The 72,089-nt window shown below is 36.9% G+C and overlaps 5 protein-coding genes across 6 annotated transcripts in view; 4 read left to right on the forward strand and 1 right to left on the reverse strand.

The window, feature by feature from the left end:
* The first annotated feature begins 12,660 nt into the window (after positions 1-12,660).
* Positions 12,661-15,785, forward strand: LOC115920335. The gene is made up of 3 exons (XM_030975944.1): positions 12,661-12,808; positions 13,687-13,798; positions 14,952-15,785. Exons 1-3 carry the CDS (start codon positions 12,666-12,668, stop codon positions 15,153-15,155), a joined length of 459 nt encoding a protein of 152 aa, XP_030831804.1. The 5' UTR covers positions 12,661-12,665; the 3' UTR covers positions 15,156-15,785.
* A 2,997-nt stretch (positions 15,786-18,782) lies between these two features.
* Positions 18,783-24,765, forward strand: LOC100888608. The gene is made up of 6 exons (XM_030975815.1): positions 18,783-18,912; positions 19,974-20,123; positions 20,768-20,938; positions 22,335-22,527; positions 23,379-23,481; positions 24,147-24,765. Exons 1-6 carry the CDS (start codon positions 18,870-18,872, stop codon positions 24,333-24,335), a joined length of 849 nt encoding a protein of 282 aa, XP_030831675.1. The 5' UTR covers positions 18,783-18,869; the 3' UTR covers positions 24,336-24,765.
* A 1,712-nt stretch (positions 24,766-26,477) lies between these two features.
* Positions 26,478-46,763, forward strand: LOC763369 (basic salivary proline-rich protein 1). 2 transcript variants are annotated; one of them, XM_030975913.1, is made up of 8 exons: positions 26,478-26,655; positions 28,394-28,470; positions 28,974-29,055; positions 29,579-29,969; positions 32,451-32,780; positions 35,227-35,667; positions 39,586-39,645; positions 40,658-46,763. In XM_030975913.1, exons 1-8 carry the CDS (start codon positions 26,587-26,589, stop codon positions 41,002-41,004), a joined length of 1,797 nt encoding a protein of 598 aa, XP_030831773.1. In that variant the 5' UTR covers positions 26,478-26,586; the 3' UTR covers positions 41,005-46,763. The 2 variants fall into 2 exon arrangements, with proteins under 2 accessions (XP_030831773.1, XP_001199313.3); XM_001199313.4 differs by lacking the exon at positions 39,586-39,645.
* Positions 46,764-47,651: 888 nt separating this feature from the next.
* LOC593021 (nuclear transport factor 2) lies at positions 47,652-53,315 on the reverse strand. The gene is made up of 4 exons (XM_030975915.1): positions 53,082-53,315; positions 51,856-51,927; positions 50,640-50,738; positions 47,652-48,773 (listed from the first exon to the last, which is right to left on the reverse strand). The coding sequence occupies exons 1-4, from the start codon at positions 53,157-53,159 to the stop codon at positions 48,660-48,662; spliced, it is 363 nt and encodes a 120-aa protein (XP_030831775.1). The 5' UTR covers positions 53,160-53,315; the 3' UTR covers positions 47,652-48,659.
* A 14,413-nt stretch (positions 53,316-67,728) lies between these two features.
* LOC115920360 (nuclear transport factor 2-like) overlaps positions 67,729-72,089 on the forward strand; it is an 11,194-nt gene continuing 6,833 nt past the window's right edge. Inside the window, exon 1 of the mRNA XM_030976011.1 lies at positions 67,729-68,081. Within this exon, the coding sequence (XP_030831871.1) occupies positions 68,001-68,081 (81 nt within the window). The 5' untranslated portion in view covers positions 67,729-68,000. The remainder of the gene's footprint in view (positions 68,082-72,089) is intronic.

Consider the following 72,089-nt stretch of genomic DNA (forward strand, 5'->3'; position numbering starts at 1 on the left):
AATCTCATTACAATTTGATTCGTAAAGACCGTAACAGGTGGAGTTGCAATTTATGTCCACGAAAGTATTACTTATAAGCAGGTGTTGCATGACTCTAGTAAAGATTTAGAAGTTGTCATTTTATTTATTAAATTAAAGAAATGTAAACCCCTTTTGTTTTGTAATTGGTATAGACCTCTGGCGTACCTATGGGGGGGGGGGCAGGGGGGGCAGAGTGCCCCCCCCTGACGGGCTCCAGGGGAAAAAAGAAAAAGGGGAAAGAAAAGAAAAGAAAGGAAAACAAAAGAAAAAAGAAAAAGAGAAGAAAAAAGGAAAGAAAGAAAAAAAAGGAAAAAAAGGAAGAAAAAAAAGGAAGAAGAGAAAAGGAAGAAAAAGGGAAAAGAAAAGGAAAGGAATAAAAATGGGGAAATTAAAAAAAAAAAGACAATGGCCGTACGCCAGGGGGGGGGGCAGTTGACCCCAGATATTTTGAAAATGTACAGTTTTTTTCCTGAAAATGTAGTGTAGGCCTATACCAAATCCTTCAATTCTACTTTTGAAAATGCAAAAGTACCCTCATGACCAGTTCGGTCGCTCGAACTCCCTTCACTCCTTTTGCTTTTGAGATTCTTCGAAAACTTTTAACGCATCTTTCCCCCTCCCCCACCAGAAAAATATCCCGCATACGGCCCTGAAAAATTAAAACAAATGAAAATAGGAAAATATAAGTGATATAACAAATTTGAAACTCTTCGCTGGCGCGAACTGCTTGCTAGCCTATTTTTGTATTAAATGTTTTCACTTGCTCGTCCCCCTGAAAAAAGAAAAGGATTAGTATTGCCTAGAATACAATTGTGCCTGCCCCAATAACACACAATATATTATGTACCAAATGTTACTAAAAGAGACTAATTCATTTTCTCGCTCGCTACACTCGCTCGCGAATAAAATGAATAGACATTGCTTTGGAAACAATTGTGCCCACCCTTGACCTGCAACAATATCATTAAAAATGGAAGAGTTTTTTCGCCCTCTCGCCAAAAAGGAATTGAATCGCGTTAAACGCGATTGCGTCCATCCTGACCTGCACCAATAAAAACAAGTTTATTTATTAATTTCTATTAAAAGAGAATTTTTTTTTTTTTTGCTTGCTCGCTATGCTCGCTCGCCAAAATGGAATTGACACCGCTAACGTGCCCGCCCCAACCTGCAACAATCAGTTAATAATTATGTACCAAGCGTTATTCAAAGAAGTTTTGGTGTGCTCATGCTCGCCAAAACGGAATTAACATCACCTTAGACATGATTGTGTAAGCCCTGCCCTGCAACAACAAAAATCTTAAATTTATGAACCAATTATCATTACAAAAATTTTGTTCGCTCGCTACGCTCGCTCGCCAAAATAGAAATAACACCGCTTTTAATAATCACGTCCCTGACATGGAACAATGAACCCAAGTTTATATACCATATTTTCCCTATAAAAGAGAAGTGATTTTGTTTGCTCGCTCGCCAAAATAGAAATAACACCGCTTTTAATAATCACGTCCCTGACATGGAACAATGAACCCAAGTTTTATGTACCATATTTTCCCTATAAAAGAAAAGAGATTTTTTTTTCGCTCGCTACGCTCGCTAGCTCGTGGAATTATGTGCCCACCACTAACCTGCTACAATATCATTAAAAAGAGAAATGTAGGGGGTTGCCTGCCCGCCAAAATGGGATTGACATTGCCTTAAACACGATTGTGCCCGCCCCCTACCTGCAACAATAAAACAAATTTTATATAGCAATTCATTGAGAGAAAGATGTATTTTCGCTCGCTAGCTAAAATGGGTATAAAATCACCCTAAACACAATATTGTTCCCGCGCCCTGCATGGGACAATTGAACCAAGTTTAAGTGGCAATTATTAAAAAAGAAGTGATTTTTTTCTTGCTCGCTACACTCGTTTGCAAAAAAATGAAATTAACGTCGCTAACAAGTGAATGTTTCCACCCCCAACTTGCAACAATACCAGTTTATATACCAAACGTTACTTAGAGATTTTTTTTTGCTCGCTCGCTCGCCAGAAGTGAAAATTAGCATCGCCTTTTTTGTTTGTTTCGGTCGCTTGCCCCCCCCCCCCCCCGACGGAGTACCCCAGGTACGCCACTGGTATAGACCTCCAAATTCAAAATAATAGTGAACATTTATGTGAAGTCTTATCAACTTATGAAGATAATTATGCTTACTTTTTTAGAAGAAAATCGTTCATCTGTTGTTTTGATGGGTGATATAAATGAGCCTATAGTGTAAAAAGTATTGTCAATTGAATGATATACATCATATACATGACCTGCATTACATTAATACTATGGAATGTACACGTGTAACGTCAGATTCAAGCTCTCTTCTTGATTACATGTTGTGCAATCAGCCAGAAAATATAAATTCTATATTGGTTTCAGCGATCACTCGTTGCGTTTTTTTTTTTATCTTGGAAGGTTCAGAATTCAAACAACACGTGCACTCATGCAAAGTTAATCACTTTTCGGAAATCAAGAGGTGTTAATCTTGATTCATTTAAAACCGATATCAGATTACAGAATTGGACAGAGATATAAACTAGTCATACTATTGACGAAGCTGTCGATAAATGGGGAAAATGTGTAATGCGTATTGTAGATAAACATATGCCAATTAAGACTAAACGGGTGAAGCAAAAACACTCTCCATGGCTTAATGATTTTATTTTTGATTTGATGAAACAACGTGATGAAATGAAGAAGAAAGCAAAAGTAACTAGAAATGAAGATGATTGGAAAAGTTATAGAAAGATGAGGAATACAGTTACATATGAAATTAAGAAAGCAAAGAAACTATATTATTCTGATAAAATACGTGACTGCCAAAGTCGTAAAAACTCTTGGGAAATTTTAAAGTTATTATTGCCTAATAAATCGACAGATTCTTTTAATAGTATGAATAGTAAAAATGATAAAATTGCAAACGAATTTAATAAACACTTTACCAATGTAGCTGCTAGTATATGTACAAATGAATATGTTCCTATTTTAGAAGAAAGGCCTGTATGCTATGAGAATTCTTTTGAATTATCCCCTGTTGATATAGCTGATGTTCTTAAAGAAATGTTTGCTTTAAAGAATAAGAAGTCTACTGGTGTTGACGGGATTAGTACCTTTGTTTTGAAACTGTGTGGGCCAGAAATAGTTCGAAGCATCCCATACCTAATAAATAGGTCAATTAGTGAAGATGTGCTTCCAACTAGGTGAAAAATAGGCAAGATAATTCCATTATTTAAGAAGGGAGATAAAGCTAATCCTGATCATTATAGACCGATTTCTCTTTTACCTTGTGTGTCGAAGCTTTTAGAAAGAGTTGTGTAACAGCAACTCACCCGTTTCTTATCGAACAATAATTTGTTGGCCTAACAACAATCGGGGTTTAGGTCTAATCATTCGACGACCACTATACTTATACACTTATATTACGGATGATTGGCTCATGTCACTGGACAAAGGCATGTACACAGGCACTGTTTTTGTTGATCTTCAAAAGGCTTTCGACTTAGACCACGGAATTCTTCTGGCAAAATTAACCTCTGGTGTTGGTTTACATGGTTCATCTTTGGTTTTGGTTTAGAAGCTATTCAAATGGTAAGCGATTAATAATACGCTGTCGTCAGAACTTAACTACCCCTTACACACGGGGTACCCCAGAGATCTATTCTCGGCCCCATACTATTTCTTATATTTATTAATGATATGCCCTCTTGTTTTGAAAAATGTTCGGTTCACCTTTATGCAGATGACACCGTTATATATTTTTCAGATAAAGACCCTTGTAATATTAAAAATGTTTTGAATATTGAATTGCATAACTTATATTTTTGGATGAATTGTAATAAGTTGAAAATAAATTGTACTAAGACTGTTAGTATGCTGATAGGCACTAAATATATGTTGAACAGACACAGTAGGTTGAACTTAAAAATTAATGATAATGATATTGTTTAAGTCGACAAATTTAAATATCTAGGTATTTTTTATTGATTGTGAATTAAAATGGAATGTACACACTGATAAATTATGTAAAAAGGTTGGAAAATGATTAGTTTCTTAGGAAGGTTGCGTTACTATGTTAATGAGACTGGGTTAAAACTTGTATATAATGCCGCAATAATACCACATTTTGATTATGGTGACGTGTTATGGCATTCGGGCACTAAGTCTCAAGTAGACATGTTACAAAAATTACAGAACAGGGCAGGTAGAATTATTCTTTAATATAAATTATCTGAACATAAACCAATTAGTGAAATTCATGATATTTTAAATTGGGAAATGTTAGAAAATAGACAAGTTAGGGACAGTTATACTTTGATGTATAAAGTATTTCACGATTTGGCACCTGTATATTTGAAAGAGAAGTTTATTGTTAAGACTACTAACTTTGCCCTCAGAAGTACTAATTTAGTTTTGCCTAAACCGAACACACAGAATTGTAAGCGTACGTTTCTGTATCGCGGAAGTAAATTGTATAATGGATCGTCTATGCGCATTCGACAATTAAAAAGTTTGGCTATATTTAATAAAGAAATAAAAAGTTTAGTTTGAAATGTTATGACAAAGATAATATAAACTGAAGGACTTGGGAAGGGGTAGCGGGAGGGGTTGACAGTATCGAGAGGGTGGCGGGGGGGGGGTGTGGGGTGGTAAGGTTAGGGGGATCGATAGGGGGGTAGTGTATTGGTAAATTACTATGATTTTTATAAAAAATGATATTGTATGTAAATTAATATGATTTTTGCTTTTGGACCCCATGGAAGAACAGGACCATTTTGAAAATGGTTCTGAAATGGGCTATCCGACCGTTTGTCTATATACTTTACACATTTACTTACTTTCTTATCGTTTGAAATGTGTTTTATATGTATGTTTTTTAAATCGAGGACGGTGTTGAAACTGCTTTCGGACATTCCGAAGCCGACAGACTTTGATAGTTTAAGCATTGATGAGATCATGCACTGTAGCGGCGGCAATGGCAACAAAATAATGGATAAAGTCAAACTGACGTACCCCCCCCCCCCTCACCACCACCAACGTTTTGAAGTCCCTACCCTTAAAGGGCCACTCTAACCTAAACGGGCTATAACAAAATGAAAACAAGACATGTAGAATAATTTTTGACGGAGATTCCGAACATGATAATGACTTTTCTTAGAAATCATCAATAATTCTGGAATCTAGCTTTAAAAATGACGACTCAGAACGCTCAGAAAAAGCCCGGTTTCAGTGATGACGCATTTGACGTCACTGCAGGCGCCTCTCCGGTGAAAAGGAGGGTGATTTAGGCATTAAATTTATTTTAAAAGGCAAACTATGATATTCATTGGGGAAAAAAAGACATTTACCAGAAAAATAATATGCACTCGATAATCTCAGTACGTTTCTGGCAATTTCGTCATTCCTAATTATGAAATTATCAAATCGGACATGCCCGCAATGACGTCAAATGCGTCCGACCGTATTACCTTTTTTCGAGGGGCGTAGCCCAGCAAGCGTGAGAAATGTAAAAATGGATAGTTATTATCATTTTTTGGGGGGTCAATTTAGAGATTTTCTGGAAAATCAGCGGCTGGAATATTGATAAGTAGAGGTGTATTCATGTTTTGAAAAGCTATGTTAGTTGGGTAAGACTGGCCCTTTAAAAAAATTATGAGATTGCGCACAAATTTCTGTATACATTTATCTTTAAATCGAATCGATAGTTATGGGATGGGGTGAATAGAGACCGAGTGAGAAAATCAAGACATTTGGATCTTTTTTTTTTGCATTTGAAAGCACCAGAAAGCTTGTATATATAGTACTCTATGCGTCTATTGTATTTTTATTTTTAATTGTGATGTACTCCATGGGTTGGGGAGTAAAAAGCAATTGTTGTTGTACCCTGATGAGAAACTTCAGAAATATTTGCCCCCACTGCCTTTGTGTTTGTGCTCTTGAGAAAGAAAAGGGAAATAGGAGGAGAGAGATAGAGAATATCGAATAGGGAGAAACGATGACGAAAGAGAGAGAGAGAGAGAGAGTAATAATAGAGGAAGAGAGACAGAGAGAGAGACAGAGAGACAGAGAGAAACATCAAAGTCATTAACAAGTTAAAGTCCGAAAGACACTGAATTTATAGTTCTTTTCAAAAGGATTCAGTTTGCAAATGAGACACTAATGGAGAAAAAAATTCCACTGAAAAATTAGTCACTATTTTCTCGATAAAGTTCGGAATTGTCAAGAGTAAATTTATGAAAATAGTGTATGTGTTATCTTTTTCTATTTTTTACACACAAGTGTATGCAAAACTATCTTCTCTCGAAATTGTAATATTTCAAGAACACCTCGAGAACAGTGGTTCAAAGTTTAAGGCGGGAACATGAAATAGCTTTTGTCCTTGGTATGATTGTACGAGTTGATTCGCTAGTCTATTTCTTGATCGAGGAATTTATACGGAAGGTATAAGTTAAGTGACCCCCCGAAATCACTTTACATTGAATTTGTGAAAAAATGACGGTTAGAAGTTTTCAAACTAAAGGAAAGGGACTTATTCATTACGTCTTTTTTTAAAGATCGAGCTAACTAGGGGGAGAAAAGATAAATCATTGAACAAAAGACCTTTTCATGATGAGGGATTTTTAACCTCTCCTCGCTGTTGCGTACTGTGGAGCGAATACAAAAGAAAGTTCATTCTAAAAAAAAAGAACAAGAAATGTGACGAGACTTCATACGTATGATTTAGCAGAGAATAAAAGATTGCCTGACCCTGGATATTTTTAGTTCATAATAACTTTTTTTAAAACGGGAATTCTATAGCTCTTTAAAAAAATGGAATGAAAACAAAATGCTTTTTAGAAAGACGCCAGAATCTATATTGACATTATGAAACAGGCTTTTTTTTTAAGGAAAGAACAAAAGATGGGGAAGATAAAAAAAAATCAATACGACATTTTTTTTTTAAAGATCGAGCTAACTAGGGTGGGAAAAGATAAATCATTGAACAAAAGATCTTTTCATTAAGAGGGTTTTTTAACCTCACCTCGCTGTTGAGTACTGTGGAGCGAATACAAAAATAAGTTCATTCTAAAAGAAAGAACAAGAAATGTGACGAGACTTCATGCGTATGATTTAGCAGAGAATACAAGATTACCTAGCCGAAGGGATTTTTAGTTCATAATAACCTTATTTCAAATCGGGAATTCTATAGAATTCTAAAATGAAAAGGAACAGCTTTTTAGAAAGACACCGGGAAATGTTTTGAGATTATGAAATAGGCAATTATTTTTTAAGGAAAGAACAAAAGAAAAAAAAATCATTACGACATTTTTTTTAAAAGATCGAGATCACTATGGTGGGAAAAAAGATAAAAGATTGAACAAAAGATCTTTTCATGATGAGGATTTTTTAACCTCACCTCGCTGTTGAGTACTGTGGAGCGAATACAAAAGAAAGTTCATTCTAAAAGAAAGAACAAGAAATGTGACGAGACTTCATGCGTATGATTTAGCAGAGAATTAAAGATTGACTGACCAAGGATATTTTTAGTTCATAATAACCCTTTTTTAAATGGGAATTCTCTTTTAAACAGTGGAAGCGAACGAAAGAGCTTTTTAAACAGACACCAGGAACTGTTTCGAGATTATGAACCAGGCATTTCTTTTTTTAAGGAAAGAACAAAAGAAAAAAAAAATCATTACGAATTTTTTTTTAAAAGATCGAGATCACTATGGTGGGAAAAAAGATAAAACATTGAACAAAAGACCTTTTCATGATGAGGGATTTTTAACCTCTCCTCGCTGTTGCGTACTGTGGAGCGAATACAAAAGAAAGTTCATTCTAAAAGAAAGAACAAGAAATGTGACGAGACTTCATACGTATGATTTAGCAGAGAATAAAAGATTGCCTGACCCTGGATATTTTTAGTTCATAATAACTTTTTTTAAAACGGGAATTCTATAGCTCTTTAAAAAAATGGAATGAAAACAAAATGCTTTTTAGAAAGACGCCAGAATCTATATTGACATTATGAAACAGGCTTTTTTTTAAAGGAAAGAACAAAAGATGGGGAAGATAAAAAAAATCAATACGACATTTTTTTTTAAAGATCGAGCTAACTAGGGTGGGAAAAGATAAATCATTGAACAAAAGATCTTTTGATTAAGAGGGTTTTTAACCTCACCTCGCTGTTGAGTACTGTGGAGCGAATACAAAAATAAGTTCATTCTAAAAGAAAGAACAAGAAATGTGACGAGACTTCATGCGTATGATTTAGCAGAGAATACAAGATTGCCTAGCCGAAGGGATTTTTAGTTCATAATAACCTTATTTTAAATCGGGAATTCTATAGAATTCTAAAATGAAAAGAAACAGCTTTTTAGAAAGACACCAGGAAATGTTTTGAGATTATGAAATAGGCAATTATTTTTTAAGGAAAGAACAAAAGAAAAAAAAAATCATTACGACATTTTTTTTTTAAAGATCGAGATCACTATGGTGGGAAAAAAAGATAAAAGATTGAACAAAAGATCTTTTCATGATGAGGATTTTTTAACCTCACCTCGCTGTTGAGTACTGTGGAGCGAATACAAAATAAAGTTCATTCTAAAAGAAAGAACAAGAAATGTGACGAGACTTCATGCGTATGATTTAGCAGAGAATTAAAGATTGACTGACCAAGGATATTTTTAGTTCATAATAACCCTTTTTTAAATGGGAATTCTCTTTTAAACAGTGGAAGCAAACGAAAGAGCTTTTTAAACAGACACCAGGAACTGTTTCGAGATTATGAACCAGGCATTTATTTTTTTAAGGAAAGAACAAAAGAAAAAAAAAAATCATTACGAATTTTTTTTTAAAAGATCGAGATCACTATGGTGGGAAAAAAGATAAAACATTGAACAAAAGACCTTTTCATGATGAGGGATTTTTAACCTCTCCTCGCTGTTGCGTACTGTGGAGCGAATACAAAAGAAAGTTCATTCTAAAAGAAAGAACAAGAAGTGTGACGAGACTTCATGCGTATGATTTAGCAGAGAATAAAAGATTGCCTGACCCTGGATATTTTTAGTTCATAATAACTTTTTTTAAACGGGAATTCTATAGCTCTTTAAAAACATGGAATGTAAACAAAATGCTTTTTAGAAAGACGCCAGAATCTATATTGACATTATGAAACAGGCTTTTTTTTAAAGGAAAGAACAAAAGATGGGGAAGATAAAAAAAAATCAATACGACATTTTTTTTTTAAAGATCGAGCTAACTAGGGTGGGAAAAGATAAATCATTGAACAAAAGATCTTTTGATTAAGAGGGTTTTTTAACCTCACCTCGCTGTTGAGTACTGTGGAGCGAATACAAAAGAAAGTTCGCTCTAAAAGAAAGAACAAGAAATGTGACGAGACTTCATGCGTATGATTTAACAGAGAATAAAAGATTGCCTGTCAATGATATTTTTAGTTCATAGTAATCCTTTTTTTAAACGGGAATTCTATAGAGTGGTGATATGTGACGTCATCAATTTTTTTTTTTTTAGAATTGCTCATATTTTTTTTCTTCATTTTCCAAAAGAGCATCAGAAATAATGTCCGAATCTCAAAAACCAATTGAATATAGGCCTATTAAGTATTGGCTGAGATATGACCATCTGAATAAAAAGATGTCCAATGGGAACTCAGTGTTATAGTGCTCTGGTTCATAATATTAGGAACCAGAGCACTATTCCTATAACACTGAGTTCCCATAGGTGATGAGATAGCTCACGATGAAGTATAGAAACATATACTTTTTGCGATTCTACACGAATATACTTTTCTTAATTAAAAACATTGTGTTATGGAACTGATTGTGTTTGTATTTTTTTGTTTGTTCTTCTTCTGCATTATTTGTATCATGTAAACTATATAAGTTTACTCATGGACCCTGGATTTTTAACACAAAAGGTAGAGAGAGGGAGAGAGAGAGAGAGAATCTTCGCTGGAAACCACATTCATCTATGTCCAATCCATGATATACGGACTGGAACACTCTTTACATCATGTCACAGTATCGTAGGTGAATTATATTTCATACGGCTGGCTTGTAACAAGGGTAAAAGAAAAAAGAAATACAAATTTGAAAGGAACATTCTGCAAGGAAACGTACCTTGGTTGAAATCAATAGTAATAATGTTCACGCTAGTAGTGACATGGGGTGCGTGGGTGCTTTGAAGCTCAAAAACATGTTTGTTTAATAGATTCTTTAGAGTAAAATTAAAATTGAAAATTATTTGAAGTGTAAGCATGTCCAAATTTGGGTATTACTTCGTTTTGCTTTGATACAAAGATTCCTCGCTACAATAATATACGATATACAAAATGACGTCATTGCTAGCTGATTGGCTAGTTTGGTAGTGACGTCGAGCGAGCTACGTTAACAAAATGCAAGGCAAGAAATTAAAAATAAGAAATAAAAATCGATATACGCGTGAAAGAGCTGTGGATATATTAGAGGGTAGCAAGCAATTGAGGATTCATAACGCTATTAGTTACCATCAGGAACAAGTCAAGTCTCTTGAAAGTATCAGCTTGAAAATGAAGATCTTCATTCTTCTACTGGGCATCATAGCCTTGGCTTGTGAGTATACTAAAGAGGCGTACATAATTTATCAAAGATTACCACAGTGTTAATTGTTCCTTGATTGATAATAATTCAAACCGGTTAAATGAACCTAGTATTGTTGTGTTCAATACAATGGAATGAATATGATATATCGGCAGACAATTATACAAAACATTATTTATTTTGTATTCGTACATTATATCTATTTTTGTATCTACACAATATTATACTGTTATTGTTTAGGCCCCTTGTATCCACAATGTTTTTAGTTTGATCTACATCATATAATAATGTATCCTTGTATCATAATTTAAAATCTACATTAAGTATTTATTTCCATACATCATTCACTTTTTTAAATATCCTTGTCATAATTTATATGAAATACGTACTGTGCTTTTATTTCACTTTTTTCTGTTACCCAGTTGCCTCTATATCTAAATATAATATGTTTGTATTCGTACATGATCTATTTTTGTATCTAAACTATATATTTTGTATCCGGGCGTTGTGATTTCTGTTAAATCTATTATCTTATACCCGTACATTATATACATAATGTTTGTGTACATTAAATGTATTATATATTGTTAATAGTTCGATTAATTGTCTTTTTACCAATACTGAATTAGATCAATATGAAATGAGTAGTACAATATTGTACTCTATAAATCTATCGATGCTTGTTAATATTTTGAAAATTCGTGCATTGCAAAGCCAAAGAACCCACATAAATCAGGCGAAAAAAGGATAATGGACCACATAAAAAAGTGGAAATGCAGATATAATGGTAAAATATGATATTATCGGCTGACGTGATATATTTTGTATTCTTACATTATCTATTTTTGTATCTACACAGTACTTTTTGAATTCGTGTATTGGCCCCTTTTTTGGAAAATTCTTGCATTGCAAAGCCAACGATCCCATTTACATTTATATGCGTATATCATATTTCTTTGAAAATTTACATCATGTATTTTATTTCCGTTTCCATACGTTTTTTTTATGAAAAAAAAGATCCGCGGTGCACATTTTTATGATTTTTAGTTCTGTCACCCAGTTGCCTCTATCTAAATTTATATAAATTGTATTTGTGAATGATCTGGTTTTGTTTCTACATTATCCTCACAATAACTACATCTCTAATCTGTGTCTAACCAAAGCAAACAGTGTCGAATGCTGCTTTAAGAGCGGAGGAACGTCTGGAGGCGGAGGTGGAGGCGGAGGTGGAGGCGGAGGCGGAGGCGGGGGCGTTGTACACGGTCCATTCTGTAAGAATGCCCTCAAGTGCTATCATAGGCGTATAAGAAAGGGGTGGGGCGGAGGTCAAACCTCAGATAATATATAAGATAGACAGAGGATGCATGTAAAGTAACCCCTAAGATCCTCCCTGTCCTTTAAAGATTAATTGTAATGTATTGTTAAAGACGAAAAGATAAATTAATCATAATCATATTAAATCAAATTAGCATGGTGCATTATGTCATTCATCAAGTGCTATTATATTACAAACAATCAATGTGTATTATTTAAATATCAATATGCAGTTGTCTTATACGTTAAATATGTGAATAATAATTTTAGTATCTCGGGTATACATTGTCTTTCTACTTTGTTTAAGAACTTCCGAAATTATATGACACTGTCTATAAAACATCTAAATATCATGATTACAAGTGACCTCAATAGAAAACTAATTACGAATACACAAGAGTAATTTCTTGAAACAATTCAGAATTATATATACCAAAGCGTTTATAAACATGTCTATAGTTATTTTTCTCCTGCATTTTTGTCACCGAACAGCGCCCAATCGATGACTAACAATGTATTGGTAAAAATATTCAAACCGGATAATTATCGGGGGGTGGGGGGGGGGGGGGGTGATGAAATGTAATGAAATAGATAAATCATCAATTAAAAAAAAGTAAGGAAACTAATGGCTTAGTACAAAAAAAAATTGTTTTCAATTCAACTTTTATGTTATTAGTCATCGTCAACCAGTGTCATTTTCTTCATCTTATAGCTGCCCAGGAGATGGCCTGCCAAATACTAGGCAACAACCATATATACCTCCTGGATAACAACGGATATCTCAACTCTAAAGGGGCGGATGATGGAGCTGATGCTGCATCTAACATCAGAGATACCTGTGCGGGTCGTGAAGCTAGACGTTCATCGTAAGTTCATATCCCATCCATTTCTATTTCTCTTTTCACACGGGTGTCGTTTCAATGTCCGCCTATATAGGCAATTGACGCATGTGCCAGTACACCAGTACACTGGCGGGTCAAAGGTCACCCAGTCTCTAGTGCCCGTAGCGCATGAGACATCAATTTACTGACGTGCATTGCGTCAACGACGGACTGCGGTCTAGGACGTGCCATTTCACAGTGTTACTTGAATGCAAACTAGATGGTGTAAAATTGTTTTGAGTCACTGGCGTATGGTATATATCTCTTCCCAGGCTTGATGGGGCATTAACGCATCGAAATGACGTAATGTGCGCAAGGGGTATAACGCAGTCATACGTCATAAAATGACACTTCATGTGCCATGTGCAATTCCAGAAGAAAATTTCTTAAAATTTCCTATTGCTAATATATTCTTTAAGTTATTCGTAACACAAACAAAAACTATTTCGATAATTTACTCATAAAGTGCACATGGTAATTATTTTTTCATTGAAACAATAACTACCGAAATCTTTTTCATTTTCTTCTAATGATAAATCAAGTAATCAATACAATAGACTGGTGCCCAAAAAACACACGGGAAAGCTTATTCTTAAAAGCCACGTATACACAAGCAACTTATGGTGAGAACGCGTATACATACATTTTTCTTTAGGTATTCTATACTGAGAAATGTGAATAGATTTTCCTAACAAATCAAATTTAGATTAAATTAGTGAGAGAGAGAGAGAGAGAGAGAGAGAGAGAACGAGGTGTGGAAAAAAACATTTTGTAATGTTGTAAGAGAAGAGAAAGAAGAAGTCGTAAAAACACAACAGATCTTTATAGAGAACATTAATGATGAGATATTAATATGTTTGCAGGTATTGCTGTAAAGAAGGATGTGCCCCTGGTGAATCTGTCTCTCTGAAAGCAAGTGTACTCTCGTACATCCTGGATGTTGCCAACAGTGGACAATACAACAGTTATCTCCAGGTATCTTCCCATCAGTGATTCAAATTTCGGGCTACAAACGTGTTCTTTTCGTCATTTTTTGGACACATTCTACAAAGCCATGATAATATGTCCACTAATCATGAATGTCATTTAAAAGCTTGGAGAACAAAGTGAAACCGTCACTCTAAAATGTATTGGTAGAAATTAACCCCATGTACGGTAAAAAGGTAGACCAAATTCTGGTCGTTTAAAATATTACCTTTTCTAGAGTGCGTGCGCGCACATTCATTCCCCAGGAATTCACCTATACCTGAAGAAAGGGGTCCGTATTCGTGTGTAATTCTGTTGTACATTATATTACACATTATATCTAGTGTGTCTAAGCGCACGTACGTCACTAATACGTATTATATACCTCACTTAAGAAATCCAGCCATCTGATTGGTCGAAATTGGAGTCCTGATTTTAGCCATTCCCGTAAAGTATAGACAAATGCCCAAACCGATTAATAGTCTAAGAGTGAAATCCCTCAAAATTCCGGTTACCGGGAAAATAATAAAATTTTGCTGCGATACCCATTGGATTACGTGTTAAAATGTTCCTTGAGCGAGCGCGGACACCATACAGTGCTTTTTGTCTGCGATTCCCAACTGATCGAAATTTTCAGTCATTTTTCATGGGGGTGATAAACAGACAGTTTCTCAGATTTTCCGTGATGTTTTAACAAATTTTTATTCGATAAAAGGCTAAGGTAAGAATTCTTAGTAGATTTTTGTTTGAATTCGGCATATAAAAGGGATATCGACTGCTTTTACTCGAGGACTGGCTGTTTCTATACTGTATAAAAACAGCCAGTCCTCTCGTAGCAGTCGATATCTCTATACGAATAGAGAGCAGCCCTGGGGCAGTGGACTAGTAAAAAGGTAACATACATTTGCTATGGCTAAAATGTTTCTGTATAAGTCTCTATGGGTACGCTGAACTCCTACAATACAAAACCTGCAATAAGCCTTTCTTGTTGGTCATTTTGTTGGGGTGGATTCCATTACGTTTGAGCGCGTCTTTCCACTTCAAACGAAGTGGTAATTTCTCCCCCAAAGTGGATTTCCCTTTCGATATAGTAAGAGAGTAGAATAATTGTATATTTTCATTTGGTAAAATGATTGTTCATCTTCTTGTTTCCCTTTCCAAGATCAACGCAATCGCTGGAGCCTGTCACACATCTAACTCTTGGCATTACCAAGGTACCGCTGTGGACTTCCAGATTAAAAGCGGTGACCCTAGCTACTACGCCACCTCTTGGATGAGTATTTGTTCATCCCATGGAGCTCAAGAGAATCTTGGCCCTGGGAATGATGGTCACTCAACTCATACCCACTGTGCATTTGCACCATAAGATTCAGAAATAGGCTAAAACCAAGTTCAAATGAACAAATTCTTTACACGTATGCTATCTCTATTTCAAAATTACGATTTATCTTAATTAATGGGTTCGAATCTCTGCCAGTTTCACAGGGACAAGATGCAATTATCATCTGTAGTTAATCTCTTTATATCCAGGTGTGAAATAGGTACCCGGACTTTTCTTTTAAAAGTACTGCATGTGCACTGATAACGGCTGCCGGAGCTAAAAGTAGGGGTAACAATATTAGTAATATTTAGTAAAAAAATCCTCTATGGAAGAGCACAAAGACGATCCATCATATAGTGATAATGTGCCATACAAAATCGATGCATTATTCCAATCATCTATTAAACGCTTGGACCTGCTACTGGAATGCACTAATCAACTACAATGCTCACTTGTACAATTATATGATAATCTTGACTTCTTCTCTCTATGTACATGTTATACTGAAATCTAACCTTATCACTTTAGCCGGACTATAGGCCCATCTTCAACCAATAGGAGCTTTCAAGTATAATCAATGTTAACCTTGATGAACCCTTCGTTAATGAATGATTAGTTGTCACGAAGTTTTCTTCCAGCTGTAATTTTAAGAATATAGTCAACACTAATAAAAGAATGGACATAAATCTTAGTTAATATGTATTCTTTTATAGCCTAGTCTCACACAAGTTGATTTGTATTAAATACATTTCGGAGAGAAAAAATATAGAAGCTCGCCTTTTTAAAGAAAAAGAGTGTTTATAAATAATACATGTCTTACAGTAATGAAGAAGTAATTTAATATCCGATTACCTAATGATTGGCAATTTTACAAGAATTCGATGTGAAGAGAATGGGCTAGGAGAGGGAGAGGAGTGGAAAGGACAAAGGAAAGATATTGTGGAAGAAGAACGGAGAGAGGGCAAAATATTACATTACGAATATGAGTGGCCCAAATATAATATACATTGCGTTTCAACAAAAAGTATACCCAACTTTGCTAGCTCCTAATCAAAATTTCAAAACCAATATCACTTTGACATCTATGTCATGATGAAAAGAAAGCTATTCTCTGTCCGATGATATCCTATTCATAATATTTCTGTCACGAGTGACTGAACACTAGGGTCTTTAAAAGTGTTGTCGAAATCGCCTGGTATCAAGTTTGGGCTGATGGAGCGAATATGGCCCAGGCCATAAGCACACTTTTTAAACGCAATGTATATAAATAGAGAGAGAGACAGAGAGAGAGAGAGAAAGAGAGAGAGAGAGAGAGAGAGAGAGAGAGAGGGAAAGAGAAGGGGGAGGGAGAAAGTGAGAGCGAGAGGGGGGATATCAATGATGATAATGATAATAATAATAATAATAATAACAATAATATTTATAGTAACAATAACAATTCTAAAAGGTAAAAGCAAGGCAAAAATAATAATAAAGAGAAAGACCAGCTAGCCCTTGGCTTTAATTTATGTAAATTGGGTCCCCTTTCTAAATTTGTTTCTTTCCCATGGGCTTAATCGGTGAATTCGATTAAAGGCGGACTAATGCTAGGAGTCCACTGGGCCAGCGCCAGTTGGTGCCAATTCGCGCCAAAGATTATGTGACTGGCGCGTAGTGGCTTGCTGTGGCGCCGAATTAATGTCCGCTCGGCATGTGTCGCCAAGTGGAATAAACTGGGTGCCATACGGCGTGCGCCAAAAGCCACCCGGCTTGCTCCAAAATGTTGCGCCAGTTTGCGCCAGTTCCCGCCATTTGATTCCAAAATTCACCTTGTTGGCGCCATTCGCGCCAATAGACGGCTACTTTGCGCCACTTGGTGATTAGTTTGTGCCAAAGGTCGCCAAATTGGTTTGAACTTGCCGCCGCTTGGCGCTACTTGCCGACTATATAAATACCGGCCATCGGCTACCTGGTTCAGACCCTCCTCAGCTGCTGTATGAACAACATCTCTACTAAATATTTACAATTTTGATATGTCTGAGGCTTTTGATAATGTTGGAGTGATGATGCTGCTCATTGGCGCAACTTGGCGCGCGCCATTACATTCCAGTGGATTCCAATAGGCGGATTGTTTTTGCGCCAAAGGGCGATATGTTTGCGCCATTTGGTGCCACTTGGCGGACACTTGGCGTTGATTGCTCGATGCAAGTGGCGCGACGAAAATTTCAAACATTTTGACATTTTCTTGCCGCCATATTCAAATTTGGTGCCGTTACGGGCCATCACGATCCAGTTGGGAGGCAGTTTGAGCCACTACACGCCACTAGGCACCTTATTGGCGACACTAGGCGCCACAGTAAATTGCATTGGCGCTGGCCCAGTGAACTCCTAGCATAAGGTGCTATACGACAGGGTAGTCGATGAACCATGCAGACTTACTGTTGTGTTTGTGGGTATCGGAAAATTGAAAATGAAACAATGGAGCAATGGGTTTTCAAATTGTATGGAAATGTAAAAGAGTCAGAGAGAAAAGGAGAAAAAGTCCGAGAGAGAGAAAGAAAGAAAAGAGAGCGAGAGAGAGAGGGAGAGAGAGGGAGAGGATAAGACACAGAGAGAGAGAGATGGAGAGGAAGAGAGAGAGAGAGATGGAGAGGAAGAGAGAGAGAGAGAGAGTTTGTGTGTGTGTTTGTTTGTAGGTGTGTGGGTGTGTATGTGTTTGAGAGAGAGAGAGAGAGAGAGGGGGGGAGGATTTTGTTATCGTTTTTATTCGCCAACAAATTCGAGAAAATCATAGGATTTTGCAACAGCACTATAGATTAGCCAAACGAATTCATTATTTGTCCCGCAACATTAACCCCAATCCTGATTTTGATTGTAATGGAAAGAAAATAAAACGTTGACAAAATTCGAATTAGTGAGAAAAAAAATCCTTCTTCATACAGGTGAAACATGACCCATAAATATTAATACATCTGAAGGGCCTACGTTTTCCAGAAATCACAGGTTCCCTTGATCCTTCAGTCGTATGGCTGATAATATGATCAATGATTAAATTATAAAGAAAAATACGTCAGCACCTATGGGCTATGGCATGACTTCACCGAATATGCATTTTCAAAAGGCCATCTATACGTGTCTATCGTAATTAGCAAGTTACTTTGAAGGAGACATCGCAAAGAACAACTTAAGCAACGCCTAAAGTTCTTTTATTTCAAATAATGATATTAATTAAGACTAAACCAACAGTCCTTTTCAGGACCAACAAACCCTCAAGAAAGATTACCGAGAGTCCTTTTCAGGACTCCTCAATCCACCCTCTCTCTCTCACATGGTGCACCCGCAAGCCTACTGGATATTAATCTATTCTGCGTTTTGTGACAAAGTAATACCACCATGCATCTCGCGGATAGAATTCCTTTAAGACTTTCATCAAGATGTTTATCTATTGTTTCTCCGTTTTTTACAATACAAAGGCAAGGTTAGTGAGAAGGTTGAATTGCTCTATTCTTAACCTGTTTTCATGACCTAATTTTAATCCTTTCTCAAACAACCCTCCATCCATCGATCAATGACGGCTGTTATCAGGAACAACAAATCAAGCGATTTGTATGTCATCTTTATAGTTAAATATTAATTCACGTTTAAGATAATTAACAACATCTGGACCGCATCTGGATGATATGGCCCGAAGATTCGTTCCATATCGATCGTCGACACTTCAAATAAGCATTATAGAAGTTACGACGTTATTTGGAGAACAGAAAACATTGGAGAGTCAAAATGAGAATTCTCGTTTTAATCGCTGCCTTTCTTTACGTGGCTTGTAAGTTTGCCTGAATTATATGATATCAGTATCTTATATTTAAAAATTGATAAAATTAAACAATCATAATAATAACAAACATTTGATGTAAATTTCTACTTATAGATATCGCACTTTATAAAATAAAACCTGTTTAATATAAATAATAATTATACTATAACTCCTCTCCTCGACCGATATACGTTAAGATCAATTTCACTTAAGTGCTTGTATGAGGTCCATGGTTAAAGGATAATGTAAATTGGTTTAATGTACATAGCGTATAGGCATATATAAATATGTTTGAGTTGTATAATTAATTCGTGTTTACAGAATGGATTTAAGGCTAGAGCAAATACAAAATACTTCTTTATGATTCAATGTTTCCTCATGGCGATTTATTTATTGTCATAAATTATGGAATATTGAACAGGGCCAAGCTTAACTATAGCTCTTGCTGTTTTGTTGGCTCCATTTACCATATAGATAATTATTGTCATGCTGGAATACAATGTTACTCTAATTTTTCGTAATGAATAAAATGAATGAATTAATAAAAGAATGTGATTGTGGTTATTTTATCTAACTGCTAAGAAAGCATAAATGCTAGTAGGTAAACAACCAGACGGCCGACGGCTTTAGGTCCTCTCCCAGGGACCTTGTAATGAGGATTAATGCTTGCCAAAGGGCACTAGCGCATCGCACTTGGTTTGAACCCGGGTCACCGGATTACGAGACCACTGCTCTACCGACTGAGCTATAACGCCTCATGAATCATGTATGTATGTATGTATGTATGAATGAATGAATGAATGAATGTATGAATGAATGAATGAATGAATGAATGAATGAATGAATGAATGTATGAATGAATGAATGAATGAATGAATGAATGAATGTATGAATGAATGAAGGTATGAATGTGGCTCTCAGCAGGCGATACAGAATAAACGCAAAATTGGTGCTAGTTTTGATCTGAAATGAAGTGCATGAACATGTATAATCTTTCTATTATTGATAACTACGTTTCATTTTTATTCATGACCAAAGACAAATTCTATTTACGCATTTCAATTTTCCAGCTGCCTATACTGATCCTGAATGTTCGAACTACGACCATGAGACGTACGGGTGTGTAGGAGAATGTATCTCTACAGGCGATTGTCCTGGCTCTAAATACCAGAGTAATCTCTGCCCCACACAGCCAAATGATGTCAAATGCTGCTTTACAGGTAATAATTGATTCATTTCATCAGCTGATTTAAAACCCATGCATTAACGTTATTTGCAAAATCCAAAGTCCCATTCCTTGCATGACGTCACCTTGAGCCTATATACTCAATATGTCACATATCTTCCCAATCCTCTCATGTGCCTAAATGTATCTCCAACTAACCAATTTTGTCTTTAGCTGATAGACATCCGAAATAACAACTGCACTGCGGCGTTGACTTCTTCTAATTATAATTAATCTAAAGAGGAGTATAATGTCGTATTTTCACCTTAGTTTCCCTTGATTTTGTAACGCCTGCTAAAGACATACACACAGCGTTTCAACTTTATGATTAATTTTTTCGCTGTTTATATCTTGCGACAGTGGTAAGATTTTTTGACTAACAAAATTCTTCTGGTATCCACGACAAAATCACGACTGCCACAAGACGTAGATACCACCCACAATTTTTTATTGCTTCACGTCGGCAAGTCGATGCCACTGTACTCAAAGTTTGGTAGACTGTCTTGCGACGACCCCCGATGACCCGCGATTTGCTCAAATTTTCTGTCGTGTCGTGGCAAAAATCCGTCGTGGGTTCGACCAAGCCTAAAGCAGGTTTGACTGTATTTCTTTCTATGTTCTAATATTCCTTTGATACAGCCGATACTGACGCCGAATGTGCTACATACAACCATCCTACTCATGGTACCGTAGGAAGCTGCATTGCCAGTGATCAGTGTCCCTTCGGCAACTACATATCTGGTCTCTGTCCAACGATGGCTCAAGACATCAAGTGTTGCTTCGGCAAACCAACAGACACATGTCAATCAGGTATGTACAATCTCTTTAAACATCTATAAAAAAAAAGTTTCATTAAACATTTCTCTCGGGGCCTCTCGCCGAACAGTCGCGATCAGAGGCAACACAAATAATTGTTACATGCATAGTTTAGCGCTCAGGCGCGTACGCAGGATTTTTTCAAGGGGGGGGTTTTAACATTTATAAATCGGTCCGAAAATTTCGCAACGACTCAGCCAGCCGCTGAATAAGCGGGGGGGGGGGGGGGGGGGGGGGGGGGGGTAAGAGGACACATTTTTTTTTTTTTTGGTCCCAAAAAAATCGCAACGACTCAGCCGACCGCTGAATAAGCGGGGGGGGGGGGGGGGGGGGGGGGGGTAAGAGGACACTTTTTTTTTTTTTTTTGGTCTCGAAATTTGGAAATTTGACATTTTGCTCCGTTGGGGGGGGGGGGTAAGGTCACCTTTTTTAGGTCGGCCATGGGAATAATTTTTTTTTTTTTTTTTTTTTTTAAAATTAAAAAAAAAAAAAAAAAAAAAAAAATCCAAAAGGGGGGGGTTCAGGTTTTTGTTAGGGGGGTTTACACACAAAAAATTTCCAAAGGGGGGGTTTAACCCCCAAACCCCCCCCCCCCCCCTGCGTACGCGCCTGTTAGCGCTTAATACTAAAGTATCAGGGAAATATTGCATCTTTTTCCGGGTCATGAGGAGGATGTTGTTGAAAATCTTGTAGCAGTATTTGTATCATGTATATACTTAATATTCCCTGATCAAAAATGTCGTATGAACTCAGTATTGTGTGGGACTTGATACAAAATATTATACAAAATTGTTTTATCAAGTAGGCATATACTCGCTTTAAAAGTGTAAATTCATGAATAATGATAAAGTATTCAGTTGTCTGTATTTAGGACAAAAAAATATTCAATCACCATACGAAATGTTTTTGTTTTTGTTTTGCGCTATGGGCATATTGTCTGACAGCCTTTTTCATCTGTGAATTAAAAGAGATCGCACGTATCCATCCAAGGGCTGCTCATCAAGGCAACCAACTCAGCCGCATTACCCTGGCTTTAGCCCAGCTTCGCTATAATATATAAGGCGTTAAAAGCTTTCAAGGAATAAACTCCTATAGGTACCCAATTATTACAATGTCACCACCCAATCAAATCAAGGTTTCCATGGAAGTTCTCATAAATGGCAGAGTTATCATCAATGCTAAGTTGTATGCGACGGGGTAGCCCTGGGTAGAGAGCGGCAAAACAAAATTATATCGCAATCGTGTTCGGATTACGTAATTTATAACGGTCCACATTTTAAAAGGTGGCGCATGAGGCTATATTTGTAGTGAAATGGTTTTTCATTAATTTTTTAAGGTCTTTGTAACCGGTTATACCTGCATTCATTATCATTCTTATTGAACACAACAGACGGATCTGATCCTTCTGATTGTGACGACGCTTGTGGAACGACAGTCAAGTCCCTGGCCCAGCAAATCTTCGATAAACACCTCGCAGGATCAATAACTCTCAAGACTTCACATCCAAACGGTGTGAGTGACGGTGCAGACCCTTATAATAACATCCGGGATACTGTGCTTGGTTGCAAGGCAAAAAGGTCAAGGTAAGTAGGGCGTGGTGTCAGGGATCGAGTTTTCTCGGTCCCTCCCGTCAATCTCTGATTATGCCCCACCCTCTATTTTCAAGTTTTGAGATCAAGTTTGTCATATAAGCGAAGACAGGGGAAACCAGTGGCGGATCACTAGCCTACCCCCCCCCCCCCCCCCCCCCACTGAGCGCCCCTTTTCGGCGAGCGCGATTTTCAAATTTTTGGGAGCAAAAAAGACAATTTAAAAAATAGTGCTCACCACCCCCCCCCCTCCCCCCACTGAGCGACTTTTCGGCCGGCGCGATTTACGGGAGCAAAACAAAAACAACAAAAATTGGCCCCCCCCCCCCAAGAAATCCTGGATCCGCGCCTGGGGGAACCACCAGCTTTTTTACCCCTGTGAACTTTTTTGTTGTCCTTCTATGATATCGGACAGCAGCCGTTTGATTTAGACCCCTCCCCTCAATGGATAAATGTATTATCGTCAATTCTTACCGAAATGAAATATTATAATTATCACTCGGCTACTCCCAAAAATGTAAACTCTTTAAGCGACTGATCGCCGGACGAGACTAGGTCTATTCATGATTATGAAGCATTGTAAAGAAAAACGGATGAGCACATGATTTATACCTGGACGTCTTTTAAAAGATCTTGAGCATTCCGTAACAAATTCCTAAATGACATAAGGATAGTCAGGAAAGAGTTGAGGGGGGAGGGGGTCATCTGGAATGAAAAACATGATGAGGGTTACTACTTCACCTCTAATAGAGAGCATATCCATAATTCCCTTTCAGTTAAAACCAACGTCTTTATTTAATGAGACTTTTCCCCCATTCTCTCCCATCATCCTTTCCTCGATACAGTTATGAGTGCGCTCAGGGCAGTGCTCCTGGTGGCTACGTGTGTCTCTCGGAGAGCCTCCTAAGATACATCCTGCAGCTGTCTAATGATGGTTACTGGCTTGCGGTAAGACCATTGTCTATCTCACACAATCCATAATAACCGCCCCATAAGCTTTGTATCGGGTAGATAATAACGCAATCGAAATGATGTCTCATGTTCATCCGTTATTTCATTGCCATATCCTAGCGTCATTATTCTTTTTTTCGCGAGAGAAAATGCCTATGAGTATGATAATGGAGAATGCATACAATTGTTAATTGTTTTTACTTATACCATCAAAGTAGGAAGATGGGCCTAGTTCTTATGTGTTTTATCCGGTTGGTAGTTCACTACAATAGTTTAGCCTCATTGCAAGAATAACAAACGCACACAAAAAAGTATAAAAAAAAGGTTTTAATTTTGTTTTGTTTTGTAGAAGAGTTCATGGTGATGACCGTCTGTGATTGTTTGAATATCAAATATTGCTCGTCTGAAGCTCACCCTTTATATCGGTTGTGCTCCTGAGACAATTGCTCCGTCGGCAAAGATGGCCCAATATATTTACTCTGGACTGCAGTGTCACCAAAACTCTAACACTAATCCAATTTCATCCCTTACCTTTGACGAAATAGCCAGAGCAAAATATTGGGTCACCGGTATGTCATCAACCTGTTTATGCAAGTGGTCCCTGATCATCATGAATTAAAACCCAACGATTACAAATATCATGTTTAATAATTTATTTGCAGGTCAACTCTTTGGCTGGTGCTTGTCACGGCAAGAACTCCTTGCATTATAGCGGGTTAGCGGTTGATCTGGCTAAAACTTCAAGTTACAGCTACTTTATGGATAAGTGCAATGAAATGGGGGCAACAGAGAGCGTTGGCCCGGGCTACCCCTCCGCAGATTATCACACTCATTGCGCTTTCTCTTCGTAGGAAATATGGGCTCTCGAAATATTTGTGGGAAAATCTTGACATGAATTCTAAATTTTGAAACATACTACCCTCCCGATCTACGTGTAGATTATGTTCATTCTGATTTTGAAGCAATTTTAATGGATGGAGTTCGATTTTCGGACAAAGTTTGCTAACAAATTTGCCGACAAAAAAAATAAACAGTCCCCCCCCCCCCCCAACAAATATCTTTAGTTTTTGAGATGATGTAGCCTACTCCATGACATAGCTTGATGTATATCTCAAACATTTTGTTTTCTTCAGACGGTTACTTTTTGAGGGGGTCGGGAATATTATGATTTTGTAAAAATTGTATGTATGATGTCAAATTGTAACAACCAAACATACTGGTCAAGATTAAATGAAATCGTCCCGGAAATCGTGTACTGAAATACATAATAATTGGAACTTGCTTTCAAGTGTCGTTGTGCTTATTGTTACTCTAATACATGCGCGTACGCAGGATTTTTTCAAGGGGGGGGGGGGGGGGGGGGGGGTTAACATTTATAAATCGGGCCGAAAATTTCGCAACGACTCAGCCAGCCGCTGAATAAGCGGGGGGGGGGGATGGGGGGTGGGGGGCGTAAGAGGTCACTTTTTTTCTTTTTTTTGGAGTCCCAAAAAAATCGCAACGACTCAGCCGACCGCTGAATAAGCGGGGAGGGGGGGGGGGGGGGGGGAGTAAGAGGACACTTTTTTTTTGGGGGGGGGGGGTCTCGAAATTTGAAAAATTGACATTTTGCTCTCTTGGGGGGGGGTAAGGTCACCTTTTTTAGGTCAGCCATGGAATTTTTTTTTTTTTTATTTTTTATAAAAAAAAAAAAAAATCAAAAGGGGGGGGGGGGGGTTTAGGAGGGTTATGGGGGGGGGGGCGGGGTGAACACACAGAAAATTACCAAAGGGGGGGGTTAACCCCCAACCCCCCCCCCCCCCCTGTGTACGCGCCTGCATGCGAACGATAATATCTAATATATATCACTCAACACAGGCAAATTAAACGATACTGTCAGTCTGCCACTGAAAATAAATTCGTGTAGAAAGAAGAAAAAGTGATTAAATGCCTGATAAATGCAAACGTTACAACGTAAAACTTAGTTTAACGATAAGGGCCCGTATTCTGAAGTCAGGTTTAACTTTAAATCTAGGTTTAACTAAACCTGACTTCAGAATACGGGCCAAGAGGTTTAAAAGGTTTAGGCTAAAAGTCAACATTTTGGGGGAATAGTGATACTTGTCTGAAAGCAAAATGAGAGAGTGGGGGAGAGGGAAAAGAGAAGGAGGTGATCGAGTGTGATAAATTAAGAGAGAGGTGGGGGAGAAAGAGAGCGGCAAAAGAGAGAGTGTGTGCGAGAGAGAGAGAGAGAGAGAGGGAGGAGAGAGAGAGAGAGAGAGAGGGAAAGAGAGGAGAGTTACGGGAGAGAGGAAGAGATAAACAGAGAGAAAGGTGATGATCGACTTTGAAAGGCATGCTAAAATTAAAATGAAAGACCACTATATACGCTGCACGAATATGCGGTGATGATAGGTCTATTGTCTAACATGTTTGGTAGGTCCAAGGTCTCAATTCACAATGGGCCGTTGTCCCTAGCCACCCCCCCCCCCCCCCCTCGTAGGCCTATCGCTGCCTTTGCCATTTCTTGGTTATCATCTTTTTTTCTTTCTCCCTATACCATTGGATGGAAATTTGATCAAGATAGCACATGTAAAATAGAAAAGATTAAAGTTCCTTTAGGTTATCTTGTTTTTCTGGAAGATGATGTTTTTTTAAAATAACGAGGCACAATATTTCCAACCCTTGCACAAAGAACAAAATTTTGTCTTTACTTGATACTAATAGGGAACAGAAAGGTATTATGTCATAAATAGATCTCGACATTGTCTCCCGGCATTGTCTATGGAAAAAGTAAGATTAATATGAATGTAATAACTCACATGGAAATAAAAGCCCAGCTTAGGGGTAATGATTTCAAATCATGAAAGGGACTCTGTAAGTGGTACGTGTGGAACACAGTTCGGTGCCTGTGGACTAAAAATATGGGTCGTGGCGTGGACCACAGAACTCTAAAATACATATTTTAGAGTTCTGTGGCGTGGAACCATCGTCGAACCTTTCTGTCGAAGAGGGCAGTATTAAAAAAGCATTGCGCACAAAGAAAAACTCCGAAGAAAGAAAATTGAGCTCAATTTAGACGGTATTTTCTGTCTTTGGATGTCGTTTTGGTGAATTCTAGCCATGTCTCTAGCATTCATGCCTCCCCGGCAGAGGGGAAAGTCGGTTCCCGATCAAGCAACAATCCAAAAGGTACGTAAATTTTGTAGTATGTGCAAAATTGTGTGATATGTAGTCCCATCTGATGCTTTTTGTGTTAGTGTATGTTCTCATAGGGAAAGTTCCGAATATAATTGTGTTGCGTGTGCGTGTTGCAGGAAATCCCATTTGCAGCTCCTTGGAAGCTGCGTATGTTATAACGTTGAGCACATGACAGCCAGCGAAAGCCAATCAGAAGGGCCCTTGCATGCCAGTGTAGGCGAGTTGGCTCAGTCGGTAAAGTCGAGGTGAGACCGGTTGAACGAAAAGCGCATGCGCGGGATGAGAGCTAAAGTTCTACGACGACTACGTGCGCAATGTGGACCAAGTTTTGTGTGGCTAATTTTTTTGGGCCGAGTTGATTACCAGAAGTACTGAAACTATCGCTGATCTGTGATGAGAGGTCACGCCGTTGGTTCTGCCGGAAACATAAAATACACAAGGTGAATGGGAAAATGCCTGATTAGCATTGCCAAATTGGTGCTGACTTACAAAAATACTGATTAGGTTTGTGTAGAGTAAAGGAGCCCGTAATCGGCCAGCTCCCGTTTTCAGCCGATTGGTTGGATGCAAGGTAGAATCACTCTAAAATACATCGCATAATAGCATAACACATATCCCACTCATACCATACCATGCCAGTGTCACTGAAGAACCACATTTGCAATGAAAAATATATCCTAAAATATCACATTTTAGCGATGTAATCGGCGGTCCCGCTACCCGAATCTGAAAAATCGAGTATCTTACGCGTGTATGTAAGAAATATGGGTACCATAAAATCAGCTTTATTTCAAGTATTTTCAGATTTAGAGCCCGATTTTGTGTTAGTCGCAAGCTCAAAAGTATCTCATCGCATGTATTAAATCAATGCAGCCGGACCCTGCCACGCACACACGATATGTCTGTCTAATTCAGATTCAAACTTCCGATCACCGCTGTGCCTGTCTTCGGCCAGGCGAGCACCAGGGAGCTCCGGCGTGGGATACCTGCTCCGCCCGCTTGTGCTGTACATCAGCGCGGAAACGCACGGCGCGCGCGAGCGCTTCCTATTGACTTTGTACATGCGGCCGTAAACTGAAACGCTCGGCCGATAACTGGCTCCAAAACAGTGAAAATTGAAATGAATATTGTCATGGCAATTTGTGATTTTTTTCTGGGATTCTTTTTTTGTTTAAATAATAATAATATTTGCTTCATGATTTGAACAAAAAATGATAATAAATAGGAAGTAAAGGGTCCTAAAAAAAGGATTTTGTCTTAAGTGGCCGAAAACGGGCTCCTTTACTCTACAGGTACTCAGCTGAGTTGAGCTGAGTTTCCTGTGTATGCCTTTATACACTAATACTTGTTCAAGAATCAAGTTGGCAAGGCGAAAACATTTTTGATTACAAAGCATGCATTTGCATTTGTGGCAGAACCAACATCGCGAAACTCTCGTCAGAGGTGAGCGTTTTAGAGAAACAATAATGTAGAAGTATCTACATTGAAAAGCCACCCCTCACTATTTAATTTTTTTTTTAATCTCTCAAAGAAATATGGAACGTTAATCTACATATTTTCGACCTAATTGCAATACCAAGTTGCATTTGGTTATACTCCGTGGTTTGAAATGATCAAATGCACAAGGGGACCATGCCATGTGATTCTGTCACCTGAATCTCAACCTAGGTACTTCTGCTTGTGCCTGTGTCCAAACTAAATATTAACTCATTCATGAATTTGATTTCAGATGTTGGACGAAAATAATCAGCTTATCCAAACAATCTGTGAATACCAGAATAAAGGAAGGGCATCCGAAGCTACTCAGTAAGTTCAATTATTTCTATCTCTTATGTAATCTTGAATATATATGTTTGTAATCCACAATTGTAATAATACCTGATGTCTTATTTGAATGACATAGAACTTAGACACACTGAATGAATATTATCCAGTTAAATATTTGATCAAGATTGGTATCATCTGTAGTAAAAGATACACTGTGCTCTGTGGTACAAACTTATGTGTATCGTAAGGAACAATAAATAAGATTTATTGTCTATTTCATTCCTGTTACTTTTCTGTAGTACTAGCATCAGATTACAATATCATTTGACACTGATGTTACGAAAACCAATAATGAAGGTACACCTCAATATGCTAATTCAGCTTTTATATTGAGGGTTTTAATTCATAATATATCCTTATTTATCAGATAATTCAATAAATCTGTTGCCCTTTTTTCAAGTCCTAGTAATTACAAGTTTGATGATTTATTCTGTTTGTTGAAAACTAATGAGTTTTAACATCGGTACTTTCTTTATGTTTAGGTATCAGCAGGTTCTTCATCGCAACCTTGTGTACCTTGCTACAATCGCTGACTCAAACCAAGGAATGCAGCAACTTCTTCCTGTAAGAATAATATAAAAGCAATTATTATTTCCCAAGGATCCTAAACTAAATTATCTTGTATATAAGTAAGAAATTGAAGTGCTTGAATTGTATACAAACTGCTATTTTAGTGACCATATGCACTAGGCCTACATTGTAAGGGAGTTTATAAGTGATGATGACAGCTAAAATTTTGATGAAGAAAAATGTTCAATTGGTTATACATTAGACTTTTTTCTTCAATATGTGTTGATTGGTAAATAAACTATTTGTTGAATTTCTCTGACATTGGTTAAGGAAATGTGCATGACATCTGGTATTACTAGGTATGTATGCATGTGTACAAGTCTTGTCTTTTATAAACTCATAATCAACCTTTCTATGGTATTTTCAGTGTGAATACTATCATGTAATTATGAGGTATCCTCTTCCTTTCCTTTGTTTTTCATTTTTTTTTTTTTTTTTTTTTTTTCTTCTTCTCTTCCTTTCTTTTTCTCTTCTCTTCCACCTAACCATTTTTTTCCTTCATTTGTACCTGGTGTAGGCTCCAAATCAAGGCAATGTACCACCAAACCAGCAGTACCCAAATTCCATGCCAGGAGGAAGGGAAGGTAGTAACACAAACATGCCCCCTGGTCCAGGAGGACTGATGGGAATGAATGGTGGACCTGCTACTGGACCAGGGGGTAATAATAGTAGTGGTGGTGGTAGCACAGGTAGCAGTGGTGGTACTGGTGGAGGAGGGCCCCCTAGTAGCGGTGGACCTACACCCCCAGCAGGACGTACCCCTGTGAGTAGCCAGTCACCTGCTCCCAGCAGTGCACCTCAGCAAGGTGCTACCCTGATGCAGACACCACCCCCTCAGCAGATGGCTAATGGACCCATGCAACCTCCACCGGTCACATCAGCTAGTATGAACTCACCACAAATGCAAGGTAATCCTTTAAGTGACTCGGTAACATTGCCTTAGATTCTGAAACAAAATCCTGGATTTAACTCATGCTGCAATCATAGTTATAAGCTTTAGGTCAGTCAGGAACCCCAAGCCTTTACAAGCCAATCGCCTGCCTGATTATCAAGATCTTTATCATTGGAAATGGAATTTTCATTTGTCGTTTTCTTAACGGTTTTTATAACACTACAGTCTATTGGAGAAAATGAGAATGGTAAAACCGGTCATTCAAAGATTTTTACCTTTTTGAGGCACTTCATGATCATTTTGAAGCGTAATTTTGTTAGGGCTTCAATATTGCACCATATCACAGACACTGATAACACGAAGGGCCATGCATCTTAGATTTAACATTGTTAAACAATGCCTTTAACTCAATACTGTCGAGCTTGTTTATGACACCAATTCACCATAGATACTGTCGTGCTTGAACTTTACAAATTTAGAAAAATGTCTATAATTCCAAAGCTTAACGCTGCAATGAATTTTATTACACATCTTCTTTGATGTTGCCAAATTGTAATAAAAGTATTGAATTTCTTTGTATAAAGAGGTATATAGGAATGTAAAAACTAAGAAATCACCTTTTCTTTGACCATGCAACCAGATCAACCCTACTTATTTTAGCATGTGTGTAATATAGCCCTGTTCTTTATCCTCTAGTTACTGTAGGTGTACAGTTTACTCATGTAATTGCTTAAAAACTGCAGGTTGTCATATACAGAGCCAAACATATTTAATTTCACCCCATCTGAGCCATTACCTTAGGATTAGATATAAAATAAAAAGTTATCTATTGGAGGTCAGATTTCTAGGTTACCGTTTTTAGGTCTAAAGTTACATTAGGCTTTATATTGCATTGACTGTATACTAGTATGCATACCCTGTTGAATTGCATCGAAGGAAATTTCCTTTCCATATGATGATTGTATCCCTAGTGCCTAGCTCTCGCAATGATCATGTAGCCACATCGCATCCAGTGAGCGGGAGTAGTAATCCCGCTTCCTCCAGTGAAAACTTCCTCTCTGCCAACAGCAGTGGAAGTACCAGCGGTGAGACTAGCAGTACTGCTGGTGGTGCTGGTAGTGGTGGTAGCAATGTATCTACCACATCCTACAACAGTTCATCATCCGGTGGCTACCACACAGTCAGCAACACAATGACCAGACACCAATCCCAAGGCAGGAGTTGATGTTGTTACTTGGTTTTCTGTATTGTTGCTGCTCAGTAGCCCATTGTGTTTTTCCTTCAATATGGATTCAAAGCTACTAGTAGTTCAAAGTTGTTCCCATTGTTGTGTATTGACTGATGCATACTTTCAATTAATCCCTTGGCGTCCTCCTCTGACCTAAATCTTTTCTTTTAGCTTTTTATTTTGTGTATTGTTTTATTATACTAGATTAATTTAATCCCTGACTACATTTTCTGTGAAGACCATTAATTTTACGTTGCATTCTCTCATTATCACAAGAAGATAATTCATGATTTATCGGTTTACATTGTAGATGTATTTGTAAATATGTAGGCACTACTTTAGAAGGAAAAAAATGGAATATAGAGTATTGGGTAATGTCTTTATGACTTGTATTTATAAGCTTTCTATTTCTTTATATTTGCTTTTGTTTTTATAAGTTATTATTTTTTGTACTATATCTAATTTAAAATTATGTTTAAGATTTTTTCTTATTGCCATTTTATGTGTATTTCTTTCTAAGCTTTAATTTTTAAAAATTATTATTCATTTTGTGTTTCTTAATGTAATTCTTAATGTGGTTTAATATGAAAGTGCAGCTAAGTCATTATTTGCCTTGGACGATCAGAGGCAGCTCTTTGCCCGCTCTTCTTTGTATCTTTTCTGTCTCTATTTTTATTTCATTCAACAACCCACTTGTCTATGTTGCTCTTTCTAAATGTTCCCCACAACTAGATTTTTACCATTTCTATGTAATGTAAGCAGTTGCATTGTGAAATTTAAATGATATCTGAATAATAGTCTATAACATAGAATGCCTATAGATGGTATAGTAACTTATATTTTAATGGGTGGAGGGGGCTTTTATATTTAATTTTGGGGGGAGTTCTTTAAATCATTATTTTGAAAATATGTAAATGTCATTCATTTTTATGATTATGTGATTGTTAATAGTTTGATTTTGGATTTGGCAGATAAATCCGGCTCCCATTGCATGATTGGAAGATGTTTTATTTAATTTAATTATGATTATTATTGTTACACTCAAATAAGCAGAACAAGTCATGCCTCCGCTGAACTACAGAAAATGTCTTCCTGAAACATTTAAAGATTTAGAATATTTGAATAAATTTATTAGTTAATTATGTGTCAGCATACACTAGATTAAATGTGATGGACACCTTACCCAACCCATAAATCACATGCTACAAACTTCTTTTTTTCCTAGCAGAATGATGTAGTCTGAAATTAGTGACATTTATATTTTCACAGGAGGGATGATGCCCCCAGGTCCAACACCACCTCCACATCCCCAGGCTGACAAACCCCCACAGCAGCAACAACAGGCACAACTACAGACACAACAGCAGCAGCAGCAGCAACAACAACAACAACAGCAACAGCAGCAACAAGTACCACAGTCCAACATGGGTCCACCTCAGACAATGGCACCACCATCCTCAAACCAGCAGCAGCAACAGCAGCCACAGTCCAATATGGTACCAGCACAACCACCACAACAACAGCCCATGGGACCACCAAATCAACAACAGCAGCAGCCACATCCTAACCAGCAACCCAACATGGGCTACTCACAACAAGGTGATAACCCACATATCATTTTAGCTCATCCGGCCCGGAGGGCCCGATGAGCTCATGCCATGCCGTGACACCTCAATCAGGAAAAATGAGCTAGGAATAACAAAGTTCTGTTTATTTAAAGTAATGCTTGCATTTCAATAATTTGATCAAACGGGTTCGTTTTTACTGGCTTCTTGCCGTTGCAACGAACAGAATTGACAAGAGACTTCACTCCGCTTCGTTGACGATCAGCCATGCACAAAGAAGACGAAAGACCTGATGCCTGGCTGATCTTCAACGAAATGGAGTTAAGTCTTTTGTCAACTTTGTTTGCTGCTACGGCAGGTAGCCAGTGAAAACGAACTCGTTTGATCAAATTATTGAAATGCAAGCATTACTTTAAACAAACAGAACTTTGTTATTCCTGGCTCATTTTTCCTGATTGACGTGTCATATGAAAGGGCAGAAATTGAACTTTCTGGAAATGTGACTTTCTCCTTGAAATTCAGATACCGCCCGCCAAATTACTTTTTGGTTTCCTCTCTTCAAATTGCTTTTAATCACTCATGCATAAAATATGAATCATACGAGTTGCATCAAATGAAAGAGGAGTATCTAAGCTTTCCAAATATGTGTCATTTATTAATTATGATTGTGATTAAGTTATGATAAAACATTGATAGTTCTCGGTTTCGTTTTTTCTCGGACGCACTGTATACAAAAGATCAAATACTTTTCATTTTTATTGTATTGGTTTTTATATCTGTATGTGTACAGCTGTACAAAAACAGTTAATTTACTTTTCTTACTTCAGTTCACTACCAATTTTAGTGATACTATACTGTATAAAACAAAACTTTATTTTGTATCTGATTTTGCTTTTTTATGAAAATGCCCTATACTATATAACAACAAAATATATGATAGGAGATTCAAAGCTCTCTAAAATGCTTTTTTTCTTGACTGATGTTTTTATTTTACTTTCATGTTCAAGTGTTAAAATAATAATAAGGCTCAAAGTTAGAGCCACTTGGCACCCATCATATACTTCACAGCAATTTATCATATCCCAACTTTACTATGTGGCATTTATGCCTAAAACCACCTATTTACTAATATTATACAAAACATGTAAAAATATTACCGAAAACACCTCCAAAATAATAAGCAAATGTCCTTACATTATTCTTGTATGAAGTGTGAAGTCTTATTAGGAAACAAGAACTCCTGTGAATAATATGATTTGTGATCCGCGTCCATGTCGCGGGTGCCGGGCAACATTTTGCATATATAAATACTCAGTGCAAAGTGGCTGAAGGATTACAGTGTTTTGTGTTCTCTTCCATTTTATGCATGCTTTTTTATTGTTTCGGTTATAAACAGTATTTAATTTGCCACAACATCTAACACACCTGAGTGCAAAATGGCTGAAAGATCACAATATTTAATTTTGTTTTAATTCATCAGTATTATGCATGCATTGTTTTCATTCTCTGTTATCTCCTAATTCTTCAATTTGTTTAAATATTTAACAATTTTCTCACACTAACTCGTTTTTGTCCCTTACAAAATTGTTATTTTGCCATATTTTTCTGTTGACAATTTACTGACTATTTATACCTCTGTCCTTTTCTTATCATAATAAAAGGTGAGTATGTTTACATTTATCTCTTACTAAGTTCGAGTCCTGCTTGGCATAAAACTATATATTTTTCAACCAATTTTCACTGTATCCAATTCCTTTAGTTTGTATTTAATCTTGTACAGCTAAATGAAATTATGTCCCTTCCAGGGCATCAAATTTTTATTTTTTGACCAGTTCAAAAGTGTACCACATAAAATTTACGATATTTGTTGTTGCGAGATGCGCATAAGCGCTACATCATTGACGTTCTGGTTAATTGTGGCATTTTTGTTACAGTGTTTCATACAATTTTGTTCCTCTTTTAAATTACATGTGCAATTACTTGAATTGAGTTGATGTACAGTGATTAGTTTATTGTCAAAGTGTTAAACAAAGGTCTTCTTTATTTCAAACCAAAACCTTGATATTGGAGAGAGGAATGAAATCACTGTCCAAGATCTTAGTAAATCCCAGTTGACCTTAAGAATATAGGTAGTTCCTGATAGATCTTTAAATGTACCTGTTAGAATATTCGGATTGTAACAGAGATCACTAGATATTTCTCAATTTGTTGTTAATATGTGAAAAATAATGTAAATAGCTCTATTATTCCTGTTGTGGCACATAGTTCATTTTGTTAATTCTCAACTGGTAAGGTATTCCATATATTCTTTGATAGTTATTTAGAAATATGCAGTAATCTACAAGGGAAAATATGTGACCCGTAAACAAATTAATTTGTTATTCATTCAGCTCTTTCTATGAAGTACAATCAGAAAATTTCATAAACTTTCATGAACATGTAAACTTTGTTAATTCAAATTAAATCTGTTGTTTCAAAAGGAAACATGGGAGTTCCACCACAACCTAGTATGGGACCTCCACAGTCAGTGGTACCGCCCAACCAGTCTCAACACCCCCAGCAACAAGGCAACATGGGTCCGCCACAACCTTCCAACATGGGACCCCCACCACCACAACAGGGCAACATGGGTCCACCTCCATCCATGGGACCACCAAGCCAGCAGCAACAGACACCACCCCATCAGCAACAAGCGCCACAACATTCTCCCATGCCACCACCACCCCAGCAACAACCTGGTGGACCTCAGGGACCGTCTCCACCACAGTACCCAGGGAACATGCCACCTCAACGCTACCCAACTCATCAGCAGCAGGGTATGATGGCTGGACCACAGGGCCCAGGAGGAGGAGGCCAAGGGGGGCAGATGATGATGGCAGGGGGGCAGCAACCAATGGGAGGCTACAGGCAACCATCACAAGGTAAGTCTGTTTCTCTCTCTATATCCCTTAAGGGATCCGGTAACTTTTTCCCAGATTCTGAAACAAAATCCTGGATTTAGCCCATGCTGCAATGATAATTATAAACCTTTAGGTCAGTCAGGAACTCCATGACTTTTACAAGCCGATCGCCTGTCTGATTATCAAGATATTTATGATTGGACATCTATACCAAATTTTGAGTTTGCCAAACAGTTTTCATAACACTACAGTTTACTGGGGAAAACGAGTATGGTAAAACTGGTCACTCAAAGATTTTTACTTTTTTGAGGCACTTTTTTTTAGGGCTTCAATATTACACTTTATTACAGACACTGGTAGCACGTAGGGCCGTGCATCTCAGATTTAACATTGTTTAACACTTATTGTACAGAATTTCAGATCTATAATGTTGTTTATAGAAGTCTTTGTATACTGCAAAAGGAGATTCTAGGCCTCTGATTGGTCAAAACTGCAGGCTTGAAACTAGCGACTGACTGCTGGGCAGGTATAGTTGTACTTGTGCATATAATGCAAGGGTGCAGTGGTTGCACATAAACTAAACAACAGAGATGTCCACTGAGCCACTTACAATGCTCTTAGACCAGTAAATTTCCTAGACCATACAAAAGGCATATTTTGTTAAGATAATATATCTCTTTTTGAAAATTGACATGGGGGATTCAGAGATGCCAACCAGTACGATTAAATTGTATTTAGTATGATAATAAGAGTGAAATATGATAATACGATATCACCTTTTCAAATATGATTTTTTTTAATTTATTTTTAAATTAAAAAAAAAAAACTTTTTACAACAAAAAAACAAAACCCCATACAAACAGCGGAATCGCATAGAAACATGTACAAGTAAACCAACAAAATTTTAGCTTTACAATTTTCTCATTGAATTTTAATGAAAGAGCAAACATTTTACTTCACCGCTCTTACCAGTAAAATATTTTTCTGAAATGTTACTGGCCCGGAGCCAACGGGCCATTGGTAGTGTTGAGTTTTCGTGAAAATCTGATTTTTTTTTAGGATACTCAGTCTGTTTTTTTTGTGTCAAGAGGTTGACATTTCTGGGGATGCAGTATATAAGAAATTTACAGCTTATTCTTTGGATCATGCTTAAAAATATAGCTCCGAGGGGATCTGAAGACTGCACTATCTATGCCCATCAACTTGGTCTTTGGGCTCAGTATAGTTTCAAAATTACCTTGGGCAATAGTTTTAACTGTGACCCTCAAATCAGTCAATATTTGTATGTTATTTTATAATAGCAGTATCATCAGGGAGCAGTTAGTACACACTAAATAGTTTATGAGTTTTTCTTTGGGTTACATGCATGCAGTTAATAAAAGTACACAGAGGTATATCTCTGGAACGGCATTGGAATTTTGTTGCATGCCACTTCTTTGGAGATTCTTTAAAATTTGCTAATTTTTCTTCTGATTAAGATTTTTTTTTTAAAGATATTGCAGAAAAATACAAAATTATTGCTTATATTTCCAGTTTTTCAAAGTATGCATGACTGTTCTTCCCTTGCAAATTCATATCAAAGAATCAAGGCTTAATCTGAAGAGAATAAATTTAAGCAATTTTCCTCATAATGTGCAACACTTGAAGATCATTTCCTTTTAATATAATTTGACTCAGAAAAATACAATATGTCCTTCTATTAGGAGCAGACAAATGGGAAGATATAGAGTTCATGATATTGATGTTATAATGTAACTTTGACTTGTATGGAAGCGTTTGTTTTATTTGTGTATTGACTTTTTTCTCTCTCTCTTCTGTACATCAGTCCGAGATACGATCTTGTTTTTAAAACTGCATGAATTGTTATTTATATCATTTGTATTGTTTGCCCTAATTGTCTTCCACATTTCTTCTTTGTGAACATTCTTTTCCAAATGCTTCATTTTTGTAATCTTTTATTTATGACAACGTGTTCAAGTCTTCATTTTGTTTTTCAGAAATATCTGTGTATAGTAGATTTGTGATGCATGTAAAAATCTATTTGTTTTCAATCAATGTTAGATACAGTATACTTGGTACTGTTTGATGAGTAGTGTTCTATTTTTCTCTTTATTCTGTTAAGTTTTGTAACCATCTGCATTTATTTTAACTATTTCATATAAACCATGAATTGTCTTTTGATGTTATAGACAAATTGGCAGTGGTTCCATATTTGGGCTTTTAATATGTGCATGGTTATTGACACTTTGTTGCCCCCCCCCCACCCTCCTAAACAAAAACAAAAAATATATATAGGGTAATCGTTATAACACTTGAAGCTTGGTCAAATGATTTGAAGCACTTAAGAATAATATGTACATTGTGAATGTCATGTCTTCACTTCTTTTTTTCAAATTTTGTATTTGCTTTGATATTACAAATAAATAAAATTACCAGGAATCTTTCTAAAATGCTGTATTTGACAGAAAGAGCATGAATCTTAGATCAAAATTGAAGAATACTGGTAATTTATGCTTAGAATGCAATAGTTAACGCGTATAGAAGGTTATAGGTACCAGTACTATGATACCTTATTTCTAGATTACCTATTCTCATTTATATGTTACTTCCTATAGAATTAGTAGTGTTTGTGTGTTTGGAAGCATGCAAAATCACAGCAAGCATCATCAATATTTTGAAGCACATAAAACATCAGAAGGCATACCTATTTCCGATTTCTCCTTTCCTCACCTTATGTACACATTCATAATACATGTATGTCTGTATGTCATTTCTAAGGAATGTCCCCTCCCATTTAAATCCCCTTTTTTGTTGATAGCTCTTATTGGATTTCGTTTTTGAAGTGATATAGATTTCAATAATATTGCAATAAAAAACAAACTTTCATAGCTCTAATGATATTACCAGAGCTAAAGCGCTCTCAGCTCCTATGTATATTTCGCTGCTCCCCTCCAAAATTTCAAATGCAGTTATCTTCCATCTGCTTGCATGGGTTTGCACAAGTTGATTTTCAACAACAACAGCAGCACTTTAAAAATGGTGCAAACACAATGCATGTCACTGTAAGCTGGTCTAGCTGCTTTCCTGCCTTTCTTTAATGTATGAAAGAAGAAGTTTATCATTCTGACAGTTTGCACAGTGCAGGTTTGCCATTAAGTTATTGTTCTACATTTTGGACACCTGATCAATTTCCATGAAATCTTTCTTTGTGTTTTTATATAAATATATGCAGTAAGCCTAAAATGCAACAACGGTGCTACAAAGGTTATTCAAATCATTTTGATATTGCTACTTTTGATTTCTAAAGAAAAGTAATGCAACAACAAAAATGGAATTTGATACCTCTATCTTTAAACAAAATTTGTCAAAGAAAATGTGGCAGACTTGTGCATTGTAAATGAAGGTAGCATCGTTCATTTGCAAATCGATCAACACCTATGGAGGAATATGTATTTTTCAATAAGAGACATAAACCAGTAATCAGTTTTATTTACCGTTTACTATCAAATCATTTTGAGATATCTTTAAAACAATTATTGTTTGGGCATATGTATCTTTGAAGAAAATTCTGGATCTACTTCAAATAAATCTTTAAAAAATAATCTTTTGAAACTATATCAATACTAGCCTTACTAGGAATTATTAAGTACCTGTATTTCTAAACAATATTGAGGGAAAGATTAAACGATTTTTAAGAATATAAAACCCATCATCTTAGCAGAGTGTAATATTTTTTTTCATCAGTAAAACCATAAAAAGAAACAGTGTTTTTCATCTGATGTTAGGGGACGAAAAATATATCTTTTCTAATTTGAACCAAACCAGAACAAATGACACATTCCAACATCTTTGCAAATGAATGTTGCTACCTCTAATGTTTTGATTGCAATAGTTAATTCACCATCAAGAAGACATTTTAATGTTTGTGATCTCCTGCAGGATCGTCAAAAACCAAAGATCGGAAAGGAGATACAAGGAGCACCAGCAGATCATTACAAAGTGACGAAAAATACCTCTTTTTAAATCGTTCTCAAATAAAGAAGGGCTTTCAATGAAATGCCTCGATTGACTACAAATTTGGACAATTCCATGCAAGCTCAATCCCTAGATATATATATGACCAAATCGAAGAAGCAGAAGCAGAACTTTCAAAAGAATCCTTTTATAAATTCTCATGATTTTTTTCGACCATACATCCTAATCCATCTCCGTTTTCCTTTTCCCGTGTTTATTCCATGATCACACCTATAACATGACCGATTTTAACCTTCTCTAGAATCGTTTGCATGGAATTCCCCATATGTAATGTTACCTATACATTAACTGACATTCATGTAGATACATTGTAGTTCTATGTGCCTTTTATGCTTGTTATGCCCATTCTAGCTTTAGTTTACATGTGGGGATTTAGGTAGCAAGTTTTATTTATTTACTTACCGGTACCATCCATGTTTTGTGTTGACTACCTGTACACACCGGTATTGAAGATCAAAGTTAGGTTTGTACGTGTACCTATGTTGCTCTGAGTAGCCATGTAATGAATGGATATTCACTATTGTGAGGTTAAAATGGGTGTCTGCTTTAAGGAAATCAAGCATTTAAATGTCATTTTCAATAGATTTTTATATTTTTAATTTCTTTTTTTATTGACAAGGCTAGATACCAGAAAATTTGGAACTAGGAATGTAATGCTTTTTTCTCTCAGATATTTCGACTTGGCTCATTCATCCTCTTTCATGCTGACACAACAAAGGAGTAGTGCAATACAATAATATGTTAACATTTCCCATCTTTTGTTCATCACTGGTTACTTTGATTGTTCAAACTATTGACAAAATATGAAGTATAATTGTGTAAAGTTTGTATGTTATGCCTTATCCCAGGTTTCTGTGAAGAGCTTTGTGTGCCTGATACGATAGGGAAAGCCGGAAAGGTATACTTTCTGCTTCCGTCAATGCTACTAGAGACCTGCAAGCTTTTAATATGTTGTTTGAATGTGTTTTATCCACAGGTCAGCCGATGTACAACCAGATGCCTAACTACAACCAGCAGCAGTATCCCTCCAATGGACCTCCAGGAGGGTACTCTCAGATGGCACATGGTCAGAGGCAACCCTACCCACAGCAGCAGAACAACATGCCCCCACCCACCAGTCAGTATGGTAACCCACAGCAAGGAGGGTATGGTAGCTACCCTGGACAGGGGGGCCAAGGTCCACCTACACCCCACCAGGCTAGGTATGGGTACAACCAAGGAGGACAACCTGGTCCTCCACCCCCTCAGTCCCAGGCTGGTGCTGGTGGAGCGGGGTACGGAGGATACAATCAAGGCCAGTATCCTGGAGGCTATCAGCAGTAGACGACTTGGTAGAAGTGCATACAGAGTCGGGGGAGGGGGGCTCTAACTCCCCCGTCATCCTTCTTTGGTGTCACACCTATCCAGAGTTTTAAGGTGGATGGAATCACAGACAGCAAAACAAGTTGTGAAAGTGTACTGATGCACATCATGGATGGACAAAGCCACTCATTGGCTCTCTTGGCTGATATTTTTGAAAATGGCATACCTTTAACAGGACACAGAGATAGATGTCGAAGAATCCTTCATTTCTGTTGATTATGTTGTAATGGTGTATTTTCAATGGATGGGGACAGTTCAAGAATGAACTTGGAATGATCCTTGATTTTGAGAATGTCCACTCTAAAGGTACATGTACATGCTGCGTATGATTTCCTTTTGAGAAGACTCATCCATGGATCCTCTGTGCTGCATCTAGAGGATTGGATTAGATTGGAATGGATGGACTAGCAGAGAAGCTAATGAAGGATACACAAGGAACGCATCTGGAAGCTACCATGAATTATTCATTTATGATTAGAGAGGTTTCTTTAGTGAAAGTAAACAAACTATGCGCTCCTGTACCCTGGATGTTTGTTTGATTTAGGAGGAGAAGCTCATAATGAACATTGTTTTCACATGAACACCTTGGCACAACGTTAGACAGTTCCATTGTTGACTCTGCGAGTATTGGTCGTTACACAGAGAAGAAATTAATGATCACCTGGAAATCCAGTTCTTTGCTAAAAAATGAAAGTTGTGATGTTAGAAATTAAATTCTAGGTGTACTTATAAGTGGTGGTGATAGTTTAATTGTTATTTAGAGCGCATTTCTGGCTTTAATTGTGACTTTATTTTAAAGTTGTCTGTGGTTTAAGTAGGTTAAAGAAAACAAAGGTGCTTATTGTCATTTGTGAAATTTTCTCAATGCATTAAATTAATTTGGACAAATTAAACAGGTAAAAATTAAAAATTAAAAAATAAATAAATGAAGTTTGCTTAATCAGAACCTAAAGATCATTACATCAAAAGGACAGGTAATTATATATTTTTAAAGATGATTTTAGTGAAACATTTTAGCTTTAGGACATCATATGAGATATTTTGTATTATGGATCTCTATTCATGTCATATTAGTTTGAAACTGAGGTTGAAACCTGAGGCCCGTCTTATAAAGAGTTGATATTAATTGCAACTATGTACATAATAGATAGGGGGCTTCAAACTTGCGATTGATTGGACGACTTGCGATTGATTGGATCAATAGCAACTCTTTACAAGACGGGGCCCTGATTTGGTGTCAATTACAATAAGTGTAGATAACAAAAATCTGTAAATAAATGTGTACATAATGATGTAAATGGTCATGAACTTGGCAATGCTTACAACGGTGCATGTATATAGTGACTTTGATGGTGAATGCTGTAATTATGACACCTTCAGAGTTCCTCACTTACAAGAAACCTTTGACAGAAACTCTTGTAAAAATATTCTTGTGTATGCTTGTCATGAAAAAGTAATGAAATGTATTGACTGTCTTTTTCTTTATCATTATCATCCAAAGAAAATTTGAATACATGCTTTTGTTTGATTTATACATTCCTCATTGATCATTACTTGTGTGCTTATACGATGTGTTTATTTGTACAGTAATCAGTATTCAATTCTCTGAGGCTCATCTGGTTAAAATACCTTGAGAAGTTGACTTTGTTTGATTTAAAGGAAAGCATTTTAATCCTTGGTAATTTTCACATTATTGTTATATTCTTAGGCTGTATTGAGTTACTTTGTCCCTTTATATTTTGTTGAATACAGAATAGATTATTCTGAAGTCCTCAGAACATGAAAAGGTATCTAAATGTGAAATAAGTTCTTTCATTTTTATTCACCCTTGCTCCTTGTAAAGTAATATATATCAGAGACATCAACTTGGATACACAAATCCTATGATAGCCAACCACTGGTATTATTTAAGGTGTAAAGTTCAAAAGGAGGATGTAATAAAGGAAATATGCCACATGCAAAACTTCAGAATTTTGCTCGTATCTATTGCACAATTGTAAACGGAGGAATGCACATATTACTTTAACTGTTATACTCCAGAGTCCAGACATATATTGCACTTTGATTGAGTGTGTAATTTGTTTGTATGACTATGCTACCTGGAATTTACTCACCTTTTATAATTCACCAGTAATTTTCAGGTGCCAAAATATTGTCTTTGTACATGCCAAAAGAGTCTTGTCTTAAATGTGAAACAAAGTTATATGAATATGTTAATTGATGATATGATTTTGTGAAGTCACATTTCTGATGTCATGTAAGTATAGAAATAAGACTAAATAATTGTATTGTACACTAATCCCTTGAATTTTGTTGTTGTTGAAATATTGGAAAATTCAAGCACATCCTAGTATGTTAAAGAGAAGTCCACCCTGATGTTGAGTTGGTTTTAATAGAAGCAGAAAAAATTAGAGAAACAGGTCAATTAGTGTGATATTATTTATTTCAAACTCTTTTCTATGGTTTTGGCACAGGATCTAGAGACTGTTTTCCTTGATGAGGATCATGTAATAAGAACTTTGATACATATAGAGTTAATAACATGGGAGTTTGAGGTGAGTTTATAGATATTCTTAATCCAGTTTAAGCACTTGGGTGTGGTGTAATTGGTATCAAGTCAATGTTTATGTACCGGTATTGGAAATGGGAAATTGTACTGCTAGGAAAAGAGTAATGTTTGTCGTCACCAATTATGCAAAGGTGTTTTTAACTTTTGAGTTGCGGTAACTTTTGTAAATTAATTGTCACATATTTTGATAAAAAACACACACAATTCTTGAAATGGGTAACAATGTGCCAAACAATTTTAGTAAAGAAGGTATAACAGTTGAGTTATGAGCGTTGAATATGAGGAAGTTTAAGTGGTAGCCCTAACCCACATGATAACAAATGTTGTCCATGAGAGCTGTGTGTTTAAAGAATGTGGTTTATGTTTGCTTGTTCAAACAATCTACCTATATAGTGATAGAGAATTCAGTTCTCTCTACATGACATCAGAACTCAATATCTTCAATATGAAAATAATATGGTATTGAACTAATATATTGCTCATGTATATTTGTTTTTGTAATAGATTTGTATAGCTGTCTCTACAAAACTTCTGTTTATCTCTCTCTCTCTCTCTCTACACTCTTTACCAGTTATACTCTATACTTTTCTGTATTAGTGTTAGTTACCTACAGGCTTGTTATGTTATTTTTGACAATTGTCACTTTAGCTTCTCTATACATGTAATATGGTTGAAATGATAAGAACATATATTTTGCTCTATTGAAACGTTAAATGTTCTTTTTTCAGGCCAAGTTTTGGCAGTAAAGTTCAGAATTTTCCAAATGCTGAAACTGTGTGCAATGACCAAAGAGGTATATCTCCTCTAATTATGTAACAATGTTACTCTCTGTATTACAGCTCAGCAGATTATTTTGTTGTACGCCATGACATTGTTTAATTCTTATACCACATACATTTTTGTTTCTACAGTTCAGGAAGCAGGATTTAGCGCTAGATTTAGAAACAGGAGCAAGATACGGTTAGCATGTTGTAGAAATATTCATGTCTTACAGTCTATTAAAGACAACTTTTTTTTAAAGTGTATATTGTATCACCTTACTTGTATTAAGTATAAAGCAACTCATATCACAAGGATTTATTTTTGTTAAGAAATGGGAATGACTCTTGAAAAAGATTCTACTTAAGTAGATTCCAGAGAAGTGTGAAAAGTTTATGGCCATGTATTTTTCAATTTCATTCTTGTACTACTTTCTTGTAGAAAGCTAATAGAGCACCTCCACAGTTTCAAAACATCTACAAAAGACTCAAGGAATTCTCCTTACTATTATGTAAAAAATGTAGAAAATTTATACTTTCTTGTTTATCCTAAAAAAGATTATGGCCCTCATTGTACTAAAATTTAAAGCTGATGCAGGGCTCATGTTTTTGTCCAAAATCAGGTTCAACAAAGGAAGTGAGTCTTAGTCTGAGTTCTTAGTTTTCTTTTTGTTAAACATGACCTTAGATCTCTGGACTGGTTTAACTAAATTAGTGAAATACAGGTAAAGGATTCTTTTTTTTCTGTCCCTTTTTATTTTGGTAATGTCCAACAACAACAAAATAATCCTAGCCAATTAGAGGGGGGGGGGGGGGGGGGGGGGGGGAAGCAAATTTTTAGATGACTTTATCACTATTCGAGTGTAAGAAGGGTAGATTATGTAGAAATCCGTGACTGATGCCTGTATTGTATGATAAAGCACTGTGTAAATACATGTAATGTGAAAGAACACAATAAAATGCAGAGACTATGAAAATGGGTTTCTTGTCTCATATTTGAGAGAAGTACGAGTCAGATGGATAGAGTAAGCATGGCAAGATAACACATTGGCTTTATGTCCTTTATGTGAAATCATTGTACTACTAGTATGTGATATTTATTTGTACAAAGAAAAGACAACCATTCACTGAATTTTAACATATTTCAGTTCATGTAGTAAAAGAGAAGGTACATATCTTGGATTTGTTCAAAATTTCATATTCAGATGGACATATCTCAGACAATACTCGACATATTCAATTGGTCACAGCTTCGGTACTCTACTTTACCACATGGACTAAACTTTACCATCAAAATGAAAGAAATAATTGGATTTCCATATTCTGGCACATTCTTTATCAGGTTTTTTTTATTACAAAAATGGAGAAAACTCAAGTAGAATATAATTCTTGATATGATTAAAAATTGCCCTCCAGTGCAAATGAACTCCAATACAAAATAACAGCCAGTATGAGTAACATATGGAACTCTGATGCACACAAGGAATTGTTGACTCTTGTCAACCACGCCAACTGATTGTTTAATTCAATAGAAGTCAGGCCACAGTTAGCAATGAGTAACCACAGAGATGTTGCAAAAATGTTCTGTATGCTTTCATTTATGAGTAGACTGTTGGGGCCAGTTGTCCACTGAAAGTTTATTTTCATCCAAATAAGTCCCTTATCACACACTGCTTCAAGAGATAAATCCTGTACCGGTTTTGTGCAACTAATGGTATTAATGTCCTTCAATTGCAAAATAACACCTTGTGTGAATTAACATAATGCCTCGTGTGCACCAGACCTAAGCAATACATGTACATGCATCTCGGATTACACCAGCTTTATATCCGTACAGTCTTCAAGACTTCATGAATCAAATTTGGTGAAATTAAGTATGTGATGATGCAAGTTATTATTCACTTTATATTATAATTCACGTAATATCATGGTTTATAGCGTTATAGGAAACAAAGGCCTATACTTTTATGCTGGTATTATAATGAGAATATATATGTTTTGCTGTATCGTAGGATACTCTTTCAAGCTGACCAGATACACATGTATACGTGCATCATCCTTTTACCCTTAATTCACACTCGCCAAATCTAAGTAATACACTTCATACTCAAACATGCCCTTTTTTTGCAGGGAACAAATAAAAGATCAACAAAGATAAGAAAACCCAACACAGATACATGTAGAACATATTAAAATGTGACAAAAGTAAATATTCTTTCTGACATGTTCATAGATTTAAAGGCAGCTTCACGTTGATCTAATTTGATTTACTGTCCAACTCTTCATAAGTACCTGCTAGGCTCAACACTTTGTAACATGGTTTCCTTCAATAGACTGGTTAACTAACGTACTGTATTCAAATTTTATGCATACTTTTTAAACGAAGGTTTTTCTTGAAAATTGTCAAAGGCTTGCCCAACATAGCAACAAGTTATATATGCAGAATGGATTCCAAGTATTGTAGGTTAATGAATAACTTGTCACTAGGTCCCCAGGAAAGAAGCATCCATAAATTTGAATGTTAGTAAACCGGTTTGTTGACTAAACAACTCTTTGGTAACAATAAATACAAATCGTTAATTGATGTGTACAGGTAAGGAAAATTTGGATATTGTAATTTGCCAAAACCTATTGAACTATGCATTCCCATTCTTTGTCTATTAGATTGTGATATACAATTTGTTAATGTTATCTATGAATAGTAAGAACTCCATGGCATTTAAACAGGTAATAATATAGTGTACTATTTAACTTTATTCAACTTTCGTTAATGGCAAACCAAACCAATTAAAAGTTTACCTACAAGGAAAATCTTCCGAAAAATGTGGCTTGAAACATTTATGCACATATTAAATCCTGCATTTTAGAATAGACATATGCACCAAGCGTGAATGACGACTCTGGTAAATAATTGAAATGTAAACTCAAGCCATGGCAAGCTGCTTTGGGTAACAAGTACAAATGTTGGGATTCATAGATCTTCACAAGACAGTACATGGAATCAAATCAACAAGGTGAAACATACAAGTACTACAATAGACCAGTCCACGGTTAGCACATGTCCCAAATGACCTCAAATATCCACAGATCTTCAAAACATGAAGAGGTCCCACTTTGTACATTTTGAAATAATCGCTCCTACAGCGATGGAGGTGCTACATAACTAGCCTTTGTTTCCCCTTTTCAAAGAAATGTTCCACCTGTGTATCATGGAGTGTACTGAATGTGAATGAATGATGATTACATAACTTTCATGAGCACGTATCCAGTATTTCATCTCCGTGTATTTCACAATGTGGTCTGCAATGACCTTTATCTGCTCTTGCTGCTCAGACTGCAGCTATGAACTAGCTTGTTCAACCCATTGACTATTGAATTCTTTCATCCCCATAGGCTCAATACACGATCCATCTGGTTCTTGTACGCAGTGGTCTAAAGGTCATCTATAGTCTGTGAAATAGCATTCACTCTCATACAAGAGGTCATTACCAAATGCCCCATTTCTTTTTTCTTTTCATTTTATGACAGCATAAAACGAAGTTTGTGTTGCATGCTTTATTGTCTTTTAACTTTTTACATGCAGAACTACATATATCAGAATTCTGTCAGTAATCATACATGCACACAAGTTACATACTTTGTATTATAGTAAAAGAATCTGGACAGACAGATTACAGAGTTACATACACACCAATAGCTTCCCTATTATTATCGTGTTATTACATGTATACACCATTATAAATGTCTACCATGCATGAATCATTGATCTTAAAGCTCCAGTCCTAAAAGTTAAATATTCAAAGCTAGAAACAACATTAAATATTTGAGGGATGAAAATTAAGGGATCAGATGGGGTTTGGTGGAAATCTAAGAATTAAATATCATCCGACTTTCAAATTGATTGACAATGGTAAAGCTATTACAAAAAAATTGGACACTTATCTTACTTGGAAGGAGAGTGAACCCCTGAAACCCCCCCCCCCCCCCCATGACACTCCTAGCCCTTACTAAACATGAAGATTTAATTAGGATAGACCATGAATACCAATATAAGCCTGAAAAAGCAGCTGAGACCTGGTATGGTATGGATGGATGTTTAAATGTGGATATGCATCGTCCTCACAAACAACTCTCCGTTAATTCTTTAAGAGAAAGGAGATTTTTAGTACACACATTTATAATCAATATCATCAAACTGATGAAAATGATCGTTAAATGATAATAAACGCCTAAAAAAAATACATATAAATGTACACAATTATACATAGCAAACTGTGACAGAGGCATGTTTATGCTACGTGGTGGATGACTAGCCTAAAGATGTCGTTCATAATCACGAGGGACCCATTTCTGTCAGCTAATGAAAAAGTCTGGAAGAAGCTATGTGGTGGATCATCATCCGTCTACAGCAGAAGAAAACAAGAAGATAACATGGTTTATATCTTATGAATTTCAATAGTAGTATCACGGAAAAACGATTTCAATTCTAAACAGGGAGTGACTTTGAAAAAGGCATCTGTATTGAAGTATTCACTTTTTTTCATTCCACATTCCGGTAAAAACCTTTCTGTGATGTACATGTATTTCAGAGACTTGAAAGAAAAATACAGCTTTCATTTGTAAAGAGACTTCACAAAATCATTCAATTTAACATGTACTCATTCTTTCATTAGTTGAATTTCTGATTACTTCAATCCGTTCATCTCTCCAATTTATATTTCACTTTGTTATGTTTGCTTACAAATAATACATGGTACATGTTTGAATTTAAGATGCTATTGACAAATTAAAGTTGATACTCTAAGCAAATAAATGTCCCTTAATTTGTTACCTACGGCAAGTATATGTTATTTTTAAGTTTTTCAATTACTTAGTATATCACAAAAAAATTCTGTCTACTCGAAATCCTCAATTGAAATGTCTAAAATATCCGCCTCTCTTTGCATAGAAAATCAGTCACGACGCTGGTCTACTATTTATGACCTCACGTCCGGGAGAGAGTATATTCACGTACCCGGATGTTCCATAGCAAACATGTGCAGAGTGATACGATTTTCTGCATATTTTTGTTTCAAAGGCTGAAAAGTCTAATAAATCATAATTCTATGTACAATTCTTTACCTTCCCCTAGTACTTCATAGTATTAATATCAATTCCCCTTTTAAAAATTATGACATATACATGCCAACGATGTGCTATTAATTGATATTTTCACCATGTAATTTTTGTTTTGGTGTTGAAATCGGCCCAGGCACGGAGTGAACAGTAGCTGTCTAGTGTCTACCCATGCACAGTTCATTACCATACACTACAGCGATCTCCCGATGGTTTCTTCTTCCTTTTTCCCATGTCTTTCGCCTTCCTTGGCCCTGAACATCCTTCATCTACCAATTCTGACACCGGTAGTCAGGAGCAGGTCTTTGTTAGTTGTTTTTCTTAGCTGGCAACGTCGCTTTCATTCTCTTGCAATTGCCGATAAACATATAACTAGCGCACGTACGTTCCATCACAAGCAAGCAGCGCCTAGAGCAGCGGCTTGGTCTTACCTCCCGATTCTGCTCGCTCCACGAACGTTCATGCAAGAGCCGCATCACTCGCCAAAATATTATAGAGGAAGCGCGCTTGCATGATCTCGTTCAAGTTTGATATTTTACAACATAAAATGTTTAACTGGTACTGTATCCTTTTTTGAGGCAGTCACACACATCTATGATAAGTACTATCATAGTTCTAGACCTATTCGTTTTACAAAACTGCTCATGTTCATCCGATGACAATATAATGCATCCGCCTATTCATAAGTGCACGATTTAACTTTAATTCCTAAGCAGTAAACTCGTCTTAAATCTCTACCAAATAGGTGAATATGAGGATATAAAAAGAAATCAGCGACTGGAAAATGTTGCTTCGTTATTCTTCATTCAAATGAAAACAGAAAATCCATCAAATATACTCCTTAACAACAACAAATCTAAGCTCTGACAGGATAGCATTTACGTAGTGATATCACTGCCATTCACTCTCACTGAGCCCATGACTCCCGTTCGTGACGTCACGGATAGAGGCCCGACTCTACGTGCACTTCCGGGTTTCAGACTTAGATATTTTGGCAGAGTTTACTCGAATCAATTCATTATTCTAAACTTGTTTTGTCGGGTGGACACCATTTGGTGTTATTATGGGGGTTAAAAGCTTTCTATTTATGTAATTATCTCAGTATTTGGGATTGTCTTAGAGTATCAACTTTAAAATATGGAAGCGATTCTTACCTTTAGCTGTCCAAGTACAGCGATAAGAAGCTTGTTGTCGATTGTAATTTGGCAATCTACTGTTGTTATATGATGAGCCACTGTTTTGAACGGCAAAGACTGCAAAAGATAAAGGTTATAAAAAGAGAAAGTCTTTAAAGTTTTATATTTATGGAATAACTTATTACAAGAACCTCTCTGTTTAACACTAAAAAGGCTTATAATGGGTTATTTTGGTGTGTTCCCTTGGAATCTTGGTCTTGAAATGACACAAATTCTGAAACGTAGTTTACAGGTAGAGTATCTAAAAAAGAAAATGCACATGAAGTTTCAAATCTATATCTCAAATGGTTTCTGAACAGGGGCAAAGTGACAATTCTGCATTGTGTGCATTACATATGGGGAATTGCTCACTCTAGCCGTGTACAGCGCTGCAATTTTTGACGCTGTGCAGTACCCTTTGATCAAAAGTATATAAATTTGGCATCAAAATCTGCGTAGGACTAGTATAGGTGATACAAAAAAAATTCCTTTTAACGTATCACATCGCCGTCTTTTAAGGGATAAGGAAATGAGTTTATAGGTTAGTTGGTACAGCCTGTTAAACCAGATATCAATGGGTTTGAAATGAGTCCGTTTGAATGACTGCACACTGCATTAATTGTGTGTCAATGTCCCCTCTTGTGTGGAACCATAGACACACTCGGCAGACAAAACACTCCATCCCTGAATAGGACATTCAATGGATCCCCACTCCCCAGTGTGTAGGATAATGCTGAATACTAACATGACCATGTAAATAAGAAGTAGAATAAAACATAACCTTGATCAGAGTAAAACAACCAAACATACAGGGTATGCACCATTCATCCTAGAAGTTCAAATCAGTTCATTTCAAAACAATCGTGCATTAATATGTGTGATTCTGGGTCGGCACTAAAAAAAAAGTCACCGATTTACGTTATGTAATCTTTTCAAAATTGTTCAGACTTCATGTATTATGCTGTCATAGCCTTCCATAAACCATACTACATGCACTGTCAATGGACGTGTATCTAGAATCTAGATGTACATGTAAATTAATAAAATGAATCTAACATCAATTAGCGAATGATTCTTTCTTCTTTGCTGATCTATGCTTGTAAGTTGATAGTACTAAAATAGTACATGATATTTTAAATCAGGAGTTATGAAGCCATTTTTAGAAAGATTCCTGATAGTGAAGATTCCTACTTACCACAAGTTTTGTACAAATTGCTTCTGGCCCTTGAAATTCTTGTCCTTCAAATGACAGCTTGCTCTCATTTGTCTGTAATAGAATCAAGTAAAACACAATATGTCAAAACATGAAGAGAGAGAGGGGGGGGGGGGGGGGGGGGAGTCGTCATGAAATGTTATCATCATGAAAATGTATTTCCATCCATACGTTACATTTCCATAAATTAAAGATTACTCAACTTTCATCACAGCTTGTTGCACATGCCAGGTTTGTCAAATTTAGCTGAAAAAGCAAAATATGAAGTGACAAAATAAAATCAATTGTTTGCATTGACATGTACATGATGACATAACTTGAACCTGACGGCTTGAAGTCAGTGTGGAGTTGCTTTGGCGGTGTGATTGAGGTATGTTAAGAAAAATTGAATGAATTTTGCAGGCTATTGTAAGGTAGATCTATATACCATTAACTTTGCCTACAAAAACTAACAATTGAAATTTTCTTTCCCAACTTCATGACAATACATTTTCTGTATATCAGAATCTTGTGGGGCCTTAGAAGGATATATATATATATATAGATATATTGTTACAGCACTATTCTCTGCAAGCAATGTATTCCATACAATATCAATCTTTTATCCATTCAGTTTACCCGGTAGATCTATTTATCCAAAATGAAGAACGAACCCATTTATGATTATTTACTTATGCATGAGACGTACCGATCCGACCGACCTTTCACATCAACATCCTAGTAAAAACATAACAGAATGGTAATAAGAAAAGAAAACATAAGTGTAAGTTTTAACCCGATTGTTTGAAACTTTGAACTAGCTAGTTGACACTCCAGCAAAGCATAGATAGAGAGTCAATGGTAATGCGTATTGACCTCTAGCGTTGCACTATGTGCTAAGAGGCAGCAATTGCTCACATGAATAGCCAATATACACAATACACACAAATATACACAATGAATACGATGTGGCTGATCGGCAAGTTAGAGACAGTAGACTCACGATTTGAATTTTTAAATTATTCTTTCTAACATCGGCAAGTTATAAAAAAATACGTTTTACTGCTAACAAGGTGTCATCAATTGTCACTAAAGTACCGATTTCGAGTGAAATCAGTTAAGTTTTGTACAGTGGTGGTTGAAATGTTGAGAACCAATAAATAAGAGCTTTTAATACACAGCCAGGATAGTAATGCAGCTATGTGTGGTAATACTATACCGGTACTTACGTACAAACCTCCTAACTGCGTTCTGTCAGTATCAAAAAGGTTGTAGTAATGTTTTACGAAGTGGCTTGCGACCTCCATGATAGAAAGTAGAAACTCAATACAAGTTCAATAATAATGTTTAAATATACTCTTTCACCAACGTCAGTTTCTCGATCAACAGCTTATAATTTCAAAAAGATTTTCGCATATTCGTACTAAGCACTTGGTACGTAGAATATCAATCGTACGCGCATGCGATCGCAAGGCCAAGGTACCTGTAGTTTTACCTGAAGATGGCGCTGTGCAAGCAACTGGCCCTAAACTGGCCTAGAGTACCTATATATAGATACTCTAAACTGGCCTAGAGTACCTCTAAACTGGCCGGGTATGATAACCAAGGGGATAACCAAAACCAAAAAAAGTCGAGACAGAACTAACTTTACCTCATCTTTATACTGAGAACTCGTTCTTTTAGTAAACAAGGTGAAACAAAGGGGAGGGGGTGCGGGTCATTGGAATATTATTAGTTAGGCCTACTGTTAACCTATGGCAGACGGCTTTGCTAAAAGCTTGCAGATTCCCTGGGATTTAGGGTGTTTTTTTTTTTTATTGGAAATGAATGTATAAAAAATGTTTTCTCTACATCCTAATTGCTTGTAGGCCCGCGGCAGTTGGCCTTCCTTTGTATTTATGGCGATCTTTTGGATAATTTGATCATTCATCAACCATTACCTGAAATTCAATTTTTGTTGCATTTTACACAGTTTTAAGGAAAGGCAAGGAAAATTATAAACATTTTTGAAATCCTTGTTTTTCACGTGAAGCTGGCCAAAATAAGGCATTTTTTTAAAAATACTTTTTTAGAGCACTCATTGATCTTTTCCACGTCCTTAAATTGTATGTAGGCTAAGCCAAATTTACATAATTTCAAGGATATGCTAGGCAACGGTGTCGATTTGTATCCGTGGTTGGGGGGGGGGGATGATAGGTGCCTAACTATTTTCGGCAATGGATCAAAGCAAGCAAGAGGAAAAAGCAGGCGCGAAATCCAGGATTTATTAGGGGGGGTCCAAATTTGAAATTATGCGAGCCAAATATTGGTACGTAATGGTGACACCGACAGTGGCAAAAACGTTTTTTTTTTTTTTTTTTTTTTTTTTTTGGGGGGGGGGGTGACGTTAGACAACAAAATATTCCCATCACCCCACTCTTACATGCAGGCTCCGCTGAATTTTTCTCGGTGGGGGTCCAGGGGGCGGATTCCCCGGAAGCTCAGGGGTTTTGGGCAATAAATTACGGTCAGATGAGCATATTTTGATACCTTATTTGTGACACTAGCAAGACACAAATTGGTGTTGGGTCAAGGGTGCGGAGCCCCCAGAATCTCAGAGGTTTTACACATTACATTATCGTCAGAAGAGCATATTTTCATATCTTATTTGTGACACTGGCAGGTCACGAATAGGCGTGCGGTCCAGGGGCGGAACCCCCGGAAGCTCAGGAGTTTTGGGCAATAAATTACGGTCAGATGAGCATATTTTGATACCTTATTTGTGACACTGGCCGGACACTTGGCGTAAGGTCCTGGGGGCCGAGACCACAGAAGCTCAGGTGTTTTAAGCATAAAATTACCGTCAGATGAGCATCCAACCGTCCGCCTTAAGGCCCTAGGTGGGGTCCAGGGGGCAGAGCCCCCGGAAGCTCAGGGGTTTTAAAGCATTTAATCACGGTTAGATGATCAACAAAAATTTGGGCCCCGGAAATTGGAAAATTACGTCGTCAGATATTTCGTTCAGGGGCTTGGGGGGAACACTTTTTGTTGCTTTCTTTTCAAGAGGCACTAGATCCATGTGTGTAATTTTAAGGGAACTCTTTGTTTACCCGATTTTGTTCTAGTGTCTACGAAAAATTGTTATTAAAAGATGCATGTGTTCATAATTTCTCTCGCAATTTAGGTTAATAATTTTGTTCAAAGTAAATAGAGGAAAAATGTATATCATTATCTTCATTTGCTATCTAAAGATTTTGCTCCTTTCGGAAAATAGCTCTTCAAATGTTTACATGTAGAGATATAAATAAACAAAGAAATGGATGAAAATCAATAAAACAAAATCAGAATCAGGGAACGAACTGAAAGTTTCGTCTCCTACATGCTGCCATAAGGACAAAACCGTCTCTCTCTTCAATGATACAATATTTTATTACTTTACTTGCATTATGAAAAAACGCATCATCAAACCCACATAGTCATAGCTTTAAAAATCACTTCAGATTGAACTGGCCAAAAGTCATGTGATATTCTTGTTTCATGTATGTATTATGAAAATGAGATAGAAAAATGTATATTGATGGTCATCTTGCGAGTAATAACCATTAACTACTCTCATCGGGCTCTCATTAATTTTTATCTTCATTTTCTTTTTTTTTAATAGTGAATTATTGGGGGGATGATTGTACAGGCCACCCCCCCCCATCTGAAATATTGGGGGGATATATCCCCCCATCCCCCCCCCCCCCCCCCCACCCGGGATCGACAACCATGATGCTAGGGATGATAACTTATAATCCCTGTTTATTTTGGTCATAAATTACGGCGCGTGGGGGCGCGTACGCGCGAGCTTTCGATTTTAGGCACCCGAGGTCATCGAGCTTCTGAGCCCACGTTCCGATCCCTTCCAAATCACGCGACGGGAGTCGGGTGCAATTTCCGTGAGACCCCGTCGCCGTGAAAACGTCAACGTGAGTGTAGTTTCACCACCTTCTTTAATGTTATTCTTTGTTTTTTTTATACTATTATTTCCTCTTGCTATCTTTTGTTTCTTTTTCTATCACCTTTTCTTATGTTATTCTTTGTTTAATCATTCTATCACTTTCTCTTTCTGTCTTTCCCTATGCTATTTCTTGTTCCTTCCTTCTATTCTCTTATTTTATTCTTTGTTTTTATCGTTCTATATCACTTCCTCTGTCTAACTTTCCTTATTTTATTCTTTCTTTCTTCCTTCTATCACCTTATGTTATTCTTTGTTTAATCATTCTATCACTTTCTCTTATGTTATTCTTTGTTTTTATCATTCCGCTTTCTGTCTTTCCTTATGCTATTCTTTGTTTCTTCCTTATATCACCTTCTCTTATGTTATTCTTTGTTTTTATCATTCCGCTTTCTGTCTTTCCTTATGTTAGTCTTTGTTTCTTCCTTCTATCACCTTCTCTAGTGTTATTCTTCGTTTTACCATTCTATCACTTTCTGTCTTTCCTTATGCTATTCTTTGTTTCTTCCTTATATCACCTTCTCTTATGTTATTATTTGTTTTTATCATTCTATCACTTCCGCTTTCTGTCTTTCCTTATGCTATTCTTTGTTTCTTCCTTATATCACCTTCTCTTATGTTATTATTTGTTTTTATCATTCTATCACTTCCGCTTTCTGTCTTTCCTTATGTTATTCTTTGTTTCTTCCTTCTATCACCTTCTCTTATCATATGAGATGTGGATGATCTTGACGGTAGACGATGGTGATGGTTATGATGGTGATATTAGGGACTTGTAGATTTGCACGAAGACGACGTGGATTGCTACGATCGACGTCCTTTTAATGCACTGCCTTGAATGGACGTCACACGTATCAGTCCACGTAAATCTAAAAGTCCCTAATGACGACTATGATGATGATACTTATCATTATTATGATGATGGTTATTACGATAGTAATGATAGTGATTATGATGATAATGATGGTGGTGATTACGATGTTGATTATGATAATGATCTTGATGATGACAAAAATTATGATGATAATAATGATGTTGACGAACATAATTATGAGGAGGGCTATTAATAATTATTATTATTATTATTATCTATCTTAAATTTTATATCTTGTATTGAATACTTTGATGACGAAATTACCCGATAAAAGTGTTATTTGTTCCTCACATGCTTTGCTCGGTCGCAAATGTTTCGAAATAATTATGTTGCTTTCAGGGACCGAAATGCCCGAATATCGTCATACTCGTGCAGTGAGGGGAAGAACAACCTTATATATATTCGGCAGCAAGATGCCGTAATTTTCCATTCTTATATCTATAATGAATTTCACTCTAATTTCATTCCATTAAAAATTAAAATTAAAAAAATCACGACGAGGCGTTTCTCCGATCAACATGCAATATAAGGAAAGGCTGACATAATGTTGGCAAAAACGTTGTCACAATGCAATGCCTCTCCCCTCCCCTCCCATAGAGAAGCGCTAACCCTAACCCATCCACAGCCAAGATATCCTTGATAAAAGAATGTTTCTTTTCGTTTTCTTTCCAACGTTCTACCATTCTTTGTAAGTTTGTGTTTTATGAGTAAGTTTTCTTCCATTTTCTCTTTTCGCTTAACCCATGCCCTGCTGAACAAGGTGGTTTTTTGTATTGAGTCCAGGATAATAACAAAAACTAGTTAAGTGGCGATGAGTCTGTCGAATAATAAAACATGGAAAGTGTAACTCACTTCCCCTTTGTCGCCATACGAATATAGAGCCTATAGGGATATATTCTATGCTATTGAGATCAATCAAAAATTCTGTCATTCAAAAAGCGATAACGCAGGGAACATTCACCTATTTGTGTAGCACCATTATCTAGCAACCATTAGCAACTTGAAAAAAGAAATCAATTACAGAAAAAGGCTGCAAAAGGGGCTCTGTTGAAGATGCATTTCATGAAATCTTGTGGACCTAAATACAAAAGTCATCCAAAGCATTTTCTTCGAAATGTTCCGGCCTCTTTGAAGCAATCTTCCACGATCCTATTGAATATCGATTGCTTCATCTTTTGGTAGAGAATAGTTCCTTAGTGTTTCACTTACCTTTCAATTTGGCTTCATATAAATGAATATGTATAACAAAGCGCACGCTGTGCATTTAGTCTTTGGTCAAGTTGCTTCCGTTGCCGGGGTAAGTCCATCGATATAATAGTCATTATAATGTCAATTTGCCTGACAAACATTCGTAGCCAGCGGAGGCTTTTCGTTCACAGGGGTTGATGAGATATGTTCGTCTATTTCTTTCATTGCTTATCGTCTTGCTATTCAGATTGTGCTGTATAGGATTCGTTCGTTTGTGAAGTGAATTCAATCAATATATACTTTCGTGAAATTACAGTGAGTCTTGAAAACGTTATTTTCTCGATGCATGCCTACGTCCCTGTTCAGGACAATATATAGTGCTTGTTCGGTAAAAATCTGGTCAGCGCTACCTAGTACGAGAGTTCCTCTACAAAAGTTTCACATTTGACGTAATATTCTCAGAATTAGCTTCTGAAGAAGAAATCCGAGTTTTCCTTGCCATAATGGAGATACCAGACAACTTCTCTCTTACCGATAGAGCATGCCAAACCTCTTACAATTTGTCGGACTGTAATACTCAATACAGACACGAACCGAAAATCAGTGCGACATTCCTCCTTTTATTGCTGGTGTCTACTTTGACTGTCTTCACAAATGCACTTATCCTGGCAGCCTTCCGCTTTGAAAAGAAACTACGGACTTACATCAATTGCTATATCTTGAACATCGCCATCGCGGACTTTCTTGTAGGACTGATCGTCATGCCACTCCGCTCGACGATTTTTCTCTACGACTCATGGGCCTTCGGTCGGATACCAAGCATTTTGTTTATAGGATTTCAGAACTCTGTACTGAGCGTATCTGTTTGTGGTGTAGTCGTCATTTGCATCGATCGTTACATTGCCACCTTTTATCCCATCAAACATTTCCAGAAAAAGAGTATCCGCAAGGCTACCACTATAAATATTGGTACGTGGATCATATCATTTGGCGTGTGGATGATGATATCTTCTGTTTGGGACTTTATTGAGCCTCAAAACCTAAAAATAGCATCCGGCTTTTGGAGAGCGAACTACACTTTGAATGATGGTGTTGTCATACTGGTGTCCGTACTCAGATTACCCTTACCATTTATCATTATAGCCGGCTTTTACGTTCGTATTTACTTCCGGGTCAGAAATATCGGTCGGAAACACGTCTCTGCTGGTCTAAAGAAATTGCCGTTCCGTAGACATTGTGGACGTCCTGTTTGTCAAAGTCAGGATGTGGCTTCAAGAGATGAAGTGACTTCAGGTAGCGCCAAAGAAGAAAGTGTTTTGTTCGATCAGCTAAAAGAAAGCATTACCGTACCAAGCATTTCCTTCAAAATAATAAGTCATGATGAACAAAATAGAAAAGAAAGAGGCAGTGTGAAGTCAGATCGTGATCGTCCAGATGGCCATAATCCGCCATTACCAAACAGGATGACCCGAAACTACCGCGGTAGACAAGGTGGTTCTTCAAAGGAGAGTCAAAAAGCACTGCGGACCTTGACTTTCATCATTCTCGCCTTTGTACTCACATGGTTACCCAACATTGTGAACCTTATAAATTTTATCAGTTCTGCTGACAACTTCATCAATCTTAATGATGACTACCGTGAGATAACTCGCTGGATATCATACAGTAACAGCTTGATTAATCCGATGGCATATGCCATGGCCCAACCTCTCATTCGGCAGACCATCCTGAAGATACTTCGGTGCCGGAAATGAACATGAATCAGTGCAGTAATATGTATCGATCTTAAGATGTAGCCTCTTAAGCTCGCATTATTATGTTCTACAGTTGTCACATTCATAATTAGGACTACTGACCTACCCGACCCTCCTGAAAGAAAGAAACCGATGCACATTCGATCCAACTCGGTGACAAATAATATAAAATGATATTGCTAATGAGCAATGATGTAACATCAGTTTTTATTACGGACAATCGTTTGAACTATTTACGATGTAGTGAAGAAAATTTATTTGGGTAAAAGTAATCAAATTTTCATTTAGAATAGTATGCATAATTTTGGTACAACATGGTCATATGGTACCCAGATAGGAAAATGTTGTGGGGCCCATCTGGGTTTTATCTGGTTACAACTGGGCTGGCTCACTTGGCCCAGATGGGTCCCAGATAGGCCCCTTGTGGGGCCCAGCAATCTGCACCCGGGTTATAGAAGGGCCCCAGTTGGGCGGCCCAGATTGGACCCACTTGGCCCAGATGGGCCCACGTGGAACCCAGATGGTTCCCACAATTGGCCCATCAATATACACAAGGGTTACGTATTGGGCACCAGATGGGCCATGTGGGTTTTATGTGGGACCTACCACATTCTATATATGGGTCAAGTGGGTTCTATATGGGCCCCATATGGGCTATAAGCGGGTTTATATATGGGTTCTATTTTTACCCAGTTGAATTCATTTATCCCATTTAAATTTCCAGGGTTACCAGTTGGGTTTAACTGGACCAGTCGTACCATTTGGCACAACTTTCAACCAGTTAAAAGCTCCAATTAGCAAACTTAATTAATAGCTTATGTAGCACTTGTACTAATTAATTTTGCCAATGGCAACAACACATCGTCTAAAATTTCCAATGTAAAGGCATTGGTGTTAAGAAGACTTGGTTAATTTACTGTGATGAGACATTTCCATATACTTGTATTTTATTGAATCTGTTTTAGATCATAGTTAGTGTTTTTCCTAATTCATGTTAAATTAAATGAATTTATACAAAGTAGTGAAATGTCCTAAATATTAGCAATTTACATTTTGTAGTATTTTTGAAAATGAATTGCATATAACTAAATCATCAGTAGTTAGGAAATATCCTGTAAATTCAGATAAATTGTTAAAAACATAGATGTTCACGCACCCCATATTCATTATGCAAATTCTGGGATATATTTGTGGGTTTTGGGTGGGAAGGCCCATCTGGTTTACATCTGGTTTTTAGCTGGGCCCGGCCGATGCTCGATGTGCAACTTTCACCACCAAAACACCCGCATGGGGCCCACATGGGGCCCACATGTGTTGGTATACGTGCGGGTTTTCGGTAGGAATGCCAATATGGGTTTTTTATGGGCCACGTGGGCTCCATATACTTGTGGTTCTGGGTGGGAAGGCCCATCTGGTATACATCTGGTTTTCAGCTAGGCGAAGACAATGTTCGACGTGCGATTTTCACCACCAAAAACCCACATGGGGCCCATATGGGGCCTATATGTGTTGGTACTTGTGGGTTCTGGATGGGAAGGCCCATCTGGTATACATCTGGTTTTTATATGGGCCACGTGGGCTCCGTATACCTGTGGGTTCTTGATGGGAAGGCCCATCTGGTATACGTCTGGTTTTCAGCTGGGCCCAGCCGATGTTCGACGTGCGATTTTCACCACCAAAAACCCACATGGAGCCCATATGGGGCCCATACTTGTGGGTTCTTGGTGGGAAGGCCCACCTGGTATACACCTGGTTTTTAGCTGGGCCCAGCCGATGTTCGACGTGCGATTTTCACCACCAAAAACCCACATGGGGCCCACATTGGGCCCATATGCTTTGGTAATGGGTGGGAAGGCCCATCTGGTATACATCTGGTTTTTGTATGGGCCACGTGAGCTTTAGTCAGCCCATACAAAAACCCAGATGGGCCCCAGATATTTTGCTATCTGAGAAGGCCTCATGAAAATGAAAAACGTGGATTAATTTCATAAAATCATTTATCAAATAGCTACTATAGTTAGACAATGATATTGAAAAAGCATGTTTCATCGATCGCTTTGACGGTTATCATTATTGTCATTATAATTATTATAATTATTAATAACGCAATAGGAATTGAGTGCATGAGGCTTTTGCGTGTTTATTTTACCATATGCATGTATACATGGGGGATGGAAAATACGGATATTTTTATTTTGTGTGTGTTTGTGTGTGTGTTTTCTGTAACTTTAGGACGTCAGTACGAAAATTATGAAGCAGCATTGGAAACGTGCAATCTACGTTCATTAGAAGCAAGACGTGAGCAGTTATGTATAGACTTTGCCAATGCTCTTGCCACACACCCACAATTTAAAGAATGTTAACCTCTTAGACAACAAAGCACTTATTCTCTAAGATCTCACTCAAAGTTTCAACAATACCAATGTAAAACAAAATGCTTCCAGTGCAGCTCTCATCCTTACTTTATAAATCTTCATAATAAAATGTAATACCAATATAAATTGTATTTTTAGAATTTCACAGTCCATGATTGAACTATGTGAATGACTTTTGATAGTTTTTATCTCGATTTTCTGTATTGCTGAATATTTTTTGCCATCTCCCCTCACTTGTAATGCCTAGTAAGGTACCCTTTGTCTGTCTCTTCCCCTCTTCATCTCTCTCTCTCTCTCTCTCCCTCTCTCTTTCCGTCTCTCTCTCTCTCTTTCGTCCCCCTTCTCTCTCTCTCTTCTCTCTCTTTCTTTCACTCTTCCTCTTTTTCTCTCTCTCTCTTTGTCATCACTTCAACTCTCCCTCTCCTACACCTCTCCCTTTCACTTTCTTTTTTAACAAAAATTTGAATTTGATCAACGAATTTTATGAAATGTCTTTATGATTGATTTCTGATTTATGCCATATTTTGTGTTAATTTAATTTGAATTGCAATTGTATTGTGTCTTTGTGAAATGGATCGCAATTTAGCCATTGGCTGCGATGATCTTTTTTTAATAAAAAACATTTCTATCTATCTATCTAATTCTCTATCTTCAGGGTTAAAAACTATGTCGTATTTAAAGAGTGTTATTTTTAATTTACAGAGCATTGTTTGATTTAGAAAATGTATTCAATAAAAGAATCACTATGTATATTGCCGGTTGTTCTTGTGCAGACCATTTAGGATAAAAAGGAAAATGTTCTAATTCAGTTTTGACTTGTAACTAATTTATCTTCAGAGTGATATAATTTGTATTTACTTTGTTTTGATCTGTACTTCTTCTGTTTGCAGCATCCCCTCAACTCTGGAACAATTTACCTCAATGTATAAAACAAGCAGATTCAACAGACAAATTCAAATCCATGTTAAAAACCTACTTTTTTGTTAAATAGCCTTTTTCATTTGCATATGCAGCCCCCTCGATTGTCCACTATCTATTATGTATAACTTAATATTTGGCTGTAATTCCTTCTCTTTCTATTTTTCTTAAGCGCTTAGAGACATATTTTGTGATAAGCGCTATACACATGTTGTTAATTATTATTATTATTATTATAAAATATTCATAAAACAAATTAAACTGGGTTTTTTTCAGGGACATCCTGTACAATGCAGGCCCTACATTTATAGATGGAAAGAAGAGACACGGGGGTAACTATGTAAATGGACAGTGAAGACTTGTTGCATTACAAGACGAGGATAGGAGTGAGAAGGGGGAAATAAAGAAAAAGAAAATAAGTAGGGGAAAATATTGGGAGAGATATATGGCTAAGCAAAGACAAGACAATTTTTAATTGTTACCCAGTTCAAAACAAATCAAAACTTGATATTTCAGGAAATTGTCAACCAATTTTCCTTTTAAGATGCTACGATCAAGTATATATAAAATTTGGAGCCTTTCAATATGTGTCGAATTGAAGCGTATGTAATAGTTTGTGATGGTGGTAGATATATATATATATCCGGTTAAATCTTAAATAGAAGTAGTGTTAGTGATTAGTGATTAATCTTAAATAGAAGTAGTGAATGATTAGTGGATGTTACTTGTTAGATTAGATGGGTACCAAATCGTGCAATATGTAATCCTATCATAGCTTTTTTTTAATTATCTAAAATGATTACAATACTTAAATTATTTACGTTAATGTAACTCGATTTAACTGAGTAAAAATGTATTCAGCAAAATAAGTAAATTCTACTTAAGATGCCGTAGGTAATATTTACTTAATAAAAATAAGGCAATTCTTTTCCTCAATTTTATTGAGTTATTTCGACTATTATTTTGTTACAGTGTAGAGCACTAGAGCGCTTTCACAAATACGACGGAAAGATATGGATGCATTATTTTGATAAACCTCCACAAGACAAATGTGACGGAACAGTGACCTTAGCTTAACTCCCCTCGTCTCCCCACACCAAAAGGAGATCCATGCCCATGTACACAGTATTGTACTGGTGATTTGTGCATGTCTCGTTTCACATTTGACGTAATATTCTGGTAATTGGCTCCTGAAAGGTGAATCAGGGTTTTCCTTGTCATTATGGAGATACTCGACAACTGCTCTCTTACCAATGGAACATTCGTAACCTCTGACAATTTGTCGGACTATAATACTCAAAACATACACGAACCAAAAAATCATTGTGACATTCGTCCTTTTATTGCTGGTGTCTGCTTTGACTGTCTTTACAAAATGCGCTTATCCTAGCAGCATTCTACGTTGAGAAGAAACTACGGACTTACCCAAATTCCTTTATCTTGAACATAACCATTGCAGACTTCGTCGTTGGCCTAGTCTGTATGCCTCTCCGTGCGACTGTCAATCTCTATGATGGTTGGAACTTTGGTCAGGTGCTTGGTATCTTGTTTATAGGATTTCAGAACTATATTATTAGTGTATCTGTGTGCGGTGTAGTCGTCATTTGCATTGATCGTTACATAGCCACGTTCTATCCTATCAAACATTTCCAAAGGAAAAGTATCCGCAAGGCTACCATTGTGAACATCTTTACGTGGATCCTATCCTTTGGAACATGGATCTTGATAACTTGTGTCTGGGATTTCATGGACCCAAGTGGCGAACTATCAGATTCGGGCTTGCCAAGAACGAATTATTCTCGAATCAAAACGGCAGGCGCATTCGTATTCATCCTGATATTTGCTTTAACATTTCTCCTCATTACTGGGCATTACCTACGAATTTATTTTCGCGTGAAGGCTGTCTACGGAAGGCGTTTGGCCTCCAATTTGAAGGAAGAGCAAGAGAAAAACAGAAACCAACGACCGAAATATCAACAATGGAATTGAATTGAATTGAATTCATTTATTCACCACCATTGAAACATTGAAACAAAAGATATATATAAATGTACAATGACAATGTCAATATAACATAAATACATGACATGAATTATACAAATACAAGTCATGTTCTACAGCGATATACATGTACATTATACAAATATTACAAAATAGTTATAAGTAATTTTAGGGTCAAGTAAAACAATAAATGACTATTTACAATGAGTTTGTGATCGATGTTAAAGTAGAGTAAAACAATAGCACATGTGCTAGTCGAGTCTGACTCTCGTTATCTAAAACCTGAAATAAAGTTCATTGAAAAATACACAATGTGTTTCTAAATCCTATAAATATGATTTGGGTATAATATTACAATAAAAACAAACCGAGACTGGTTGCTAGATACATCTACGGTTTGTAATTACAAGGTTATAATTCGTGGCTTTCACCCAAGAGTAATTTTGTAAGTTTTTTACGAAAATAGGTTCTTGATCTCTCAATTCTTAGATCAGTAGGAAGCATATTCCAAAAATTACTTCCAACAAACGAAACAGAAAACTTTCCTTGGTCTGTTTTGAATAAAGGAAGACGTAGTTGTCGACCCGTTTTTTGTTTTGTGGAATATTCATGTTGTATCATACTGCAATAATGTTTTAAGGAATGAGGTAGTCGTTCATTTATCAAATCAAACACATAAGTACAAATAGATAATTTATGCTATTTAAAAACATTCAACAATTTGAGGTCATGAAACAGTGCATTAGTATGAGAACGATGTGGCTTAAAAGTTATAACGCGCACAGCCATCTTTTGAGTATAGAATATACAATTCGAGTGTGATTTATAAGTACTACCCCAAACCTTGATGCCATATGTAATATGTGGCTGTATCAGAGCTTTATACAACAGTCCCGCTTCTTGTGTTTACAGTCTTTCCTCCTAGAAATCCAAGGCTTATCATAATTTTTTGCTGGTAAAGGTCACAGATTTTAATGGATATCCTGGCAAAATGTATACACCAAATCGCACGAATTAAGTTTGAAAGTTCGATTTTTCTTCAGCGTCTCAGGGGGGCACATCCCCCTCAGTCTCCCCTCTGTCAGCACCGCCAAATATTTTCTCACAAATTTGACCCCCCCCCCCTTGAACCCCTCGCCACCGGATAGATGATGCTGGATCCGCCCCTGATAACACCTGAATGCCTCTAACAAGTAGGTGTACATAGACCTCGTTTTGTTTATATTATAAAGATCAATACCTTGTGATGAAACCCGTCCCAACATGATTATTATCATTGATCTTTATGATCCCCGTATTAACAATCATAGTTTTGACTTTTCCTATTCTAATTATGGAGACAGGATAATTATTAAAGGCAAACAGAGGTCTGAAGCCGAGGTGGATGTTTAGAAGTAAAAAGGCTGTGATAGTCATGTTATCACAGCCGTATCAGGACAGTTACCCCCTGGACAATCACCACCCGGAAAATTACCCCCGGAAAACTAACCCTCCGGAAAATTATTGTATCGCAAACCTGATCACTTAAGTTACCTTTGTGCCTTCAAAATCTTGCTTGGAGAAACACCCATGATTGTTTTGCTACAATCATTTTTTTGCGACAAACTCGTTTCCGACTTTGGTAAATCGAGACTATCGAGACGTTCGTTATGTACATTGAGTATGGCTAGGTTGTTTAATCTCATGATGAAAAAAACAAACAATTAAGCCTATATAATTTAAAGACGATCATGTCTGGCTTTTCTACATTTCGTCCTTGCAGTAAATCCCTTAGAGCCTTATCCTGCTTAACACTGAGAAACTTTCAATAATTTATATTATACGGTACATCAAGCATATCGGCCTCCACCCAGATCACTTTTATGGGCATTTACCATGTCTATGATTTGCTATGCATTCGGCCTGCACCTATATTTCATATGCGTTCCAATGTAAGTTTTCCGTTTCCAGGATCGCCATTAAGTATGATTTTTTACAGTGTAAGCATTAAAACTACTGCCCAAGGAGAATACCCCCCCCCCCCCATCTTGTCACTTACTTGTTTTTCTTATTATGTACATGTATAATTATATTCCATAGTGTTTTATAATGTACATTATTTCGTATTTGTATGTTTGCTTGTTTTTAACTGGTATGTGGAAAATAAATGAAATTAAAGCCCCACTGCACTACTTATCGCTACTTGCGCCCTCTATATAGCAAACAATGCTTAATCGGTGACCATTGATCCCCATGGTCCCCTTTTTCTTATGTTAATTGAGAGCAGATTTGATGGGATAACCACCCGTCAGTGACCATACAGGGAGGTCTAATCCCTCCTGGCCAAACTAGTGCAGATATGCTAAAATGAAAAACTGTGATGTGGCCACCAGGGGCGGATCCACCCGGCGGCAGGGGAGGGGACCAAAGAGGGGGCCCAATTCGTGAGAAAATATTTAGCGGCGAAATAGCCAGCCAGTGAATAAGCAGGGGGGGGGGTAAGGAGCAATTTTGCCCTCGAAAATTTGAAAATTGAACCACTCCCCGCCACCCCTCCCCCTTGAGCACCTGGGGATGGGGCCCGTCTCCAAGTAAAGGTAAAATTAACGTGTTTTTACCTGTCCCCCCCCCCCCTACATCCCCCTGGATCCGCCACTGGTGGCCACTATTTATGCGCGCGTGCTTAGTTTCGTGACGATCCTTAGCTTATGTGTGAGTGCACTGCCTGGACACTGTATGTATACTGATCAGTGGTTCCGAACTGTGCCACACCCAGTTTTTTTCTTAGTTAGGGAACTGGGATCGGGGGCATGGGGTGCGTGCATGAGCGCGCGCACACTCGTACTCAAAGGTACGGTACATAATTAGATTTTATATAAGTAACGATCAGACTAATCTGGTTTAGCTTCGCATGCTGAGAGTACGATCGAGATTCAACGTGACGAGTACTTACGAATATGCGAAAATCTTTTTGAAAATTATAAGCTGCTGATCTTTTCATCGAGAGACCGACGTGGTGAAAGAGTCTATTTAGACATTATAATTGAACTGGTATAATTTGTATTGAGTTACTACTTTCTATCATGGCGGATCAGGGCAGTCAATTTGTAACGCAATACTACACCGTATTTGACAATGATAGAACGCAGCTTGGACGTTTTTACGTAAGTATGATATAGAAGTTATTAGAACTACTAGTAGTAGAGTAGGCCTACTATATAGTACTAGAGATTCAAGTTAGATTACAGACAGACTTGTCTGAACATGACTTATGCGAGGATACAGGCGGGGGCACATCTGGCCCGTGACCCCTCCCCCCCCCCCGCCCCCATTTTTTGTTGGGGGGCGACATTTAAAAAAAAAATGGCCAAAAAAAAGAAAGAGAGGAAGAAAGAAAAAGAAAGAGAAAAGGGCAAACTAAACTTTAAATGCCAAACCGCCCAGTCCGCCTGGGACAGAGTCTCCAATTGTCTTGTTTTAAGGAAATTAGGCCTGCAGAAGTTTGATAGTGTCAAGGATTTTTAAAGAAACATTTAAACAAATCAAAATGAATGTAAGAAATCTGAAAAGTGAAAATGGTCAATATTTTATTTCATCTTTTTTTAAGGTTTAGAAACAGTGGCGGGTCCAGATGAAGTGGCTAGGGCCGAATCAGTCGCGGTCCCCTTTTTATGGCGACCTAAAAAAAAAAAAAGAGAGAGAAAAATGATAAAAGAGAAGAAGAGAGGAAGAGTAAAAAGAGAGAGAGAGAGAGAGAGGGAAAAAACAAGAAATATACTAATAATATAAAAATTGCTACTTTGAGTAACAGGTCGGCAACGTATTATACTGAATCCCAGCGCAAGTTATGCGTATTGCCTGCATCTACGTATAAATCACTGGGTGAACGGGGGGGGGGGGAGGGGCGGGCAAATCAGCTGCGGCCCTCCTTTTTTTTTGGCGGCCTAAATAAATGGAAATGGGAAAAAGAGAGAAAAATTGAAGGAAAAATGAGGGGGAAAAGAGATAATAATGTAAAAGAGGGTGGAGAGAGAGAGAGAGAGAAAAAAAGAAAGAAAAAGGAAGAAAATGAAACTTAATTCTACACTTGCAGTTACAGATTACATTTCCGATGAGTTTGCTATTAGTCTGCAGACAAAAGTAGAACAATACAAAAATAAAGTTCTATAAAATTGTCTTTAAGAGTGAAAGAGAGATTCTTTCTGAAATGAAAGGGGCTGTGTGACTTCCAAGGAGAAAAATTACAATTTCTATCGCTGGTGACGACTATTTTGAATTTTCCTGGGGCTCCGCCCCTAGACTCCCGGCAAAGGCTCTGCTCCTGCACCCCATTCGTAAAGACAGAAGTGGTTCCCAAAACAGCCTTTTGTTAAATAAAAATTGGAGAGAGTTTGAGCTTTATGCAGTTTAAGCTTCCAACAATCACTCCCGTGCATGGACTTTTTATTATTTACACAATCATTAATTACTCGCTGTCAAATGACATACAATTCTGAAAACTCAAAATCCAGCCATGATTCAGTCCTAGTTTTCTGATGTGATCAGGGATTTAGGACAGTCGGTAAATGTTCACTAGTATCCCTTTTAACTGTGTAGAGAAATAATTAAGCCGATATAATGAAAATGAAAAAGTATACAATAAATCGCGAGAATTGAGTTTGAAAACTGACATTTTCTTTTCAACTGCAGAAAAATAATAACGCCGCCTCCACAAATACAAGAAAGCAAACAAATACATACATACATACATACATATTGGTATTTATTGAGCGCCTTTACATGAACATGCTCAAGGCGCTTTACATTTTAAAATACAAACATAATAGTTATATACTCTCCAAGTGCATTACACTCCACAAAAAAAAAAAGATGACAATTACAAAGAAAACAAATGGGTTTTTTAATGTTTCTTAAATAATGCGACTGAGGTGCAAGAACGAATGCTTAAAGGGAGACTATTCCAAATAGTGGGACCAGAAAAAATTATATTTTGTTGACCCTTCTTTGAATTGATGCGGGGGATTTGCAGAAGAAGGGGGTCTGACCTTGAACGTAATGGATATCTTGATTGCTGGATGGGACAAAACAGACTAGAAATATAGGATGGGATAAGGTTATACATGGATTTATAAACAAATAGTGAAACTTTATAGATTATTCTCTTATGAACAGGTAACCAGTGTAGTTGTTTTAACAAGGGAGACACATGATCATATTTTCTTGCATTTGAAATAATACGGGCTGCACGATTCTGGATTCGTTGAAGTCTATCGATATCAGAAACATTTATATTAATCAAGAGGGAATTGGCATTATCAAGACGGCTTAAAACAAGAGAGCGAATAGCATGATGGCATGCCTCATCAGTTAGCATCCTTCTGACCCTAGATATGTTATATAAATGAAAATTTAAAGACTTACATAGTGAAGTAACCTGTTGAGACATGGTCAAAGAAGAGTCAAGAACAACACCTAGAGTTCTGACTGATTCAGAGGGCTCAACAAAAGCATCGCCAAGTAACAAATAAACATGATCAGGTAAATAATGTCTAAGTCTAGAAGAAATAATTAAAAGAGACTCTGTTTTTTGTTCATTCATGAGTAATTTGTTCTTTATCATCCATACATTAACTTCACTAACACATTTCTCTATCAATAATATTGCATTCTGGAAACTACTTGAAGATTTGGGGTTAAATGAATAATACAACTGAACATCGTCAGCATATAAATGAAATTCAACACCGTTATTCCTCAAGATATCACCAAGTGGTCTCAAGTACATCGTAAATAATAGAGGCCCCAATACAGAACCTTGAGGAACACCATATTTCAAACTAAGTTTATGAGACAAATGATTACCAATGGATACTGCAAATGATCGACCCTCTAAGTATGATTGAAACCAGTCGAGTACGGTACCAGACAAAAAGAAATCTGAGTGCAAGCGACGCAACAACACTGAATGATCAATGGTATCGAAGGCAGACTTCAAGTCAAGCATGACCATTATTACACCTTCTCTCTTATCAATTGCTAAGAGAAGATCATGCTTGACTCGGAGTAATGCCGACTCTGTACTATGATTTGCTTTATATGCAGATTGTAACACTTCATGCAGATCACAACGGTCCAGATGTTTAACTAACTGTTTCGATACAATAGTCTCGAGCACTTTAGAAAGAAATGCAAGATTAGACACAGGTCTATAGTTTGCCAAAACTAGAGAGTCCAAAGTTGATTTCTTGAGACAGGGTGATATAATAGCGTCTTTAAACTTGTCAGGGAACACACCACTCCTCAAAGATGAATTAATTAATGAAACAAATGGGGAAACCAATACTTCAATATTGTCCTTAACAAGCCACGTTGGCATTGGGTCCAGGGAACAAAATTTATTCGCTGATTTAGAAATAATCATTTTAATATCTGATGGAGAGACATCAACAAACGTGGAGAAACCAGTCTCACATTGATGTTTATTCATGGACTGAACGATACCAGAAGTTTGAAGACCCTGCTCCCTTTCATCTAGAACAGTCCTAATCTTAGAGATTTTATCATCAAAAAACCCTGCAAATTTGTTTGCTAGATCTGTCTGATCATCACAATGAGGGAGGACCTTCTTAGATGAACCAAGAAGTAAATGTAAAGTAGCATACATAGTTTTACAGTTAGCTTCAAGCAGCAGATTAGTAAAATAGCTACTCTTTGATTTCACTATAGCAGCGTTAAGTTCATCCTTATGACAAACAAAAATGTCACGATCAGCTCTTAGATTTGATTTTCTCCATTTCCTTTCAGATTTCCTCTTCTTTCTCTTGAGCAGGTGGATATTATCATCATACCACGGTCCACATGGTCTATCTCTTTTCATCCGAACAGAAACCGGACAATGTCGATCAAGAACATCACAGATAGCCTTGTTGATGAATTCAACCTGTTCATTAACATCACCACATTGTGATATACTCTGTAAAACCGCAACAAGTTCATTACCAAAACTCTCTTGATTGATCAAGCGATAGTTCCTTGACGTAATAAGAGTTCTCTTAGCATCCGACTTCTGTAGATTTAAGTCACAGCTAATGACATAGTGGTCTGATATGCCTTTATCAAGAACCATACAGTTATGCAAGATGTTGTCTGCACAACGCGTAATCACCAAGTCA

This window comes from Strongylocentrotus purpuratus, unplaced genomic scaffold, assembly GCF_000002235.5.
Source record: "Strongylocentrotus purpuratus isolate Spur 01 unplaced genomic scaffold, Spur_5.0 spur5_scaffold_8, whole genome shotgun sequence".
In the NCBI taxonomy this organism is placed as follows: domain Eukaryota; kingdom Metazoa; phylum Echinodermata; class Echinoidea; order Camarodonta; family Strongylocentrotidae; genus Strongylocentrotus; species Strongylocentrotus purpuratus.

Coding starts and splice junctions, on each gene's coding strand:
- LOC763369 (XM_030975913.1), top strand. CDS start 26,587: ATGTCTCTAGCATTCATGCCTCCCCGGCAGAGGGGAAAGTCGGTTCCC. Junction 29,056..29,578: donor GAATGCAGCAACTTCTTCCT/GTAAGAATAATA, acceptor TACCTGGTGTAG/GCTCCAAATCAAGGCAATGT. Junction 32,781..35,226: donor CATGGGCTACTCACAACAAG/GTGATAACCCAC, acceptor TTGTTTCAAAAG/GAAACATGGGAGTTCCACCA.
- LOC115920335 (XM_030975944.1), top strand. CDS start 12,666: ATGGCCTGCCAAATACTAGGCAACAACCATATATACCTCCTGGATAAC. Junction 12,809..13,686: donor CGTGAAGCTAGACGTTCATC/GTAAGTTCATAT, acceptor ATATGTTTGCAG/GTATTGCTGTAAAGAAGGAT. Junction 13,799..14,951: donor AATACAACAGTTATCTCCAG/GTATCTTCCCAT, acceptor TCCCTTTCCAAG/ATCAACGCAATCGCTGGAGC.
- LOC593021 (XM_030975915.1), bottom strand. CDS start 53,159: ATGGAGGTCGCAAGCCACTTCGTAAAACATTACTACAACCTTTTTGAT. Junction 51,928..53,081: donor CGCAGTTAGGAGGTTTGTAC/GTAAGTACCGGT, acceptor ATTCTATTACAG/ACAAATGAGAGCAAGCTGTC. Junction 48,774..50,639: donor CTGTACTTGGACAGCTAAAG/GTAAGAATCGCT, acceptor CTTCTGCTGTAG/ACGGATGATGATCCACCACA.
- LOC100888608 (XM_030975815.1), top strand. CDS start 18,870: ATGAGAATTCTCGTTTTAATCGCTGCCTTTCTTTACGTGGCTT. Junction 18,913..19,973: donor TGCCTTTCTTTACGTGGCTT/GTAAGTTTGCCT, acceptor TCAATTTTCCAG/CTGCCTATACTGATCCTGAA. Junction 20,939..22,334: donor AACAGACACATGTCAATCAG/GTATGTACAATC, acceptor TGAACACAACAG/ACGGATCTGATCCTTCTGAT.